We start from the raw sequence: 72,089 nt of genomic DNA, 5'->3' as shown, positions 1-72,089 counted from the left end.
TGTCAACGTTTGGCTTCAATCGCTAATAAGGTGAAACGTTTGGATTTGTTTTATAACGTTTGTAAACGTTTGGCTTAAATCGCTAAAAAGGTGAAACATTTGGTTTTGTTTCGTAATGTTTGTAAACGTTTGGCTTAAATCGCTAAAAAGGTGAACCGTTTGGATTTGTTTCGTAATGTTTGTAAACGTTTGGCTTAAATCGCTAAAAAGGTGAAACGTTTGGATTTGTTTCATAATGTGTGTAAACGTTTTCTTAAATTGCTAAAAAGATGGAATGTTTACATTTGTTTCGTAATGTTTGTAAACATTTGGCTTCAATCACTAAAAATTTGTAAAAGTTTGGCTTAAATCACTAAAAAGGTGAAACGTTTGGATTTGTTTCGTAACGTTTGTAAACGTTTGGCTTATATCGATAAAAAAGTGAAAGGTTTGGCTTTATTTCGTAACGTTTCTAAATGTCCGGCTTAAATTGGTAATAAGGTGAAATGCTTGGATTTGTTTCGTAACGTTTGTAAATGATTGGTTTTGTTTCGTAATGTTTGTAAATATTTAGCTTAATTCGCTAAAAATGTGAGACGTTTGGATTTGTTTTGTATTGTTTTAGACGTTTGGTTTTTGTTTCGTAACGTTTGTAAACGTTTGAATTTGATTCGTAACGTTTCTAAACGTTTGGTTTATATTGCTAAAAGGTGAAACATTTGGATTTGTTTCGTAACATTTCTAAATGTTTGGCTCCAATCGCTAAAAAGGTGAAATGTTTAGATTTGTTTCGTAACGTTTGTAAATGATTGGCTTAAATTGTTTAAAAGGTGAAACGTTTGAATTTGTTTCGTAACGTTTTAAACAATTGGCTTAATCGCTAAAATGTATAAACATTTGGATTCTCTTAGTAACGTATGTAAACGTTTGAATTAAATTGGTAAAAAGGTGAAACGTCTGGATTTGTTTCGTAACGTTTGTAAACGTTTGGCTTATATTGCTAAAAAGGTGAAACGCTTGGATTTGTTTCGGAACGTTTGTAAACGTTTAGCTTAAATTGCTAAAACGGTGAACCGTTTGGTTTTGTTTCGTAAAGTTTGCAAACGTTCGGCTTAAATCACTAAAAAGGTGAAACGCTTGGTTTTATTTCGTAACATTTGTAAATGTTTGGGTTAAATTGCTAAAAAGTTGAAACGTTTTGGATTTCTTTCGTAACTTTTGTAAACGTTTAGTTTTGTTTCGTAACGTTCGTAAATGTTTGGCTTAAATCGCTAAAAAGGTGAAATGTTTGGTTTTGTTTCGTAACGTTTGTAACCATTTGGATTTGTTACGTAATGTTTGTTTCGTAACATATTAAACGTTTGGTTTTGTTTCGTAACGTTTGTAAACGTTTGGCATAAATCGCTAAAAAGGTGAAACATTTGAATTTCTTTCGTAACGTTTGTAAACGTTTGGCTTAAATTGCTAAAAAGGGGAAACGTTTGGATTTGTTTCATTACATATGTAATAGTTTGGCTTCAATCACTAAAAAGGTGAAACGTTTGGATTTGTTTCGTAACGTTTGTAAACATTTGGCTTAAATCGGTAAAAAGATGAAACTTTTGGATCTGTTTCGTAACGTTTGTAAACGTTTGGCTTAAATCGCTAAAAAGGTGAAACGTTTGGATTTGTTTCGTAACGTTTAAAACGTTTGGCTTAAATCGCTAAAATGGGGAAACATTTGGATTTGTTTCATAACGTATGTAAATGTTTAACTAAAATCGGTAAAAAGGTGAAACGTTTGGATTTGTTTCGTAAAGTTTGTAAACGTTTGGCTTATATTGCTAAAAAGTTGAAACACTTGGAATTTTTTTGTAAAGTTTGTAAATGTTTTGCTTGAATCACTAAAAAGGTGAAACATTTGGATTTGTTTTGTAATGTATGTAAACGTTTGGCTTCAATCGCATAAAAGGGAAACGTTTGGATTTGTTTCGTATGGATGTGTTTCGTATTTTTTGTCAATGTTTAGCTTAAATCGCTTAAATTGGGACACGTTTGGATTTGTTTGGTAACGTTTGTAAATGTTTGGCTTAAATCGCTAAAAAGATGAAACATTTGGATTTGTTTCGTAACTTTCGTAAACGTTTGGCTTAAATCGCTAAAATAGGAAACGTTTGGATTTGTTCTGTAACGTTTGTAAACATTAGGATTTGTACGTTTGGTTTGTTTCGTAACGTTTATAAACGTTTGGCTTAAATCACTTAAAATAGGAAACGTTTTGATTTGTTTCTTAACCTTTGTAAACATCTGGCTTCAATCGCTAAAAAGGTGAAATGTTTGGATTTGTTTCGTAATGTTTGTAAACGTTTGGCTTAAATTGCTAAGAATATGAAAAGTTTGTTTTTTTCCGTAATGTTTCTAAACGTTTGGATTTGTTTCATAACTTTTGTAAACGTTTGGCTAAAATCTCTAAAAAGGTTAAACATTTGGATTTGTTTCGTAACGTTTGTAAACGTTTGACTTAAATCGCTAAAATGGGGAAACGTTTGGATTTGTTTCGTAGCGATTGGAAACGTTTGGATTTGTTTCTTAACGTTTGTAAACATTTGGTATTGTTTCGTAACGTTTATAAAGGTTTGGCTTTAATCGCTAATATTGGGAAACGTTTGGATTTGTTTCGTAACGTTTCTAAACGTTTGGCTTCAATCGTTAAAAAGGGGAAACGTTTGGAGTTGTTTCGTAACGTTTGTAAACATTTGGCTTAAATTGCTAATAATGTGAAACGTTTGTTTCTGTTCCGTATTGTTTGTAAATGTTTGGCTTAAATCACTAAAAAGGTGAAACGTTTGGATTTGTTTCGTAACGTTTTAAACGTTGGGTTTTATTTCTTAACATTTGTAAATGTTTAGCTTAAATTGTTAAAAAGGTGAAACGTTTGGATTTGTTTCGTAACGTATGTAAACGTTTGACTTATATCGCTAAAATGGGGAAACTTTTGGATTTGTTTTGTAACCTTTGTAAACATTTGGCTTAAACTAAAAAGGCGAAACGTTTGAATTTGTTTCTTATTGATTGTAACATTTGGCATAAATAGCTAAAATTGAGAAACGTTTGGATTTGTTTCGTAATGTTTGTAAACGTTTGGCTTAAATCGCTAAAAAGGTGAAACGTTTGGATTTGTTTCGTAACGTGTGTAAACGTTTTCTTAAATTTCTAAAACTGTGGAACATTTACATTTGTTTCGTAACGTTTGTAAACGTTTGGCTTCAATCACTAAAAATTTGTAAAAGTTTGGCTTAAATCACTAAAAAGGTGAAATATTTGGATTTGTTTTGTAACGTTTGTAAACGTTTGGCTTAAATTGCTAAAAAGGTGAAACGTTTGGATTTGTTTCGTAACGTTTGTAAACGTTTGGCTTATATGGCTAAAAAGGTGAAAGGTTTGGGTTTATTTCGTAACGTTTGTAAATGTTCGGCTTAAATTGCTAAAAAGGTGAAACACTTGGATTTTTTCCGTAACGTTTGTAAACGATTGGTTTTGTTTCGTAATATTTGTAAACATTTAGCTTAATTTGCTAAAAATGTGAAACATTTGCATTTGTTTTGTATTGTTTTAAACATTTGGTATTTGTTTCGTAACGTTTGTAAACGTTTGAATTTGTTTCGTAACGTTTGTAAACGTTTGGTTTATATTGCTAAAAAGGTGAAACGTTTGGATTTGTTTCGTAACAATTGTAAACGTTTGGCTCCAATCGCTAAAAAGGTGAAATGTTTGGATTTGTTTCGTAACGTTTGTAAATTTTTGGCTTAAATTGTTAAAAAGGTGAAACGTTTGAATTTGTTTCGTAACGTTTTAAACAATTGGCTTAATCGCTAAAATGGATAAACATTTGGATTCGCTTCGTAAAGTATGTAAACGTTTGACTTAAATTGGTAAAAAGGTGAAACGTCTGGATTTGTTTCGTAAAGTTTGTAAACGTTTGGCTTATATTGCTAAAAAAGTGAAACGCTTGGATTTGTTTCATAACGTTTGTAAACGTTTGGCTTAAATTGCTAAAAAGGTGAAACGTTTGGTTTTGTTTCGTAAAGTTTGCAAACGTTTGGCTTAAATCGCTAAAAAGTTGAAACGTTTGGATTTGTTTCATAACGTTTGTAAACGTTTGGTTTTATTTCGTAACGTTCGTAAACGTTTGACTTAAATCGCTAAAAAGGTGAAACGTTTGGTTTTGTTTCGTAACGTTTGTAACCGTTTGGATTTGTTACGTAATGTTTGTTTCGTAACGTTTTAAACGTTTGGTTTTGTTTGGTAACGTTTGTAAACATTTGGCTTAAATCACTAAAAAGGTGAAACTTTTGGATTTCTTTCGTAACTCTAAACGTTTGGCTTAATTTGCTAAAAAGGGGAAACGTTTGGATTTGTTTTGTTACATATGTAATAGTTTGGCTTCAATCACTAAAAAGGTTAATCGTTTGGATTTGTTTCGTAACGTTTGTAAACATTTGGCTTAGATCGCTAAAAAGATGAAACTTTTGGATCTGTTTCGTAACGTTTGGCTTAAATCGCTAAAAAGGTGAAACGTTTGGATTTGTTTCGTAACGTTTAAAACGTTTTGATTAAATCGCTAAAATGGGGAAACATTTGGATTTGTTTCATAACGTATGTAGATGTTTAACTAAAATCGGTAAACGTTTGTTTCGTAAAGTTTGTAAACGTTTGGCTTATATTGCTAAAAAGTTGAAACACTTGGAATTTTTTCATAAAGTTTGTAAATATTTGGCTTGAATCACTAAAAAGGTGAAACATTTGGATTTGTTTTGTAATGTTTGTAAATGTTTGGCTTCAATCGCAAAAAAGGGGAAACATTTGGATTTGTTTCGTACGGATTTGTTTCGTAATGTTTGTCAATGCTTAACTTAAACCGCTTAAATGGGGAAACGTATGGATGTGTTTGGTAACATTTGTAAATGTTTGGCTTAAATCGCAAAAAAGATGAAACGTTTGGATTTGTTTAGTAACTTTCGTAAACGTTTGGCTTAAATCGCAAAAATGGGAAATATTTGGATTTGTTTTGTAACGTTTTTAAACATTAGGATTTGTTTCGTAACGTTTGTAAACGTTTGGTTTTGTTTCCTAACGTTTATAAACATTTGGCTTAAATCACTAAAATAAGGAAACAATTTGATTTGTTTCTTATCCTTTGTAAACATCTGGCTTCAATCGCTAAAAAGGTAAAATGTTTGGATTTGTTTCGTAACGTTTGTAAACGTTTGGCTTAAATTGCTAAAATTATGAAAAGTTTGTTTTTTTTCGTAATGTTTCTAAACGTTTGGATTTGTTTCGTAACGTTTGTAAACGTTTGGCTGAAATCTCTAAAAAGGTTAAAAATTTGGATTTGTTTCGTAACGTTTGTAAACGTTTGGCTTAAATCGTTAAAATGGGGAAACGTTTGGATTTGTTTCGTAGCGATTGGAAACGTTTGGATTTGTTTCTTAACGTTTGTAAACATTTGGATTTGTTTCGTAACGTGTGTAAACGTTTTTTTAAATTTCTAAAAATGTGGAACGTTTACATTTGTTTCATAACGTTTGTAAACGTTTGGCTTCAATCACTAAAAATTTGTAAAAGTTTGGCTTAAATCACTAAAAAGGTGAAACATTTGGATTTGTTTTGTAACGTTTGTAAACGTTTGGCTTAAATTGCTAAAAAGGTGAAACGTTTGGATTTGTTTCGTAACGTTTGTAAACGTTTGGCTTAAATCGCTAAAAAGGTGAAAGGTTTGGGTTTATTTCGTAACGTTTGTAAATGTTCGGCTTAAATTGCTAAAAAGGTGAAACACTTGGATTTTTTTCGTAACGTTTGTAAACGATTGGTTTTGTTTCGTAATATTTGAAAACATTTAGCTTAATTTGCTAAAAATGTGAAACATTTGCATTTGTTTTGTATTGTTTTAAACATTTGGTATTTGTTTCGTAACGTTTGTAAACGTTTTAATTTGTTTCGTAACGTTTGTAAACGTTTGGTTTATATTGCTAAAAAGGTGAAACGTTTGGATTTGTTTCGTAACATTTGTAAACGTTTGGCTCCAATCGCTAAAAAGGTGAAATGTTTGGATTTGTTTCGTAACGTTTGTAAATTTTTGGCTTAAATTGTTAAAAAGGTGAAACGTTTGAATTTGTTTCGTAACGTTTTAAACAATTGGCTTAATCGCTAAAATGGATAAACATTTGGATTCGCTTCGTAAAGTATGTAAACGTTTGACTTAAATTGGTAAAAAGGTGAAACATCTGGATTTGTTTCGTAACGTTTGTAAACGTTTGGCTTATATTGCTAAAAAAGTGAAACGCTTGGATTTGTTTCATAACGTTTGTAAACGTTTGGCTTAAATTGCTAAAAAGGGGAAACGTTTGGTTTTGTTTCGTAAAGTTTGCAAACGTTTGGCTTAAATCGCTAAAAAGGTGAAACGCTTGGTTTTATTTCGTAACATTTCGAAATGTTTGGCTTAAATCGCTAAATAGTTGAAACGTTTGGATTTGTTTCGTAACGTTTGTAAACGTTTGGTTTTGTTTCGTAACGTTCGTAAACGTTTGGCTTAAATCGCTAAAAAGGTGAAACGTTTGGTTTTGTTTCGTAACGTTTGTAACCGTTTGGATTTGTTACGTAATGTTTATTTCGTAACGTTTTAAACGTTTGGTTTTGTTTGGTAACGAATGTAAACATTTGGCTTAAATCGCTAAAAAGGTGAAACTTTTGGATTTCTTTCGTAACTCTAAACGTTTTGCTTAATTTGCTAAAAAGGGGAAACGTTTGGATTTTTTTCGTTACATATGTAATAGTTTGGCTTCAATCACTAAAAAGGTGAAACGTTTGGATTTGTTTCGTAACGTTTGTAAACATTTGGCTTAGATCGCTAAAAAGATGAAACTTTTGGATCTGTTTCGTAACGTTTGGCTTAAATCGCTAAAAAGGTGAAACGTTTGGATTTGTTTCGTAACGTTTAAAACGTTTTGATTAAATCGCTAAAATGGGGAAACATTTGGATTTGTTTCATAACGTATGTAGATGTTTAACTAAAATCGGTAAACGTTTGTTTCGTAAAGTTTGTAAACGTTTGGCTTATATTGCTAAAAAGTTGAAACACTTGGAATTTTTTTATAAAGTTTGTAAATATTTGGCTTGAATCACTAAAAAGGTGAAACATTTGGATTTGTTTTGTAATGTTTGTAAATGTTTGGCTTCAATCGCAAAAAAGGGGAAACATTTGGATTTGTTTCGTATGGATTTGTTTCGTAATGTTTGTCAATGCTTAACTTAAACCGCTTAAATGGGGAAACGTATGGATGTGTTTGGTAACATTTGTAAACGTTTGGCTTAAATCGCAAAAAAGATGAAACGTTTGGATTTGTTTCGTAACTTTCGTAAACGTTTGGCTTAAATCGCTAAAATGGGAAATATCTGGATTTGTTTTGTAACGTTTGTAAACATTAGGATTTGTTTCGTAATGTTTGTAAACGTTTGGTTTTGTTTCGTAACGTTTATAAACATTTGGCTTAAATCACTAAAATAAGGAAACGTTTTGATTTGTTTCTTATCCTTTGTAAACATCTGGCTTCAATCGCTAAAAAGGTGAAATGTTTGGATTTAACGTTTGTAAACGTTTGGCTTAAATTGCTAAAAATATGAAAAGTTTGTTTTTTTTCGTAATGTTTCTAAACGTTTGGATTTGTTTCGTAACGTTTGTAAACGTTTGGCTGAAATCTCTAAAAAGGTTAAACATTTGGATTTGTTTCGTAACGTTTGTAAACGTTTGGCTTAAATCGCTAAAATGGGAAAAGTTTGGATTTGTTTCGTAGCGATTGGAAATGTTTGGATTTGTTTATTAACGTTTGTAAATATTTGGTATTTTTCGTAACGTTTATAAAGGTTTGGCTTAAATCTCTAAAATAGGGAAATGTTTGGATTTGTTTCGTAACGTTTGTAAACGTTTGGCTTCAATCGTTAAAAAGAGGAACGTTTGGAGTTGTTTCGTAACGTTTGTAAACATTTGGCTTAAATTACTAAAAATGTGAAACGTTTGTTTCTGTTCCGTAATGTTTGTAAACGTTTGGATTTATTTCGTAATTTTTTTAAGATTTTGCTTAAATCGCTAAAAAGGTTAAACGATTGGTTTTGTTTCGTAACGTTTGTATACGTTTGGCTTAAATTGCTAAAAAGGTGAACCGTTTGGATTTGTTTCAAAATGTTTGTAAACGTTTGGCTTAAATCGCTAAAAAGGTGAAACGTTTGGATTTGTTTCGTAACATGTATAAATGTTTGCTTAAATTGCTAAAAAGTTGAAGCGTTTACATTTGTTTCGAAACTTTTGTAAACGTTTGGCTTCAATCACTAAAAATTTGTAAAAGTTTGGCTTAAATCACAAAAAAGGTGAGACGTTTGCATTTGTTTCGTAAAGTTTGTAAACGTTTGGCTTTGTTTCATAGCATTTGTAAACGTTTGGCTTCAATTGCTAAAAAGCTGAAACGTTTGGATTTGTTTTATAATGTTAGTAAACGTTTGGCTTAAATTGCTAAAAAGGTGAAACGCTTGGATTTGTTTCGTAACATTTGTAAACGTTTGGCTTAAATAGATATAAAGGGAAAACGGTTGGATTCTTTTCGTAACGTTTTAAACGGTTGGCTTAAATCCCTAAAATTGGGAAACATTTGGATTTGTTTCGTAACGTTTGTAAACGTTTGGCTTAAATTGCTAAAAGGGCAAAACGGTTGGATTTTTTTTGTAACGTTTGTAAACGTTTGGCTTTGTTTCGTTACGTTTCTAAGCATTTGGCTTAAATTTCTAAAAATGTGAAATGTTTGGATTTGTTTCGTGACGTTATAAACATTTCATTTTGTTTTGAATCGTTTGTAAAACTTTGGCTTAAAACGCTAAAAAGGTGAAACTCTTAGATTTGTTTCGTAACGTTTGTAAACGTTTGGCTTAAATCGCTACTATGGAAAAACGTTTGGATTTTTTCGTAATGTTGGTAAATATTTGGCTTAAATCTCTAAAAATCTGAAACGTTTGGATTTGTCTTGTAACGTTTGTAAACGTTTGGCTTAAATTGCTAAAAAGGTGAAACGTTTGGATTTGTTTCACAACGTTTTAAACGTTTGACTTAAATCGCTAAAATGGTGAAATATTTGTTTTTGTTCCATAACGTGTGTAAACGTTTGATTTAAATCGCTGAAAAGGTGAAACGTTTGGTTTAATTTCAAAACGTTTGGCTTACATCGCTAAAATGGGAAAATATTTTTGCATTTGTTTCCTAACGTTTGTAAACGTTTGGCTTAAATCGCTAAAAAGGTGTAACATTTGGATTTGTTGCATAACGTTTATAAACGTTAAGCTTAAATCGCTAAAAAGGTGAAACGTTTGGATTTCTTTCGTAACTTTTTAAATGTTTGGCTTAAATCGCTAAAATGGGGAAATATTTGGATTTGTTTTTGTAACGTTTAAAACGTTTGACTTAAATCCCAAAAAATGTGAAACGTTTGGATTTGTTTTGTAACGTTTGTAAACATTTGGATTTGTTTCGTAACGTTTGTAAACGTTTGGTTTTGTTTCGTAACGTTTATAAACGTTTGGCTTAAATCACTAAAATGAGGAAACGCTTGGATTTGTTTCTTATCTTTTGTAAACATCTGGCTTCAATCGCTAAACGGTGAAATGTTTGGATTTGTTTCGTAACGTTTGTAAACGTTTGGCTTAAATTGCTAAAAATATGAAAAGTTTATTTTTTTCCGCAATGTTTCTAAACGTTTGGATTTGTTTAGTAACGTATGTACATGTTTGGCTGAAATCTCTAAAAAGGTTCAACATTTGGATTTGTCTCGTAACGTTTGTAAACGTTTGACTTAAATCGCTAAAATGGGGAAACGTTTGGATTTGTTTCGTAGTGATTGGAAACGTTTGGATTTGTTTCGTAGTGATTGGAAACGTTTGGATTTGTTTCTTAACGTTTGTAAACATTCGGTATTATTTCGTAACGTTTATAAAGGTTTGGCTTAAATTGCTAAAATAGGGAAACATTTTGATTTGTTTCGTAACGTTTGTAAACATTTGGCTTAAATCGTTAAAAAGGGGAAACGTTTGGAGTTGTTTCGTAACGTTTGTAAACATTTGGCTTAAATTCCTAAAAATGTGAAACGTTTGTTTATGTTCCGTAATTTTTGTAAATGTTTGGATTTATTTCGTAATTTTTTAAAGATTTTTCTTAAATCGCTAAAAGGGTTACTTGGATTTGTTTCGTAACATTTGTAAACGTTTGGCTTAAATCGCTAAAAAGGTAAAACATTTTGATTTGTTTCGTAATGTTTGTAAACTTTTGGCTTCAATCGCAAAAAAAGGGAAACGTTTGGATTTGTTTCGTAACGTTTGTAAACTTTTTGCTTAAATCGCTAAAATGGGGAAACGTCTGAATTTGTTTCGTATCATTTGCAAATGTTTGGCTTAAGTCGCTAAAAAGGGGAAACGTTTGGATATGTTTCTTGACGTTTGTAAACGTTTGTCTTAAATCTCTAAAATGGGGAAACATTTGGATTTGTTTCGTAACGTTTGTAAACATTTGGATTTGTTTCGTAACGTTATAAACGTGTGGCTTAAATCGCTAAAATGGGGAAACGTTTGGATTTGTTTCTTCACGTTTGTAAACGTTTGGTTTTGTTTCTTCACGTTTGTAAACGTTTGGCTTCAATCGCTAAACGTTTGGATTTTTTTCGTAATGTTTATAAATGTTTGGCTTAAATTGCTAAAAATGTGAAGAGTTTGTTTTTCTTCCGTAATGTTCGTAAACGTTTGGATTTGTTTCGTAACGTTTGTAAACGTTTGGTTTAAATCGCTAAAATGGGGAAACGTTTGGATTTGTTTCGTACCCTTTGTAAACGTTTGGATTTGTTTCTTCACGTTTGTAAACGTGTCTTTAATCGCTAAAAAGGTGAAACATTTGGATTTGATTCATAAGATTTGTAAATGTTTGGCTTAAATTGCTAAAAATGTGAAAAGTTTGTTTTTCTTCCGTAATGTTCATAAACGTTAGTATTTGTTTCGTAATGTTTGGTTTAAATAGCTAAAAAGGTGAAACGTCTGGATTTGTGTTGTAGCGTTTGTAAACGTTTGGCTTAGATTGCTAAAAATGTGAAATGTTAGTTTTTGTTCTGTAATGTAAGTAAAATTTTGGATATATTTCGTAAAGTTTTAAAGATTTGGCTTAAATCGCTAAAAAGGTAAAACGTTTGGTTTTGTTTTGTAACGTTTGTAAACGCTTGGCTTAAATCGCTAAAAAGGGGAAATGTTTGGATTTGTTTCGTAACGTTTGTAAATGTTTGGATTAAATCGCTAAAATGGTGAAACGTTTGGATTTATTTCGTAACGTTTGTAAACGTTTGGCTTAAATCGCTAAAAAGGTGAAACGTGTGGATATGTTTCACAACGTTTGTAAACTTTTGGCTTAAATTGCTAAAAAAGGGAAACGTTTGGATTTGTTTCGTAACGTTTGTAAACGTCTGGCATAAATCGCTAAAAAGGTGAAACAGTTTGATTTGTTTCGTAGCGTTTGTAAATGTTTGGATTAAATCGCTAAAAAGGTGAAACAGTTGGTTTTGTTTTGTAACGTTTGTAAACGTTTGGCTTAAATCGCTAAAAAGGTGAAACGTTTGGATTTTTTTTGTAACGTTTGTAAACGTTTGGATTAAATGTCTAAAAGGTGAAACTTTTGGATTTGTTTCGTAAAGTTTGTAAACGTTTGGGTTCAATCGCTAAAAAGGTGAAATGTTTGGATATGTTTATTAACGTTTGTAAACGTTTCGCTTAAATCGCTAAAAAGGTGAAACGTTTGAATTTGTTTCGTAGCGTTTGTAAACATTTGGCTTAAATATCTAAAAATGGGAAACGTTTGGTTTTGTTCAGTAAGGTTAGTAAACGTTTGGCTTAAATTGCTAAAAAGGTAAAACGCTTGGATTTGTTTCGTAACGTTTGTAATTGTTTGGTTTAAATCTCTAAAAAGATGAAACGTTTGGTTTTGTTTTGTAACGTTTGTAAACGTTTGGCTTAAATTTCTATAAAGGTGAAACGCTTGGATTTGTTTCGTAACGTTTGTAAACGTTTGGCTTTGTTTCGTAACGTTTGTAAACGTTTGGCTTAAATCGCTAAAAAGGTGAAACATTTGTATTTTCTTCATAACGTTATAAACGTTTGGATTTGTTTCGAAACGTTTGGATTTGTTTCGTATAATTTGTAAACGTTTGGCTTCAATCACTAAAAAGGTGAAACGTTTGGATTTGTTTCGTAACGTTGGTAAACGTTTTGCTTAAACTGCTAAAAAGTTGAACGCTTGGATTTGTTTCGTAACGTTTGTAAACGTTTGGCATAAATTACTAAAAAGGTGAAACATTTGGATTTGTTTCGTAACTTTTGTAAACGTTTGGCTTAAATCGCTAATAAGGGGAAACATTTGGATTTGTTTCATAGGTTTGTAAACATTTGGCTAAAATCGCTAAAAAGTGAAACGTTTGGATTTGTTTTGTAACGTTTGAAAATGTTTGGCTTAAATCGCTAAAAATGTGAAACGCTTGGATTTGTTTTGTAACATTTGAAAATGTTCGCCTTAAATCGCTAAAATATGTGAAACGTTTGGATTTGTTTTGTAACGTTTGTAAACGGTTGGCTTAAATCGCAAAAAAGGTGAAACGTTTAGATTTGTTTTGTAACGTTTGTAAACGCTTGGCTTAAATCGCTAAAAAGGTAAAACATTTGGTTTTGTTTCGTAACGTTGGTAAACGTTTGGCTTAAATCGCTAAAAAGGTGACACGTTTGGTTTTGTTTCGTAACGTTCGTAAACATTTGGCTTAAATCGCTAAAAAGGTGAAACGTTTGGTTTTGTTTCGTAACATTTGTAAACGTTTGGATTTGTCACGTAATTTTTATTTCGTAACGTTTTAAACATTTGTAAACGTTTGGCTTAAATCGCTAAAAAGGTGAAACGTTTGGTTTTGTTTCGTAACGTTTGTAAACGTTTGGCTTAAATTGCTAAAAGTTGAAACAATTGGATTTGTTTCGTAACATTTGTAATTGTTTGGGTTAAATCGCTAAAAAGGTGAAACGATTGGATTTGTTTCGTAGCGTTTGTAAATGTTTGGCTTAAATCGCTAAAAATGTGAAACGTTTGGTTTTGTACCGTAAGGTTAGTAAACGTTTGGCTTAAATTGTTAAAAAGGTAAAACGCTTGGATTTGTTTCAAGTGTAACTCTTTTCTTTGGCACAGAGAAGTTCGATACAGGATTTCGTGTAATAAGTTTTTGATATTCAGCAGCTCCTGTTAAAAAATAATCGCAAAAATCCAAACATTTATCTATCCCTTGCTCTTTCTTCAACAATTTCTGATCTCTAGTGGACCTCTCCGTAGGATTCGAACCCAGATGAAGTTCTGACGGCCCTAAACTATAGATAGGCTAAGGCGCCTAGCTGGGTCAACTATTCAATCAAATGATATTGATCAATCAAATGATATTGAGCATGTTTCCCGACAGAGCAATGATCGTAAATGAAAAATGAAAGCATTTTTCGCGTGGATGATTTTTTTTTAGTTACGGATAGTAATCACATGGCTACGAAGCACGATGTCGGGGGTTCGAATCCCTCCTCGCCCACAACCGGCCAAAAAGGGAAGGACTTTTCCTTCTGGATCTTTGTGCATGAATTCTTGTGAGGATTTCGCACAGTTTCAGTAGTTCTTCTGCTTCCATCGATGAACTCATTTCAGTCTGTCTTGAATCTACCTGTTCGTTTGAGAATCATGGTACAACGTAAAGTCAAGCACTGTTCAAGCTAGTGCGGCTTTCGGAAGAAAAAGATTGAAATTACTGTTCATAATTTCACCTATACCTTTGAGATTCAAAAAGAATTGGATTTTCTTATGAAATGTTTATTATTATTAAATAATCATTGATGGCTCTAACTTTTATAAAGGTTTGGCTTAAATCACTAAAAAGATGAAATGTTTGGTTTTGTTTCATAACGGTTGTAAACGTTCGGCATAAATTGCTATAAAGTGGAAACGCTTGGATTTGTTTCGTGACTTTGTTTCGTTAAGTTTGAAACGTTTGGTTTCAATCGCTAAAAAGGTGAAACGTTTGGATTTGCTTGTTACGTTTTAAACGTTTGGATTTGTTTCAAAACGTTTGGATTTGTTTTGTAACATTAGTAAACGTTTGGCTTAAATCACTAAAAAGGTGAAACCTTTGGATTTGTTTTGTAACGTTTGTAAACGTTTGGCTTAAACTGCTAAAAAGGTGAAACGCTTGGATTTATTTCGTAACATTTGTAAACGTTTGGCTTAAATTGCTGAAAAGGTGAAACATTTGGATTTGTTTCATAACCTTTGTAAATGTATGGCTTAAATCGCTAAAAAGGTGAAACGTTTGGATTTTTTTTGTAAGATTTGTAAATGTTTGGCATAAATAGCTAAAAAAGTGAAACGTTAGTATTTGTTTCGTAACGTTTGTAAATGTTTGGCTTATATTGCTAAAAAGGTGAAACACTTGGATTTGTTTCGTAACGTGTGTAAATGTTTGGTTTAAATTGCAAAAAAGGTGAAACGCTTGGATTTGTTTCGTAACGTTTGTAAACGTTTGGCTTAAATTGCTAAAAAAGTGAAACGCTTTGTTTTGTTTCGTAACATTTGTAAACGTTTAGCTTAAATCGCTAAAAATGTGAAACGTTTGGATTTTTTTCGTAACGTTTTAAATGTTTGGTTTTGTTTCCTAACGTTTGTAAACGTTTGGCTTAAATCGCTAAAAAGGTGAAACGTTTAGATTTGTTTCGTAATATTTGTAAACGTTTGGCTTAAATCGTTAAAAAGGTGAAACGTTTGGATTTGTTTCGTAATGTTTGTAAACGTTTTGCTAAAATCGTTAAAAAGGTGAAACATTTGAATTTGTTTCGTAATGCTTGTAAATGTTGGCTTAAATCGCTAAAAAGGTCAAAATGTTTGATTTTGTTTCGTAACGTTTGTAAACGTTTGGATTTGTTACGTAATGTTTGTTTCGTAACGTTTTAAACATTTAGTTTGTTTTGTAACGTTTGTAAACGTTTGGCTTAAATCGTTAAACAGGTGAAACGTTTCGTTTTGTTTTGTAACGTTTCGCTTAAATTGCTAAAAGGGGAAACGTTTGTATTTGTTTCGTAATGTTTGTAATTATTTGGGTACAATCGCTAAATAGGTGAAACGTTTGGATTTATTTTATAACGTTTGTAAACGTTTGGGTTCAATCGCTAAAAAGGTGAAACGTTTGGATTTGTTTCGTAGCGTTTGTAAAGGTTTGGCTAAAATCGCTAAAAAGATGACACATTTGGCTTTGTTTCGTAACGTTTGTAAATGTTTGGCTTAAATTGCTATAAAAGGGAAACGCTTGTATTTGTTTTGTTATGTTTGTAAACGTTTGTCTTTGTTTCGAAACGTTTGTAAACGTTTGTTAGGTTTTAAACGTTTGGATTTGTTTCAAGACGTTTGGATTTGTTTTGTAACATTTGTAAATGTTTGGCTTCAATCACTAAAAAGGTGAAACGTTTGGATTTATTTCGTGACGTTTATAAACGTTTGGCTTAAATTGCTAAAAAGGAGAAATGCTTGGATTTGTTTCATAACGTTTGTAGAACGTTTGGCTTAAATTGCTGAAAAGGTGAAACATTTGGATTTGTTTTTTAACCTTTGTAAACGTATGACATAAATCGCTAAAAAGGTGAAACGGTCGGATTTGTTTTGTAACATTTGTAAATGTTTTGCTTGAATAGCTAATAAGGTGAAACGTTTGGATTTGTTTCGTAACCTTTGTAAACGTTTGGCTTATATTGCTAAAAAGAGGAAACACTTAGATTTGTTTCATAACGTGTGTAAATGTTTGGTTTAAATTGCTAAAAAGGTGAAACGCTTGGATTCGTTTCGTAACGTTTGTAAACGTTTGGCTTAAACAGCTAAAAAGGTGAAACATTTGCTTTTGTTTCGTACCGTTTGTAAACGTTAAGTTTAAATCGCTAAAAATATGAAACATTTGGATTTGTTTCCTAACGTTTTAAAGTTTGGCTTTGTTTCGTAACGTTTGTAAACATTTGGCTTAAATTGCTAAAAAGGCGAAGCAATGAGATTTGTTTCGTAATGTTTGTTAATGTTTGGATTAAATAGTTATAAAGGTGAAACGTTTGGATTTTTTTCGTAACGTTTGTAAACGTTTGGCTAAAATTGCTAAAATGGTGAAACTTTTGAATTTGTTTCGTAACGTTTGTAAACGTTTGGCTTAAATCGCTAAAAAGGTTAAACGTTTGGTTTTGTTTTGTAACTTTTGTATACGATTGGATTTGTTACGTACGTTTGTTTCGTAACGTTTTAATCGTTTGGTTTGGTTTTGTAACGTTTGTAAACGTTTGGCTTAAATCGCTAAAAAGATGAGACGTTTGGTTTTGTTTAGTAAAGTTTGTAAACGTTTGGCTTAAATTTCTAAAAGGTGAAACGTTTGGATTTGTTTCGTAACGTTTTTAATTGTTCGGGTTCAATCGCTAAAAAGGTGAAATGTTTGGATATGTTTCATAACGTTTGTAAACGTTTGGGTTCATCGCTAAAAACGTGAAACGTTTGGATTTTTTTCGTAGCGTTTGTAAATGTTTGGCTTAAATCGGTATAAATGTGAAACGTTTGGTTTTGTTTCGTAAGGTTAGTAAACGTTTTGCTTAAATTGCTAAAAAGGTAAAACAATTGGATTTGTTTCGTAACGTTTGTAAAGATTTGGCTCAAATCGCTAAAAAGATGAAACGTTTGGTTATATTTCGTAACGTTTGTAAACGTTTGGCTTAAATTGCTATAAAGGTGAAATGTTTGGATTTGTTTTATTACGTTTGTAAACGTTTGGCTTTGTTTCGTAACGTTTGTAATCGTTTGACTTAAATCGCTAAAAAGGTTAAACATTTGGATTTTCTTCATTACGTTTTAAACGTTTGGATTTGTTTCGAAACGTTTGGATTTGTTTCGAAACGTTTGGATTTGTTTTGTAATATTTGTGAACGTTTGGCTTCAATCACTAGAAAGGTGAAACATTTGGATTTGTTTCGTAACGTTTGTAAACGTTTGGATAAATTGCTTAAAAGGTGAAACGCTTATATTTGTTTCTTAACGTTTGTAAACGTTTGTCTTAAATTGCTGAAAAGTGAAACATTTGCACTTGTTTCATAATCTTTGTAAATGTATGGCTTAAATCGCTAAAAAGGTGAAACATTTGGATTTTTTTTGTAAAATTTGTAAATGTTTGGCTTAAATAGCTAATAAGCGAAAAACGTTTGGATTTGTTTTGTAACGTTTGTAAACTTTTGGCTTATATTGCTAAAAAGGCGAAACACTTGGATTTGTTTCGTAACGTGTGTAAATGTTTGGTTTAAAATTTCTAAAAAGGTGAAACGCTTGAATTTGTTTAATAACGTTTGTAAATGTTTGGCTTAAATAGCTAATAAGCGAAAAAAGTTTGGATTTGTTTTGAAACGTTTGTAAACGTTTAGCTTAAATTGCTGAAAATGTGAAACGTTTGGATTTGTTTCGTAACGTTTTAAACGTTTGGTTTTGTTTCGTAACGTTTGTAAACATTTGGCTTAAATCGCTAAAAAATGAAACAATTAGATTTGTTTCGTAATGTTTGCTAACGTTTGGCTTAAATCATTAAAAAGGTGAAACATTTGGATTTGTTTCGTAACGTTTGTAAACGTTTCGCTTAAATCGCTAAAAAGGTAAAACGTTTGAATTTGTTTCGTAACGTTTGTAAACAAATGGCTTAAATAGCTAAATAGCTGAAACGTTTAGTTTTGTTTCGTAGCGTTTGTAAACGTTTGGCTTAAATTTGTATAAGGGGAAACATTTAGATTTGTTTCGTAACGTTTGCAATTATTTGGGTTCAATCGCTAAAAATATGGAACGTTTGGATCTGTTTCGTAACGTTTTTAAACGTTTGGGTTCAATCTCTAAAAAGATGAAACGTTTGGTTTTGTTACGTAAGGTTAGTAAACGTTTGGCTTAAATTGCTAAAAAGGTAAAACGCTCGGATTTCTTTCGTTACGTTTGTAAAGTTTTGGCTCAAATCGCTAAAAAGATGAAACGTTTCGATTTGTTACGTAACGTTTGTTTCGTAACATTTTAAACATTTGGTTTTGTTTTGTAACGTTTGTAAACATTTGGCTTAAATCTCTAAAAAGGTGAAGCGTTTGGTTTGTTTCGTAACATTTGTAAACGTTTGGCTTAAATTGCAAAAAGGTGAAACGTTTGGATTTGTTTCGTAATGATTTTAACTGTTTTGGTTCAATCTCTAAAAAGGTGAAACTTTTGGATCTCTTTCGTAACATTTGTAAACGTTTGGGTTCAATCGCTAAAAAGGTGAAACATTTGGATTTGTTTCGTAGCATATGTAAACGTTTGGCTTAAATCGCTAAAAATGTGAAACGTTTGGTTTTGTTCCGTAAGGTTAGTAAACGTTGGCTGAAATTGCTAAAAAGGTGAAAAGTTTGGATTTATTTCGTTACTTTTGTAAAGGTTTGGCTCAAATCGCTAAAAAGGTGAAACTTTTGATTTTGGTTCGTAACGTTTGTAAACGTTTGGCTTAAATTGTTATAAAGGTGAAACACTTGGATTTGTTTCGTTACGTTTATAAACATTTGGCTTTTTTTCGTAAGGTTTGTAAACGTTTGGCTTAAATCGCTAAAAAGGTGAAACGTTTGGATTTGCTTCGTTACGTTTTAAATGTTTTGATTTGTTTCGAAACGTTTGGATTTGTTTTGTAACATTTGTAAACGTTTGGTTTCAATCACTAAAAAGGTGAAACGTTTGGATTTGTTTCGTAACGTTTGTAAACGTTTGAATTAAATTGCTAAAAAGGTGAAACGCTTGGATTTGTTTCGTAACGTTTCTAAACGTTTGGCTTAAATTGCTGAAAAGGGGAAACATTTTGATTTGTTTCATAACCTTTGTAAATGTATGGCTTAAATCGCTAAAAAAGTGAATTTTTTGGATTTTTTTTGTAACAATTGTAAATATTTGGCTTCAATAGCTAATAAGGTGAAACGTTTGGATTTGTTTCGTAACGTTTGTGAACGTTAGGCTTATATTGCTAAAAAAGGTGAAACACTTGGATTTGTTTCGTAACGTGTGTAAAAGTTTGGTTTAAATTGCTAAAAAGGTGAAACGCTTGGATTTGTTTCGTAACGTTTGTAAACGTTTGGCTTAAATTGCTAAAAAGGTGAAACGCTTGGTTTTGTTTTGTAACATTTGTAAACGTTCAGCTTATATTGCTAAAAATGTGAAACGTTTGGATTTGTTTCGTAAGTTTCTAAACGTTTTGTTTTGTTTCGTAACGTTTGTAAATATTTGGTTTAGATCGCTAAAAAGGTGAAACAATTTGATTTGTTTCGTAATGTTTGTAAACGTTTGGCTTAAATCGCTAAAAAGGTGAAACGTTTGGATTTGTTTCGTAACGTTTGTAAACTTTTGGCTAAAATCGCTAAAAAGGTGAAACGTTTGAATTTGTTTCGTAATGTTTGTGAACGTTTGGCTTAAATCGCTAAAAAGGTGAAACGTTTGGTTTTGTTTTGTAACGTTTGTAAACGTTTGGCTTATATCGCTAAAAAGGTGAAACATTTGGTTTTGTTTCGTAACGTTTGTAAATGTTTGGCTTAAATTGCTACATGCTGAAACGTTTGGATTTGTTACGTAACGTTTGTAATTGTTTGGGTTCAATCGCTAAAAAGGTGAAACGTTTGGATCTGTTTTGTAACGTTTGTAAACATTTGGGTTCAATCGTTAAAAAGGCGAAACGTTTGGATTTGTTTCATAGCATTTGTAAACGTTTGGCTTAAATCACTAAAAATGTGAAACGTTTGGTTTTGTTCCGTATGGTTTGTAAACGTTTGGCTGAAATTGCTAAAAAGGTAAAACACTTGGATTTGTTTCATAACGTTAGTAAAGGTTTGGCTCAAATCGCTAAAAAGATGAAACATTTGGTTTTGTTTCGTAATTTTTGTAAATGTTTGGCTTAAATTGCTATAAATGTGAAACACTTGGATTTTTTCGTTACGTTTGTAAACGTTTGGCTTTGTTACGTAACGTTTGTAAACGTTTGGCTTAAATCGCTAAAAAGGTGAAATGTTTGGATTTACTTCGTTGCATTTTAAACGTTTGGATTTGTTTAGAAACGTTTGGATTTGTTTCGTAACATTTGTAAACGTTTGGCTTTAATCACTAAAAGGTGAAACCTTTAGATTTGTTTCGTAACGTTTGTAAACATTTGGCTTAAATTGCTAAAAAGGTGAAACACTTGGATTTGTTTCGTAACGTGTGTAAATGTTTGGTTTAAATTGCTAAAAAGGTGAAACGTTTGGATTTGTTTCGTAATGTTTGTAAACGTTTGGTTTAAATTGCTAAGAAGGTGAAACACTTGGTTTTGTTTCGTAACGTCTATAAACGTTTAGCTGAAATAGCTAAAAATGTGAAACGTTTGGATTTGTTTCGTAACGTTTGTAAACGCTTGGCTTAAATCGCAAAAAAGGCGAAACGTTTAGATTTGTTTCATAATGTTTGTAAACATTTAGCTTAAATCGTTAAAAAGGTGAAACGTTTGGATTTCTTTTGTAACGTTTGTCTAAAATCGCTAAAAAGGTGAAACATTTGAATCTGTTTCGTAACGTTTGTAAACGTTTGTCTTACATCGCTAAAAAGGGGAAATAGTTGGATTGGTTTCGTAACGTCTGTAAACGTTTGGCTTAAATTACAGAAATGGTCAAACGCTAGGATTTGTTTTGTAACATTTGTAAACGTTTGGCTTAAATTGCTAAAAAGGTGAAACGTTTGGATTTGTTGAATACATTTGTAAACGTTTGGCTTAAATCGCTAAAATGGAGAATCGTTTGGATATGTTTCGTACTGTTTGTAAACGTTTGGTTTAAATTACTAAAAAGGTGAAACACTTGGATTCCTTTCGTAACGCTTGTAAACGTTTGGCTTATATTGCTAAAAAGGTGAAAAGCTTGGATTTGTTTTGTAACGTTCGTACACGTTTGGCTTAAATTGCTAAAAAGGTGAATAGCTTGGTTTTATTTCGTAATGTTTGTAAATGTTTGGCTTAAATCGCTAAAAATGTGAAACGTTTTGATTTGTTTTGTAACGTTTTAAACATATGGTATTGTTTCGGAATGTTTGTAAACGTTTGGTTTAAATTGCTAAAAAGGGGAAACATTTGGATTTGTTTCGTAACGTTTGTAAACGTTTGGCTTATATCGCTAAAAAGATGAAACGTTTGGATTTGTTTTCTAACGTTTGTAAAGGTTTGGCTTAAATCGCTAAAAAGGTGAATCGTTTGGATTTGTTTCTTAACGTATGTAAACGTATGGCTTAAATCGCTAAAAAGGTGAAACGTTTGGATTTGTTTCGTATAATTTGTAAACGTTTGGCTTAAATCGCTAAAAAGGGGAAACGTTTGGATTTGTTTCTTAACGTTTGTAAACGTATGGCTTAAATTGCTAAAAAAGAGAAACGCTTGGATTTGTTTCGTAACGTTTGTAAACGTTTGGCTTAAATTGATAAAAAGGTGAAAACTTTTGATTTGTTTCGTAACGTTCCTAAACATTTGGCTTAAATCGCTATAAAGGTTAAACGTTTGAATTTTTTTTGTAATGTTTGTAAAAGTCTGTCTTACATCGCTAAAAAAGGGAAACAGTTGGATTTCTTTTGTAAAATTTGTAAACGTTTGGCTTCAATTTCTAAAATGGTCAAACACTAGCATTTGTTTTGTAATATTTGTAAATGTTTGCCTTAAATTGCTAAAAATGTGAAACGCTTGGATTTTATTCGTAACGTTTGTAAACGTTTGGTTTAAATTGCAAAAAAAGTGAAAATTTTAGATTTGTTTCTTAATCTTTGTAAATGTTTTGCTTAAATCGCTGAAAAGGTGAAACGTTTGGATTTGTTCCATACGTTTGTAAACGTTTGGCTTAAATCGCTAAAATGGAGAATCGTTTGGATATGTTTCGTACTGTTTGTAAACGTTTGGCTTAAATTACTAAAAGGTGAAACGCTTGAATTTCTTTCGTAACGTTTGTAAACGTTTGGCTTATATTGCTAAAAACGTGAAACCCTTGGATTTGTTTCGTAACGTTTGTACACGTTTGGCTTAAATTGCTAAAAATGTGAATAGCTTGGTTTTGTTTTGTAATGTTTGGCTTAAATCGCTAAAAATGTGAAACGTTTTGATTTGTTTTGTAACGTTTTAAACATATGGTATTGTTTCGGAACGTTTGTAAACATTTGGCTTAAATCGCTAAAAAGGCGAAACGTTTGGATTTGTTTCGTAACGTTTGTAAACGTTTGGCTTATATCGCTAAAAAGATGAAACATTTGGATTTGTTTCATAACGTTTGTAAATATTTGACTTAAATCGCTAAAAAGGTGAAACGTTTAGATTTGTTTGTTAACGTTTGTAAACGTAAGGCTTAAATCACTAAAAAGGTGAAACATTTGGATTTGTTTCATATCGTTTGTAAACGTTTGGCTTAAATTTCTAAAAAGGGGAAACGTTCGAATTTATTTCTTATCGTTTGTAAACGTATGGCTAAAATTGCTAATAAAGAGAAACGCTTAGATTTGTTTCGTAACGTTTGTAAACGTTTGGCTTAAATTGCTAAAAAGGGGAAACGTTTTGATTTGTTTCGTAGTGTTTCTAAACGTTTGGCTTAAATCGCTATAAAGGGGAAACGTTTGGATTTGTTTCGTACCGTTTCTAAACGTTTGGCTTAAATCGCTAAAAAGGTGAAATGTATGGATTTGTTTCAATGCGTTTTTAAACGTTTGGCATAAATTGTTAAAAAGGTCAAACGCTTGGATTTGTTTCGTACCGTTTGTAAACGTTTGGCTTAAATTGCTAAAAGGGTGAACCGCTTGTGTTTGTTTTGTTACGTTTATAAACGTTTGGCTTAAATTGCTAAAAAGATGAAACATTTGGTTTTGTTTCGTAACGTTTGTAAACGTTTGGCTTAAATTGCTAAAAATGTGAAACATTTGGATTTGTTTTGTAGCGTTTGTAAACGTCTGGTTTTAATCGCTAAAAAGGTGAAACGTTTGGATTTCTTTTGCAACGTTTTAAAAGTTTGCCTTAAATCGCTAAAATGGGAAAACGTTGGAATTTGTTTTGTAATGTTTGTAAATGTTTGGCTAAAATCGCTAAAAATGTGAAACGTTTGGTTTTGTTTTGTAACTTTTGTAAACGTTCGTCTTAAATCTCTAAAAAGGTGAAACGTTTGGATTTGTTTCGTAACATTTGTAAACGTTTGGCTTAAATGGCTAAAAAGGTGAAACGCTTGCAGTTGTTTCGTAACGTTTCTAAACGTTTGGCTTAAATTGCTAAAAAGGTGAAAGACCTGGATTTGTTTCGTAAGATTTGTAAACGTTTGGCTTAAATTGCTAAAAAGGTGAAACCTTTGGATTTGTTTCATAACCTTTGAAAACGTTTGGCTTAAATTGCTAAAAAGGTAAATATCTTGCATTTGTTTCGTAACGTTTGTAAACGTTTGGCTTAAATTGCTAAGAAGGTAAAACGCTTGGATTTGTTTCGTATCGTTTGTAAACATTTGGCTTACATTGCTAAAAAGGGGAAAAGTTTGGATTTGTTTCGTAGCGTTTGTAAACGTTAGGCTTAAATCGCTAAAAAGGTGAAACGTTTGGATTTATTTAATACCGTTTGTAAACATTTGTCTTAAATAGCTAAAAAAGTTAAATGTTTGGATTTGTTTCGTAACGTTTGTAATCGTTTGGCATAAATTTCTAAAAAGGTGAAACGCTTAGATTTGTTTCGTAACATTTGTAAACATTTGGTTTTGTTTCATAACATTTATTTTGTAACGTTTTAAACATTTGGTTTTGTTTCGTAACGTTTGTAAACGTTTAGCTTAAATCGCTAAAAATGTGAAACGTTTGGTTACCATAAGGTTAGTACCGTTTGTAAACGTTTGTCTTAAATTGCTAAAAAGGTGAAACTCTTGGATTAGTTTCGCATCGTTTGTAAACGTTTGGCTTAAATTGTTAAAAAGGTGAAACGCGTGGATTTGTTTCGTAACGTTTGTAAACGTTTGGCTTAAATTACTAAAAATGTGAAACACCTGGATTTATTTCGTAATGTTTGTAAACGTTTGGCTTAAATAGCTAAAAAGGTGAAACACCTGGACTTGTTTTGTAATGTTTGTAAACGTTTGGCTTAAATAGCTAAAAAGGTGACACGTTTGGATTTGTTTCATATCCTTTGTAAATGTTTAGCTTAAATTGCGAAAAAGGTGAATCTCTTGGATTTGTTTTGTAACGTTTGTAAACGTTTGGCTTAAATTGCTAAAAGGGAAAACGCTTGGATTTGTTTCGTATCGTTTGTAAACATTCGGCTTACATTGCTAAAAAGGGGTAACGTTTGTATTTGTTTCGTAGCGTTTGTAAACGTTTGGTTTAAATCGCTAAAAATGTGAAACGTTTTGATTTGTTTAATATCGTTTGTAAACGTTTGTCTTAAATCGCTAAAATGGTGAAATGTTTGGATTTGTTTCGTAACGTTTGTAAACGTTTGGCTTTATTTCGTAACGTTTGTAAACGTTTGGCTTAAATCGCTAAAAAAGGGAAACGTTTTGCTTCGTAACGTTTTAGACGCTTGGATTTCTTTCGAAACGTTTGGATTTGTTTCGTAACATTTGTATACGTTTGGCTTCAATCACTGAAAAGGTGAAACATTTAAATTTGTTTCGTAACGTTTGTAAACGCTTGGCTTAAATTGCTAAAAAGGTAAAACGCTTGGATTTGTTTCGTAACGTTTTTTAAACTTTTGGCATAAATTGCTAAAAAGGTGAAACATCTGGATTTGTTTCATAGCCTTCGTAAGCGTTTGGCTTAAATCGCTAAAAAGGTTAAACGTTTGGACTTGTTTCATATGTTTAAAAATGTTCGGCTTAAATCGCTGAAACAGTGAAACGTTTGGATTTGTTTTGTAACGTTTGAAAATGTTCGGCTTAAATCGCTAAAAATGTGAAATGTTTGGATTTGTTTTGTAACTTTTCAAAATATTTTGCTTAAATCGCTAAAAAAGTGAAACGTTTGGATTTGTTTTGTAACGTCTATGTTTTGCTTAAATCGCTAAAAAGGTGAAACGTTTAGATTTGTTTTGTAACGTTTGTAAACGATTGGCTAAAATCGCTAAAAAGGTGAAACGTTTGATTTTGCTTCATAACATTTGTAAATGTTTGGCTTAAATCGCGAATAAGGTGAAACGTTTAGTTTTGTTTCGTAACGTTGTAACGTTCTGATTGTTTCGTAATGTTTATTTCATAACGTTATAAACGTTTGATTTTGTTTCGTAACATATGTAACCGTTTGGCATAAAATCACTAAAAAGGTTAAACGTTTGGTTTTGTTTTGTAACATTTGTAAACATTTGGCTTAAATTGCTAAAAAGGTGAAACGTTTGATTTTGTTTTGTAACGTTTTAGACGTTTGACTTAAATTGCTAAAAGGTGAAACGTTTGGATTTGTTTCGTAACATTTGTAAATGTTTAGGTTCAATCGCTAAAAAGGTAAAACTTTTGGATCTGTTTCGTAACGTTTGTAAACGTTTGGGTTCAATCGCTAAAAAGGTGAAACGTTTGGATTTGTTTCGTAGTGTTTGTAAACGTTTGGCTTAAATAGCTAACAATTTGAAACGTTTGGCCTAATTTGCTAAAAAGGTAAAACGCTTGGATTTGTTTCGTAATGTTTGTAAACGTTTGGCTTATATCGCTAAAAAGATGAAACGTTTGGTTTTGTTTCGTAATGTTTGTAAACGTTTGGCTTAAATTGCTATAAAGGGGAAACGCTTGGATTTGTTTCCTAACCTTTGTAAACGTTTGGCTTTGTTCCGTAACATTTGTAAACGTTTGGCTTCAATCACTAAAAAGGTGAAACGTTTGGATTTGTTTCGTCACGTTTGTAAACGTTTGGCTTAAATTGCTGAAAAGGTGAAAAGCTTGGATTTGTTTCGTAACGTTTGTAAATGTTTGGCTTAAATTGTTAAAAAGGTCAATCATATGGATTTGTTTCGTAACGTTTGTAAACGTTTGGATTTTTTTTGTAACGTTTGTAAATGTTTTGCTTAAATAGCTAAAAAGGTGAAACGTTTGGATTTGTTTCGTAACGTTTGTAAACGTTAGGCTTATATTGCTAAAAAGGTGAAACGGTTGTATTTGTTTCGTAACGTGTGTTAACGTTTGGCTTAAATTGCTAAAAAGGTGAAACGCTTGGATTTGTTTCGTAACGTTGGTTAACGTTTGGCTTAAATTCTAAAAAGGTGAAGTGCTTGGTTTTGTTTCGTAACGTTTGTAAACCTTTGGCTTAAATCGCTAAAAATGTGAATTGTTATGATTTGTTTCATAATGTTTTTGACGTTTGGTTTTGTTTCCTAATGTTTGTAAACGTTTGGCTTAAATCGCTAAAAGGGTGAAACGTTTAGATTTATTTCATAATGTTTGTAAATGTTTGCCATAAATAGTTAAAAAGGGGAAACGTTTGGATTTGTTTGGTAACGTTTGTAAACGTTTGGCTTAAATCGCTAAAATGGTGAAACATTTGGATTTGTTTCGTAACGTTTGTAAACGTTTGGCTAAAATCGCTAAAAAGGCGAAACGTTTGGATTTGTTTCGTAACGTTTGTAAACGTTTGGCTTATATTGCTAAAAAGGCGAAACAGTTGGATTTGTTTCGTAACGTTTGTAAAAGTTCGGCTTAAATTGCTAAAATGGTCAAACTCTTGGATTTGTTTTGTAACGTTTGTAAACGTTTGGCTTAAATTGCTAAAAAGGTGAAACGCTTGGCTTTGATTCGTAATGTTTGGAAACATTTGGCTTAAATTACAAAAAAAGTGAAAAATTTGGACTTGTCTCATAACCTTTGTAAACGTTTGGCTTAAATCGCTAAAAAGGTTAAATGTTTGGATTTGTTTCATACATTTGTAAACATTTGGCTTAAATCGCTAAAAAGGTAAAACGTTTGGACATGTTTCGTAAAGTTTGTAAACGTTGGCTTAAATTACTAAAAAGGTGAAACGCTTGGATTTCTTTTGTAAAGTTTGTAAACGTTTGGATTATCTCGCTAAAAAGGTGAAACACTTGGATTTGTTTCGTAACGTTTGTAAACGTTTGGCTTAAATTGCTAAAAAGGTGAAACACTTGGTTTTATTTCGTAATCTTTGTAAACGTTTGGCTTAAATCGCTAAAAATGTGAAACGTTTGGATTTCTTTTGTGCAGTTTTAAATGTTAGGTATTGTTTCGTAACGTTTGTAAATGTTTGGCTTAAATTGCTAAAAAGGTGACACGTTTGGATTTGTTTCGTAACATTTTTAAACGTTTGGCTTATATCGCTAAAAATATGAAACGTTTGGATTTGTTTCGAAACGTTTGTACATGTTTGGCTTAAATCGCTAAAAAGGTGAAACGTTTGGATTTGTTTCTTAACGTTTGTATATGGCCTAAATTGCTAAAAAAGTGAAACGTTTGAATTTGTTTTTTAACGTTTGTAAACGTATGGCTTAATTCGCTAAAAAGGTGTGAAATCCGGATTTGTTTCATATCGTTTGTAAACGTTTCGCTTAAATCGCTAAAAAGGGAAAACATTTGGATTTGTTTCGTAACTTTTGTAAACGTTTGGCTTAAACTGCTAAAAAGGAGAAACGCTTTGATTTGTTTCGTAACATTTGTAAACGTTTGGCTAAAACTGCTAAAAAGGAGAAATTCTTGGATTTATTTTGTAACTTTTGTAAACGTTTGGCTTAAATTTCTAAAAAGGTGAAACGTTTTGGTTTGTTTCGTAGCATTTATAGACGTTTGGCTTAAATCGCTAAAAAGGTTAAACGTTTGGATTTATTTCGTAGCATTTGTAAGCGTTTGACTTAAATCGCTAAAAAGGTGAAACGTTTGGATTTGTTTCCTAACTTTTGTAAACGTTTGGCTTAAATCGCTAAAAAGGCAAAACGTTTGAATTGGTTTCATAGCGTTCGTGAATTTTTTGCTTAAATTGATATAAAGGTGACACGTTTGGATTTGTTTTGTAACGTTTGTAAACGTTTTGCTTAAATTGCTAAAAAGGTGAAACATTTGGATTTGTTTCGTAACATTTGTAAACGTTTGGCTTAAATTTCTAAAAAGGTGAAACATTAGGATTTGTTTCGTAACCTTTTGTAAACATTTGGCTTAAATCGCTAAAAAGGTGAAACATTTGGATTTGTTTCGTAACGTTTGTAAACGTTCGACTTAAATCGCTAAAAAGGTGAAAAGTTTGGATTGTTTTTGAACGTTTAAAAATGTTAGGCTTAAACCGCAAAAAGGTGAAATGTTTGGTTTTGTTTCCTAACGTTTGTAAACGTTCGGCTTAAATCTCTAAAAAGGTGAAATGTTTCGATTTGTTTCGTAATGTTTGTCAGGGTTTAGCTTCTTTTTTTGAAAGGGTTTGGCTTAGATCGCTAATAATGTGAAACGTTTGGATTTGTTTCGTAACGTTTTAAACCATTGGTTTTGTTTCGTAATATTTGTAAACGTTTGGCTTAAATCGGTAAAAAGGGGAAACGTTTGGATTTGTTTCGTAATGTTTGTAAACGTTTTGCTTAAAATTCTAAAAAGGTGACGCTTTTGGATTTGTTTCGTAACCTTTGTAAACGTTTGGTTAATTCGCTAAAAAGGGGAAACGTTTGGATTTGTTTTGTAACGTTTGTAAATGTTTGGCTTAAATCGCTAAAAGGTGAAACGTTTAGATTTGTTTCGTAACGTTTGAAAATGTTTGGCTTAAATTGCTAAAAAGGTGAAACGCTTGGATTTGTTTCGTAACATTTGTAAACATTTGGCTTAAATTGCTAAAAAGTTGAAACGCTTGGATTGTTTTCGTAACGTTTGTAAACGTTTGGCTAAAATCGCTAAAAATGTGAAATTTTTGGATTTGTTTCGTAACGTTTGTAAACGTTTGGCTTAAATTGCTAAAAAGATGAAACGTTTGGTTTTGTTTCGTAACGTTTGTAAACGTTCGGGTTAAATCGCTAAAAAGATAAAACGTTTGGATTTGTTTCGTAACGTTTTTAAATGTTTGGCTTAAATTGCTAACAAGGTGAAACTCTTGGATTTGTTTCATAATGTTTGTAAACATTTGGCTTAAATTACTAAAAAGGTGAAACGCTTGAATATGTTTCCGAACATTTGTAAACGTTTCGCTTTAATTGCTAAAAAGGTGAAACGCTTGGATTTGTTTCGTAACGTTTGTAAATGTTTGGCTTAAATTGCTAAAAAGGTGAAACGCTTGGTTTTGTTTCGTAACGTTTGTAAAGGTTTGGCATAAATCGCTAAAAATGTGAAACGTTTGGATTTGTTTCGTAACGTTATAAATGTTTGGTTTTGTTTCGTAACGTTTGTAAACGTGTGGTTTAAATCTATAAAAAGGTGAAACGTTTCGATTTGTTTCGTAACGTTTGTCTTAAATTGCTAAAAAGGCGAAACGTTTGGATTTGTCTCCCAACATTTTGTAATTGTTTGTCTTAAATCGCTAAAAAGGTGAAACGTTTGGATTTGTTTCGTAACGTTTGTTAACGTTTGGCTTCAATCGCTAAAAAGTTGAAACGTTAGTTTCGAATTGTTTGTAAACGTTTGATTTAAATTGCTAAAAAGGTGAAATGTTTGATTTTGTTTCGTAACGTTTGTAAACGTTCGGCTTAAATCGCTAAAAAGGTAAAATGTTTGGATTTGTTTCGTAACGTTTCTAAACGTTTTGCTTAAATTGTTAAAAAGGTGAAACGCTTGGATTTGTTTCTTAACATTTGTAAACATTTGGCTTAAATTGCTAAAAAGGTGAAACGCTTGCATTTGTTTCGGAACGTTTCTAAACGTTTGGCTTAAATTGCTAAAAAGGGGAAACGCTTGGATTGTTTCGTAACGTTTGTAAACATATGGCTTAAATTGCTAAAAAGGTAAAACGCTTGGTTTTGTTTCGTAACATTTGAAAGGGTTTGGCTTAAATCGCTAAAAATGTAAAACGTTTCGATTTATTTCGTAACGTTATAACCGTTTTGTGTTGTTTCATAATGTTTGTAAACGTTTGGCTTAAATCGCTAAAAAGGCGAAACGTTTGGATTTGTTTCGTAACGTTTGTAAACCTTTGGCTTAAATCGTTAAAAAGGTAAAACATTTGGATTTGTTTCGTAATGTTTGTAAATGTTTGGCTTAAATCGCTAAAAAGGTGAAACGTTTAGCTTAAATCGCTAAAAAGGTGAAACATTTGGATTTGTTTCATAACATTTTGTAAACGTTTGGCTTAAATCGCTATAAAGGCGAAACGTTTGGATTTGTTTCCTAATATATTGTAAACGTTTGGCTTAAATCGCTATAAAGATGAAACGTTTAGATTTCTTTCCTAACATTTTGTAAACGTTTGGCTTAAATCGCTAAAAATTTGAAACGTTTGGATTTGTTTCATAAGTTTGTAAAAGTTTGGCTTAAATCGCTAAAAAGGTGAAACGTTTCTATTTGTTTCGTAAAGTTTGTAAAGGTTTGGCTTAAATCGCTAAAAAGATGATCTGTTTGTTTTTGTTCCATTACCTTTGTAAACGTTTGGCCTAAATTGCTAAAAAGGTGAAACATTTGGATTTGTTTCGTAACTTTTGTAAACGTTTGGCTTAATTTGCTAAAAAGGTGAAACATTTGGATTTGTTTCGTAACTTTTTGTAAACGTTTGGCTTAAATTGCTTAAAAGGTGAAACATTTGGATTCATTTCGTAACGTTTGTAAACGTTCGGCTTAAATCACTAAAAAGGTGAAACATTTGAATTTGTTTCGTAACCTTTGTAAACGTTTGGCTTGAACCACAAAAAAGGTGAAACGTTTGGATTTGTTTCGTAACGTTTGTAAACGTTCGGCATAAATTGCTAAAAAGGTGAAAAGTTTTGAATGTTCAGTAACGTTTGAAAACGTTTGGCTTAAATTACAAAAAAGGTGAAACGTTTGCTTTTGTTTCTTAACGTTTGTAAATGTTCGACTTAAATCGCTAAAAAGGCAAAACGTTTGAATTTGTTTTGTAACGTTTGTAAACGTTTGGCTTAAATCACTAAAAAGGGGAAACATTTAGATTTGTTTCTTAATGTTTGTAAGGGTTTGGCTTTTTTTTGAAATGATTTGACTTAAATCGCTAAAAATATGAAACGTCTGGATTTGTTTCATAACGTTTTAAATATTTGGTTTTATTTCGTAACGTTTGTAAACGTTTGCCTTAAATCGGTAAAAAGGTGAAATGTTTGGATTTGTTTCGTAACGTTTGTAAACGTTTTGCTTAAATTTCTAAAAAGGTGACACGTTTGGATTTGTTTCGTAACCTTTGTAAAGGTTTGGCATAAATCGCTAAAAAGGGGAAACGTTTGCATTTGTTTCGTAAGTTTTGTAAACGTTTGGCTTAAATCGCTAAAAGGTGAAACGTTTGGATTTATTTCTGAACGTTTGTAAATGCTTGGCTTAATTTGCTAAAAAGGTAAAACGTTTGGATTTGTTTTGTAACGTTTGTAAACGTTTGGCTTAAATTGCTAAAAGGGTGAAACGTTTAGATTTGTTTCGTAACGTTTGACTTAAATTGTTAAAAAGGTGAAACGCTTGAATTTGTTTGTTAACGTTTGTAAAAGTTTGGCTTAAATTGCTAAAAAGTTGAAACGCTTGGATTGGTTTCGTAACGTTTGTAAACGTTTGGCTTAAATCGCTAAAAATGTGAAATATTTGGATTTGTTTCGTAATGTTTGGAAACGTTTGGCTTAAATTGCTAAAAAGGTGAAACGTTTGGATTTGTTTCTTAACGTTTGGCTTAAAGCGCTAAATAGGTGAAACGTTTGGATTTGTTTCGTAACGTTTGTAAATGTTTGGCGTAAATCGGTAAAAAGGTGAAACGTTTGGTTTTGTTTTGTAACATTTGTAAATGTTTGGCTTAAATCGCTAAAAAGGGGAAACATTTGGATTTATTTTTGAACGTTTGTAAACATTTGGCTTAAATCACTAAAAAGGCGAAATGTTTGGATTTGTTTTGTAACGTTTGTAAACGTTTGGCTTAAATTTCTAAAAAAGGGGAAACGTTTAGATTTGTTTCGGAACGTTTGACTTAAATTGCTAAAAAGGTGAAACTCTTGGATTTGTTTCGTAACGTTTGTAAAAGTTTGGCTTAAATTTCTAAAAAGTTGAAATGCTTGGATTGGTTTCGTAACGTTTGTAAACGTTGTACTTAAATCGCGAAAAATGTGAAATATTTTGATTTGTTTCGTAACGTTTGTAAAAGTTTGTCTTCAACTTTTTAGCAATTTAAGCCAAACGTTTTCAAACATTACGAAACAAATCCAAGCGTTTCACCGTTTTATCAATTTAAGCCAAACACTTACAAACATTACTAAACAAATCCAAGCGTTTCACCTTTTTAGCAGTTTAAGCCAAACGTTTACAAATGTTACGAAACAAATCCAAGCATTTCACCTTTTTAGCAATTTAAGCGAAACGTTTACAAACTTTTTCGAAACAAATCCAATTGTTTCACCTTTTTAGCGATTTAAGCCAAACGTTTACAAACGTTACGAAACAAATCTAAACGTTTCACCTTTTTAGCGATTTAAGCCAAATGTTTACAAACATTACCAAACAAAATCAAACGTTTAACCTTTTTAGCGATTTAAGCCAAACATTTTCAAACGTTACGAAACAAATCCAAACGTTTCACCTTTTTAGCGATTTAAGCCAAAAATTTACAAAATGTTGGGAAACAAATCCATACATTTCGCCTTTATAGCAATTTTAGCCAAACGTTACGAAACAAATCCAACGTTTCACCTTTTTAGCGATTTAAGCCAACCATATACAAACGTTACGAAACAAAACCAAACGTTTAAAACGTTACGAAACAAGTCCAAACATTTCACATTTTTAGAGATTTAAGCCAAACCTTTACAAACGTTACGAAACAAAACCAAGCGTTTAACCTTTTTTGCAATTTAAGCCAAACATTTACAAACGTTACGAAACAAATCCAAGAGTTTAACCTTTTTTGCAATTTAAGCCAAACATTTTCAAACATTACGAAACAAATCCAAACGTTTCACCTTTTTAGCGATTTAAGCCAAAACTTTACAAAATGTTGGGAAACAAATCCATACATTTCTCCTTTATAGCAATTTTAGCCAAACGTTACGAAACAAATCCAACGTTTCACCTTTTTAGCGATTTAAGCCAACCATATACAAACGTTACGAAACAAAACCAAACATTTAAAACGTTACGAAACAAGTCCAAACATTTCACATTTAGCGATTTAAGCCAAACCTTTACAAACGTTACGAAACAAAACCAAGCGTTTAACCTTTTTTGCAATTTAAGCCAAACATTTTCAAACGTTACGAAACAAATCCAAACGTTTCACCTTTTTAGCGATTTAAACCAAAAATTTACAAAATGTTGGGAAACAAATCCATACATTTCGCCTTTATAGCAATTTTAGCCAAACGTTACGAAACAAATCCAACGTTTCACCTTTTTAGCGATTTAAGCCAACCATATACAAACGTTACGAAACAAAACCAAACGTTTAAAACGTTACGAAACAAGTCCAAACATTTCACATTTTTAGCGATTTAAGCCAAACCTTTACAAACGTTACGAAACAAAACCAAGCGTTTAACCTTTTTTGCAATTTAAGCCAAACATTTACAAACGTTACGAAACAAATCCAAGAGTTTCACCTTTTTAGCAATTTAAGCCAAACGTTTACAAATGTTACAAAACAAATCCAAACGTTTCACCTTTTTAGCGATTTAAGCCGAACTATTACAAACGTTACGAAACAAAACCAAAAGTTTCAGTTTTTTTAGCAATTTAAACATTTGGATTTGTTTTGTAACCTTTGAAAACGTTTGGCTTTAAATGCTAAATAGGTGAAACGTTTTGATTTGTTACGTAACATTTGTTAACGTTTGGCTTAAATTGCTAAAAAGGGGAAACGTTTGGTTTTGTTTCGTAGCGTTTGAAAACGTTTGGTTTAAATTGCTAAAAAGGTGAAACGTTTGGATTTGTTTCGTAACGTTTGTAAACGTTCGGCATAAATCGCTAAAAAGGTGAAAAGTTTTGAATGTTCAGTAACGTTTGAAAACGTTTGGCTTAAATTACAAAAAAGGTGAAACGTTTGCTTTTGTTTCGTAACGTTTGTAAATGTTCGGCTTAAATCGCTAAAAAGGTGAAACGTTTGAATTTGTTTTGTAACGTTTGTAAACGTTTGGCTTAAATCACTAAAAAGGGGAAACATTTAGATTTGTTTCTTAATGTTTGTAAGGGTTTGGCTTTATTTTTGAAATGATTTGACTTAAATCGCTAAAAATATGAAACGTCTGGATTTGTTTTGTAGCGTTTTAAATATTTGGTTTTATTTCGTAACGTTTGTAAACGTTTGCCTTAAATCGGTAAAAAGGTGAAATGTTTGGATTTGTTTCGTAACGTTTGTAAACGTTTTGCTTAAATTTCTAAAAAGGTGACACGTTTGGATTTGTTTCGTAACCTTTGTAAAGGTTTGGCATAAATCGCTAAAAAGGGGAAACGTTTGCATTTGTTTCGTAAGTTTTGTAAACGTTTGGCTTAAATCGCTAAAAAGGTGAAACTTTTGGTTTTGTTTCATAACCTTTGTAAATGTTTGGCTTAAATTGCTAAAAAGGTGAAACCTTTGGATTTGTTTCGATACGTTTGTAAACGTTTAGCTTAATTTGGTAAAAATGTTAAATGTTTGGATTTGTTCCGTAACGTTTGGCTTAAATCACTAAATAGGTGAAACGTTTGTATTTGTTTCGTAATGTTAGTAAATGTTTGGCTTAAATCGTTATAAAGGTGAAACGTTTGGTTTTGTTTTGTAACGTTTGTGAATGTTTGTCTTAAATTGCTAAAAAGGTGAAACGTTTGGATTTATTTCTGAACGTTTCTAAACGTTTGGGTTAAATCGCTAAAAAGGTTAAACGTTTGGATTCGTTGTGTAACGTTTGTAAATGTTTGGCTTAAATTGCTAAAAAGGTGAAATGTTTAGATTTGTTTCGTAACGTTTGAGTTAAATTGCTAAAAAGGTGAAATGCTTGGATTTGTTTCATAACGTTTGTAAAAGTTTGGCTTAAATTGCTAGAAAGTTGAAACGCTTGGATTGGTTTCGTAACGTTTGTAAACGTTCGGCTTAAATCTCTAAAAATGTGAAATATTTGGATTTGTTTCGTAACGTTTGTAAACGTTTGGCTTAAATTGCTAAAAAGGAGAAACGTTTGGATTTGTTTCGTAACGTTTGGCTTAAATCGCTAAATAGGTGAAACGTTTGGATTTGTTTCGTAAGGTTAGTAAATGTTTGGCTTAAATCCGTAAAAAGGAGAAACGTTTGGTTTTATTTTGTAACGTTTGTAAACGTTTGGCTTATATCGCTAAAAGGTGAAACGTTTGGATTTATTTCTGAACGTTTGTAAATGCTTGGCTTAAATTGCTAAAAAGGTAAAACGTTTGGATTTGTTTTGTAACGTTTGTAAACGTTTGGCTTAAATTGCTAAAACGGTGAAACGTTTAGATTTGTTTCGTAACGTTTGACTTAAATTGTTAAAAAGGTGAAACGCTTGAATTTGTTTGTTAACGTTTGTAAAAGTTTGGCTTAAATTGCTAAAAAGTTGAAACGCTTGGATTGGTTTCGTAACGTTTGTAAACGTTTGGCTTAAATCGCTAAAAATGTGAAATATTTGGATTTGTTTCGTAATGTTGGGAAACAAATCCATACATTTCGCCTTTATAGCAATTTTAGCCAAACGTTACGAAACAAATCCAACGTTTCACCTTTTTAGCGATTTAAGCCAACCATATACAAACGTTACGAAACAAAACCAAACATTTAAAACGTTACGAAACAAGTCCAAACATTTCACATTTTTAGCGATTTAAGCCAAACCTTTACAAACGTTACGAAACAAAACCAAGCGTTTAACCTTTTTTGCAATTTAAGCCAAACGTTACGAAACAAATCCAAACGTTTCACCTTTTTAGCGATTGAAGCCAAAAATTTACAAAATGTTGGGAAACAAATCCATACATTTCGCCTTTATAGCAATTTTAGCCAAACGTTACGAAACAAATCCAATGTTTCACCTTTTTAGCGATTTAAGCCAACCAGATACAAACGTTACGAAACAAAACCAAACGTTTAAAACGTTACGAAACAAGTCCAATCATTTCACATTTTTAGCGATTTAAGACAAACCTTTACAAACGTTACGAAACAAAACCAAGCGTTTAACCTTTTTTGCAATTTAAGCCAAATATTTACAAACGTTACGAAACAAATCCAAGAGTTTCACCTTTTTAGCAATTTAAGCCAAACGTTTACAAATGTTACAAAACAAATCCAAACGTTTCACCTTTTTAGCGATTTAAGCCGAACTATTACAAACGTTACGAAACAAAACCAAAAGTTTCAGTTTTTTTAGCAATTTAAACATTTGGATTTGTTTTGTAACCTTTGAAAACGTTTGGCTTAAAATGCTAAAAAGGTGAAACGTTTTGATTTGTTACGTAACATTTGTTAACGTTTGGCTTAAATTGCTAAAAAGGTGAAATGTTTGGATTTGTTTCGTAACGTTTGTAAACGTTTGGCTTAAATCGCTAAAAAGGTGAAACGTTTGGATTTGTTTTGTAACGTTTGTAAACGTTTGGTTTAAATCGCTAATCAGGTGAAACATTTAGATTTGTTTCGTAGCGTTTGAAAACGTTTGGTTTAAATTTCTAAAAAGGTGAAAGGCTTGGATTTGTTTCGTAACGTTTGTAAACGATTTGCTTAAATTGCTAAAAAGTTGATACTCTTGGATTGGTTTCATAATGCTTGTAAACGTTTGGTTTAAATCGCTAAACATGTCAAATATTTGGATTTTTTTCGTAACGTTTGTAAACGTTTGGCTTAAATTTCTAAAAGATGAAACGTTTTGTTTTGTTTTGTAACGTTTGTAAACGTTCGGCTTAAATCGATAAAAAGGTGAAATGTTTGGATTTGTTTCGTAATGTTTGTAAATGTTTGGCTTAAATTGCTAAAAAGGTTAAACTCTTGGATTTGTTTAGTAACGTTTGTAAACGTTTGGCTTAAATCGCTAAAAAGGTGATCTGTTTGGTTTTGTTTCATTACCTTTGTAAACATTTGGCCTAATTCGCTAAAAAGGCGAAACGTTTGAATTTGTTTCATAACCTTCGTAAATAATTTGCTTAAATTGCTAAATAGGTGACACATTTGGATTTGTTTAGTAACATTTGTAAACGTTTGGCTGAAATTGCTAAAAAAGGTGAAACATTTGGATTTGTTTCGTAACTTTTGTAAACGTTTGGCTTAAATTGTTAATAAAGTAAAATATTTGGATTTGTTTCCTAACGTTTGGCTTAAATTTCTAAAAAGGTAAAACATATGGATTTGTTTCGTAACGTTTGTAAACGTTCAGCTTAAATCGCTAAAAAGGTGAAACATTTGGATTTGTTTCGTAACCTTTGTAAACGTTTGGCTTGAATCTCAAAAAAGGTGAAACGTTTGGATTTGTTTCGTAACGTTTGTAAATGTTTGGCTTAAATCGCTAAAAAGGTGAAAAGTTTGGAATTTTCCATAAGGTTTGAAAACGTTTGGCTTAAATTGCAAAAAAGGTGAAACGTTTCGTTTTGTTTCGTAACGTTTGTAAACGTTCGGCTTAAATCGCTAAAAAGGTGAAACGTTTGAATTTGTTTTGTAACATTTGTAAATGTTTGGCTTAAATCACTAAAAAGGTGAAACATTTATATTTGTTTCTTAATGTTTGTAAGGGTTTGGCTATTTTTTTTGAAAGGATTTGACTTAAATCGCTAAAAAAGTGATTTGTTTAGATTTGTTTCGTAACCTTTGTAAACGTTTGGCTTGAATTGCAAAAAAGGGGAAACATTTGGATTTGTTTCGTAATGTTTGTAAATGTTCTGCTTAAATCGCTAAAAAGGTGAAGTTTGGAATGTTCCATAATGTTTGAAAATGTTTGGCGTAAATCGCAAAAAAGGTGAAACGTTTGGATTTTTTTATTGATGTTTGTAAGGGTTTGGCTTTTTTTGAAAGGATTTGACTTCAATCGCTAAAAATATAAAACATTTGGTTTTATTTCGTAAAGTTTGTAAGGGTTTGGCTTAAATCGGTAAAAACGTGAAATGTTTGGATTTGTTTGGTAACGTTTGTAAACGTTTTGCTTAAATTGCTAAAAAGATTACACATTTGGATTTGTTTCGTAACCTTTGTAAACGTTTGGCTTACATCACTAAAAAGATGAAACTTTTGGATTTGTTTCGTAACCTTTGTAAACATTTGGCTTAAATAGCTAAAGAGGCGAAACTTTTGTTTTTGTTTCGTAACCTTTGTAAACGTTTGACTTAAATCGCTAAAAAGGGGAAACATTTGGATTTGTTTCGATACGTTTGTAAACGTTTGGCTTAAATTGCTAAAAAAGTGAAACGTTTGGATTTGTTTCGTAAGGTTTGTAAACGTTTGGTTTAAATCGATAAATATGTGAAACGTTTGGATTTGTTTCGTAAAGTTAGTAAATGTTTGGCTTAAATCAGTAAAAAGGTGAAAAGTTTTGTTTTATTTTGTAACGTTTATAAATGTTTGGCTTAAATCGCTAAAAAGATGAAAAGTTTGGATTTATTTTCTGAACGTTTGTAAACGTTTTTCTTAAATCGCTAAAAATGGGAAACGTTTGGATTTGTTTTGTAAGGTTTGTAAACGTTTGGCTTAAATCTCTAACAAGGTGAAACGTTTAGATTTGTTTCGTAAAGTTTGAAAACGTTTGGTTTAAATTGCTAAAAAGGTGAAACTCTTGGAGTTGTTCCGCAATATTTGTAAAACTTTTGCTTAATTTGCTAAAAAGTTGAAACGCTTGGATTGGTTTCGTAACGCTTGTAAACGTTTTGCTTAAATCACTAAAAATGTGAAATATTTGGATTTGTTTCGTAAAATTTGTAAACGTTTGGCTTAAATTGCAAAAAAAATTGAAATGTTTGGTTTTGTTTCGTAACGTTTGTAAACGTTCGGCTTAAATCGCTAAAAAGGTGAAACGTTTGGATTTGTTTCGTAACGTTTGTAAACGTTTGGCTTAAATTGCTAAAAAGGTGAAACTCTTGGATTTGTTTCGTAATGTTTGTAAACGTTTGGATTAAATTACTAAAAAGGTGAAACGCTTGGATATGTTTCGGAACATTTATAAACGTTTGACTTAAATTGCTAAAAAGGTGAAACGCTTGGATTTGATTCGTAACGTTTGTAAATGTTTGGCTTAAATTGCTAAAAAGGTGAAATGCTTGGTTTTCTTTCGTAACGTTTGTAAAGGTTTGCTTAAATCGCTAAAAATGTGAAATGTTTGGATTTGTTTCGTAACATTTTAAACGTTTTGTTTAATTTTGTAACGTTTGTAAACATTTGGCTTAAATCAATAAAAAGGGGAAACGTTAGGATTTGTTTCGTAACGTTTGGCAAAAATTGCTAAAAAGGCGAAACGTATGGATTTGTTTCCCAACATTTTGTAAATTTTTGTCTTAAATTGCTAATAAGGTGAAACACTTGGAGTTGTTTTGCAATATTTGTAAAAGTTTGGCTTAAATTACTAAAAAGTTGAAACGCTTGGATTAGTTTCGTAACGTTTGTAAACGTTTGGCTTAAATCGCTAAAAATGTGAAATATTTGTATTTGTTTCGTAACGTTTGTAAACATTTGGCTTAAATTGCTAAAAAAACTGAAATGTTTGGTTTTTTTTCGTAACGTTTGTAAACGTTTGGCTTAAATCGCTAAAAAGGTGAAACGTTTGGATTTGTTTCGTAACGTTTGTAAACGTTTGGCTTAAATTGCTAAAAAGGTGAAACTCATGGATTTGTTTCGTAACGTTTGTAAACGTTCGGCTTAAATTACTAAAAAGGTGAAACGCTTGGATATGTTTCGGAACATTTGTAAACGTTTGGCTGAAATTGCTAAAAAGGTGAAACGCTTGGATTTGATTCATAACGTTCATAAATGTTTGGCTTAAATTGCTAAAAAGGTGAAACGCTTTGTTTTGTTTCGTAACGTTTGTAAAGGTTTGGCTCAAATTTCTAAAAATGTGAAACGTTTGGATTTCATAACGTTTGTTTCGTAACGTTTTAAACGTTTTGTTTTGTTTCGTAACGTTTGTAAACATTTGTTTCGTATCGTTTTAAACGTTTTGTTTTGTTTTGTAACGTTTGTAAACATTTGGCTTAAATTGCTAAAAAGGGGAAACGTTTGGATTTGTTTCGTAACGTTTGGCTAAAATTGCTAAAAAGGCGAAACGTATGGATTTGTTTCCCAACATTTTGTAAATTTTTGGCTTAAATCGCTAAAAAGGTGAAACATTTGGATTTGATTTGCAACATTTGTAAATGATTGGCTTAAATCGCTAAAAAGGTGAAATGTTTGGATTTGTTTTGTAACGTTTGTAAACATTTGGCTTAAATCGCGAAAAAGGTGAAACGTTTTGATTTGTTTCGTAAAGTTTGTAAATGTTTGGCTTAAATCGCTAAAAAGGTGAAACGATTGGATTTGTTTCGAAACATTTGTAAACGTTTGGATTTGTTTTGTAACATTTGTAAACGTTTGGCTTAAATTGCTAAAAAGGTGAAACGCTTGGATTTGTTTAGCAATGTTTGTAAGTGTTTGGCTTAAATTGCTAAAAAGGTGAATCAATTGGATTTGTTTCGTAATTTTTGAAAACGTTTGGCTTAAATTGCTAAAAAGGTAAAACATTTGGATTTGTTTCGTAAACTTTACAAACGTTTGGCTTAAATCGCTAAAAAGGTGAAATGTTTTTATTTGTTTCGTAACGTTTGTTAACGTTTGGCTTAAATTGCTAACAAAGGGAAATGTTTGGATTTATTTTGTAATATTTGTAAACGTTTGGCTTAAATCGCTAAAAAACTGAAACATTTAGATTTGTTTTGTAACGTTTGTAAACGTTTGGCTTAAATCGCTAAAAAGATGAAACATTTATATTTGTTTCGTAGCGTTTGGAAACGTTTGGCTTAAACTGCTAAAAAGGTGAAACGCTTGGATTTGTTTCGTAACGTTTGTAAACGTTTGGCTTAAATTGCTAAAAACTTGAAACGCTTGGATTGGTTTCCTAACGTTTGTAAACGTTTTGCTTAAATCGCTAAAAATGTCAAATATTTGGATTTGTTTCGTAACGTTTGTAAACGTTTGGCTTAATTTGCTAAAAAGATGAAACGTTTGGTTTTGTTTCGTAACGTTTGTAATCGTTCAGCTTAAATCGATGAAAAGGTGAGATGTTTGGATTTGTTTCATAACGTTTGTAAATGTTTGGTTTAAATTGCCAAAAACGTGAAACTTTTGGATTTATTTCGTAACGTTTGTAAACGTTTATTTTAAATCACTAAAAAGGTGAAACTTTTGATTTTGTTTCTTAACCTTTGTAAACGTTTGGCTTAAATCGTTAAAAAGGTGAAACGTTTGGATTTGTTTCAATACGTTTGTAGACGTTTGGCTTAAATTGCTAAAAAGGTGAAACGTTTGGATTGCTTTCGTAACGTTTGTAAACGTTTGGCTTAAATAGCTAAAAAGGTGAAACGTTTGGATTGCTTTCGTAACGTTAGTAAATGTTTGGCTTAAATCGGTAAAAAGGTGAAACGTTTGGTTTTGTAACGTTTGTAAATGTTTGGCTTAAATCGCTAAAAAGGTGAAACGTTTGATTTTATTTGTGCACGTTTGTAAACGTTTCGCTTAAATCGCTAAAAAGGTGAAACATTTGGATTTTTTTTGTAATGTTTGTAAACATTTGGCTTATATCGGTAAAAAGGTGAAACATTTAGATTTGTTTCGTAACGTTTGAAATGTTTGGCATAAATTGCTAAAAAGGTGAAAAGCTTGGATTTGTTTCGTAACTTTTGTAAACGTTTGGCTTGAATTTCTAAAAAGTTGAAATGCTTGGATTTGATTCATAACGTTTTTAAATGTTTGGCTTAAATTGCTAAACAGGTGAAACGCTTTGTTTTGTTTCGTAACGTTTGTAAAGGTTTGGCTCAAATTTCTAAAAATGTGAAACGTTTGGATTTCATAACATTTGTTTCGTAACGTTTTAAACGTTTTGTTTTGTTTCGTAACGTTTGTAAACATTTGTTTCGTATCGTTTTAAACGTTTTGTTTTGTTTTGTAACGTTTGTAAACATTTGGCTTAAATTGCTAAAAAGGGGAAACGTTTGGATTTGTTTCGTAACGTTTGGCTAAAATTGCTAAAAAGGCGAAACGTATGGATTTGTTTCCCAACATTTTGTAAATTTTTGGCTTAAATCGCAAAAAGGTGAAACGCTTGGAGTTGTTTTGCAATATTTGTAAAAGTTTGGCTTAAATTACTAAAAAGTTGAAACGCTTGGATTAGTTTCGTAACGTTTGTAAACGTTTGGCTTAAATCGCTAAAAATGTGAAATATTTGTATTTGTTTCGTAACGTTTGTAAACATTTGACTTAAATTGCTAAAAAAACTGAAATGTTTGGTTTTTTTTCGTAACGTTTGTAAACGTTTTGCTTAAATCGCTAAAAAGGTGAAACGTTTGGATTTGTTTCGTAACGTTTGTAAACGTTTGGCTTAAATTGCTAAAAAGGTGAAACTCATGGATTTGTTTCGTAACGTTTGTAAACGTTCGGCTTAAATTACTAAAAAGGTGAAACGCTTGGATATGTTTCGGAACATTTGTAAACGTTTGGCTGAAATTGCTAAAAAGGTGAAACGCTTGGATTTGATTCATAACGTTTTTAAATGTTTGGCTTAAATTGCTAAAAAGGTGAAACGCTTTGTTTTGTTTCGTAACGTTTGTAAAGGTTTGGCTCAAATTTCTAAAAATGTGAAACGTTTGAATTTCATAACGTTTGTTTCGTAACGTTTTAAACGTTTTGTTTTGTTTCGTAACATTTGTAAACATTTGTTTCGTATCGTTTTAAACGTTTTGTTTTGTTTTGTAACGTTTGTAAACATTTGGCTTAAATTGCTAAAAAGGGGAAACGTTTGGATTTGTTTCGTAACGTTTGGCTAAAATTGCTAAAAAGGCGAAACGTATGGATTTGTTTCCCAACATTTTGTAAATTTTTGGCTTAAATCGCTAAAAAGGTGAAACGTTTGGATTTAATTTGTAACATTTGTAAATGATTGGCTTAAATCGCTAAAAAGGTGAAATGTTTGGATTTGTTTTATAACGTTTGTAAACATTTGGCTTAAATCGCGAAAAAGGTGAAACGTTTTGATTTGTTTCGTAAAGTTTGTAAATGTTTGGCTTAAATCGCTAAAAAGGTGAAACGATTGGATTTGTTTCGAAACATTTGTAAACGTTTGGATTTGTTTCGTAACATTTGTAAGTGTTTGGCTTAAATTGCTAAAAAGGTGAATCAATTGGATTTGTTTCGTAATTTTTGAAAACGTTTGGCTTAAATTGCAAAAAAGTTAAAACATTTGGATTTGTTTCGTAAACGTTATAAACGTTTGGCATAAATCGCTAAAAAGGTGAAATGTTTTTATTTGTTTCGTAACGTTTGTTTACATTTGGCTTAAATTGCTAACAAGGGGAAATGTTTGGATTTATTTTGTAACATTTGTAAACGTTTGGCTTAAATCGCTAAAAAACTGAAACATTTAGATTTGTTTTGTAACGTTTGTAAACGTTTGGCTTAAATCGCTAAAAAGATGAAACATTTATATTTGTTTCGTAGCGTTTGGAAACGTTTGGCTTAAACTGCTAAAAACGTGAAACGCTTGGATTTGTTTCGTAACGTTTGTAAACGTTTGGCTTAAATTGCTAAAAACTTGAAACGCTTGGATTGGTTTCCTAACGTTTGTAAACGTTTTGCTTAAATCGCTAAAAATGTCAAATATTTGGATTTGTTTCGTAACGTTTGTAAACGTTTGGCTTAATTTGCTAAAAAGATGAAACGTTTGGTTTTGTTTCGTAACGTTTGTAAACGTTCAGCTTAAATCGATGAAAAGGTGAGATGTTTGGATTTGTTTCATAACGTTTGTAAACGTTTGGTTTAAATTGCCAAAAACGTGAAACTTTTGGATTTATTTCGTAACGTTTGTAAAGGTTTGTTTTAAATCACTAAAAAGGTGAAACTTTTGGTTTTGTTTCTTAACCTTTGTAAACGTTTGGCTTAAATCTTTAAAAAGGTGAAACGTTTGGATTTGTTTCAATACGTTTGTAGACGTTTGGCTTCAATTGCTAAAAAGGTGAAACGTTTGGATTTGTTTCGTAACGTTTGTAAACGTTTGGCTTAAATAGCTAAAAAGGTGAAACGTTTGGATTGCTTTCGTAACGTTAGTAAATGTTTGGCTTAAATCGGTAAAAATGTGAAACGTTTTGTTTTGTTTTGTAACGTTTGTAAATGTTTGGCTTAAATCGCTAAAAAGGTGAAACGTTTGATTTTATTTGTGCACGTTTGTAAACGTTTCGCTTAAATCGCTAAAAAGGTGAAACATTTGGATTTTTTTTGTAATGTTTGTAAACATTTGGCTTATATCGGTAAAAAGGTGAAACATTTAGATTTGATTCATAACTTTTGAAAATGTTTGGCATAAATTGCTAAAAAGGTGAAAAGCTTGGATTTGTTTCGTAACTTTTGTAAACGTTTGGCTTGAATTTCTAAAAAGTTGAAACGCTTGGATTGGTTTCGTAACGTTTGTAAACGTTTGGCTTAAATCGCTAAAAATGTGAAATATTTGGATTTGTTTCGTAACGTTTGTAAACGTTTGGCTTAAATTGCTAAAAAGATGAAACGTTTGGTTTTGTTTCGTAACGTTTGAAAACGTTCGGCTTAAATCGATAAAAAGGTGAGATGTTTGGATTAGTTTCGTAACGTTTGTAAACGTTTTGCTTAAATTGCTAAAAAGGAGAAACTCTTGGATTTGTTTCGTAGTGTTTTAAAACGTTTTGCTTAAATCACTAAAAAGGTGAAACTTTTGGTTTTGTTTCTTAACCTTTGTACACGTTTGGCTTAAATCGCAAAAATGGTGAAACGTTTGGATTTGTTTCGATACGTTTGTAAACGTTTGGCTTAAATTGCTTAAAAGGTGAAACGTTTGGTTTTGTTTTGTAATGTTTGTAAATGTTTGGCTTAAATCGCTAAAAAGGTGAAATGTTTGGATTTATTTCTGAACGTTTGTAAACTTTTGGCTTAAATCGCTATAAAGGTGAAACGTTTGGATTTGTTTGGTAATGTTTGTAAACGTTTGGCTTAAATCGCTAAAAAGGTGAAACGTTTAAATTTGTTTCGTAATGTTTGAAAATGTTTGGCATAAATTGCTAAAAAGGTGAAAAGCTTGGATTTGTTTCGTAACTTTTGTAAACGTTTGGCTTGAATTGCTAAAAACTTGAAACGCTTGGATTGGTTTCGTAACGTTTGTAAACGTTTGGCTAAAATCACTAAAAATGTGAAATATTTGGATTTGTTTCGTAACGTTTGGCTTAAATTGCTAAAAAATGAAACGTTTGGTTTTGTTTCGTAACGTCTGTAAACGTTTGGCCTAAATCGCTAAAAAGGTGAAACGTTTGGATTTGTTTCATAACGTTTGTAAATCTTTAGCTTAAATTGCAAAAAACGTGAAACTCTTAGATTTGTTTCGTAACGTTTGTAAATGTTTGGCTTAAATTACTAAAAAGGTGAAACGCTTGGATATGTTTCGGAACATTTGTAAACATTTGGCTTAAATTGATAAAAAGGTGAAACGTTTGGATTTGTTTCATAACGTTTGTAAATGTTTGGCTTAAATCGCTAATAAGGTGAAACGCTTGGTTTTGTTTCGTAATGTTTGTAAAGATTTGGCTTAAATCGCTAAAAATGTGAAACGTTTGGATTTATTTCGTAACGTTTTAAACATTTTGTTTTGTTTTGTAATGTTTGTAAACGTTTGGCTTATATCGGTAAAAAGGTGAAAATTTAGATTTGTTTCCTAACGTTTGAAAATGTTTGGCATAAATTGCTAAAAAGGTTAAACATTTGTATTTGTTTCGTAACGTTTGGCTAAAATTGCTAAAAAGGCGAAACGTATGGATTTATTTCCCAACATTTTGTAAATGTTTGGCTTAAATCGCTAAAAAGGTAAAACGTTTGGATTTGATTCGTAACATTTGTAAATGTTTGGCTTAAATCGCTAAAAAGGTGAAACGTTTGGATTTGTTTTGTAACGTTTGTAAACATTTGGCTTATATCGCTAAATAGGTGAAACATTTGTATTTGTTTCGTAAAGTTTGTAAATGTTTGGCTTAAATCGCTACAAAGGTGAAACGATTGGATTTGTCTTGAAATGTTTGTAAATGTTTGGCTTAAATTGCTAAAAAGGTGAGATGCTTGGATTTGTTTCGTAACATTTATAAATGATTGGCTTAAATTGCTAAAAAGGTGAAACGCTTGGATTTGTTTAGTAATGTTTGTAAATGTTTGGCTTAAATTGCTAAAAAGGTGAAAAGCTTGGATTTGTTTCGCAATGTTTAAAAACGTTTGGCTTAAATTGCTAAAAAGTTAAAACATTTGGAATTGTTTTGTGAACTTTACAAACGTTTGGCTTAAATTGTTAAAAACGTGAAACGTTTTTATTTGTTTCATAAAGTTTGTTAACGTTTGGCTTAAATTGCTAACAAGGTGAAATAGTTGGATTTGTTTCTTAACGTTTGTAAACATTTGGCTTAAATCGCTAAAAAGATGAAACGTTTGGATTTGTTTTGTATCGTTTGTAAACGTTTGGCTTAAATCGCTAAAAAGGTGAAACGTTTAGATTTGTTTTGTAGCATTTGAAAACGTTTGGCCTAAATTGCTAAATAGGTGAAAGCTTGGATTTGTTTCGTAACGTTTGTAAACATTTGGCTTAAATTGCTAAAAAGTTGAAACACTTGGATTGGTTTCCTAACGTTTGTAAACGTTTGGCTTAAATCGCTAAAAATTTCAAATATTTGGATTTGTTTCGTAACGTTTGTAAATGTTCGGCTTAAATTGCTAAAAAGATGAAACGTTTTGTTTTGTTTCGTAACGTTTGTAAATGTTCGGCTTAAATCGATAAAAAGGTTACATGTATGGATTTGTTTCGTAACGTTTATAAACGTTTTGCTTAAATTGCTAAAAAGGTGAATCTCTTTGATTTTTTTCATAACGTTTGTAAACGTTTGGCTTTAATTGCTAAAAAAATTAAACGTTTGGTTTTGTTTCGTAACGTCTGTAAACGTTTTGCTTAAATCGCTAAAAAGGGGAAACGTTTGGATTTGTTTCATAAGGTTTGTAAATATTTGGCTTAAATTGCAAAAAAGGTGAAACTCTTGGATTTATTTCGTAACGTTTGTAAATGTTTGGCTTAAATTACTAAAAAGGTGAAACGCGTGGATATGTTTCAAAATATTTGTAAACGTTTGGCTTAAATTGCTAAAAAGGTGAAACTCTTGGATTTGTTTCATAATGTTTATATATGTTTGGCTTAAATTGCTAATAAGGTGAAACGCTAGGATATGTTTCAAAATATTTGTAAACGTTTGGCTTAAATAGAAAAAAAGGTGAAACTCTTGGATTTGTTTCGTAACGTTTGTAAATGTTTGGCTTAAATTGTTAATAAGGTGAAACGCTTGGTTTTGTTTCGTAACATTTGTAAAGGTTTGGCTTAAATCGCTAAAAATGTGAAACGTTTGGATTTGTTTCGTAACGTTTTAAACGTTTTGTTTTGTTTTGTAACGTTTGTAAATGTTTGGCCTAAATCGCTAAAAAGGTGAAACGTTTGGATTTGTTTCGTAACGTTTGGCTAAAATTGCTAAAAAGGCGAAACGTATGGATTTGTTTCCCAACATTTTGTAAATTTTTGGCTTAAATCGCTAAAAAGGTGAAACATTTGGATTTGATTCGTAACATTTGTAAATGTTTGGCTTAAATCTCTAAAAAGGTGAAACATTTGGATTTGTTTTGTAACGTTTGTAAACATTTGGCTTAAATTGCTAAAAAGGTGAAACGTTTGGATTTGTTTCGTAAAGTTTGTAAACGTTTGGCTTAAATTGCTAAAAAGGTTAAACGATTGGATTTGTTTTCGAAACGTTTGTAAATGTTTGGCTTAAATTGCTAAAAAGGTGAAATGCTTAGATTTGTTTTGTAACATTTGTAAACATTTGGCTTAAATTGCAAAAAAGGTGAAACGCTTGGATTTGTTTAGTAATGTTTGTAAGTGTTTGGCTTAAATTGCTAAAAAGGTGAAACGCTTGGATTTGTTTCGTAATGTTTAAAAACGTTTGGCTTAAATTGCTAAAAAGTTAAAACATTTGTATTTATTTCGGAAACTTTACAAATGTTAGGCTTAAATCGCTAAAAAGGTGAAACGTTTGTATTTGTTTCATAACGTTTGTTAACGTTTGGCTTAAATTGTTAACAAGGTGAAATGTTTGGATTTGTTTCGTAACGTTTGTAAACATTTGGCTTAAATCGCTAAAAAAGTGAAATGCTTGTATTTGTTTTGTAACGTTTGTAAACGTTTGGCTTAAATCGCTAAAAAGGTGAAACGTTTAGATTTGTTTCGTAGCGTTTGAACACGTTTGGTTTAAATTGCTAAAAAGGTGAAACACTTGGATTTGTTTCGTATTGTTTGTAAACGTTTGGCTTAAATTGCTAAAAAGTTGAAACGCTTGGATTGGTTTCCTAACGTTTGTAAACGTTTGGCTTAAATCACTAAAAATGTCAAATATTTGGATTTGTTTCGTAATGTTTTTAAACGTTTGGCTTAAATTGCTAAAAAGATAGAACGTTTGGTTTTGTTTGGTAACGTTTGTAAACGTTCGGCTTAAATCCATAAAAAGGTGAGATGTTTGGATTTTTTTCGTAACGTTTGTAAACGTTTGACTTAAATTGCTAAAAAGGTGAAACTCTTGGATTTGTTTTGTAACGTTTGTAAACGATTGGCTTAAATCACTAAAAAGGCGAAACTTTTGGTTTTGTTTCTTAACCTTTGTAAACTTTTGGCTTAAATCGCTAAAAAGGTGAAACGTTTGTATTTGTTTCGATATGTTTGTAAACGTTTGGTTTAAATCGCTAAAAGGTGAAACGTTTGGTTTTGTTTTGTAAAGTCTGTAAACGTTCGGCCTAAATCGCTAAAAAGGTGAAACATATGGATTTGTTTCATAACGTTTGTAAATGTTTGGCTTAAATTGCGAAAAAGGTGAAACTCTTGGATTTGTTTCGTAATGTTTGTAAGCGTTTGGCTTAAATTACTAAAAAGGTGAAACTCTTGGATATGTTTCGGAAAATTTGTACACATTTGGCTTAAATTGCTAAAAGGGTGAACGCTTGGATTAGTTTCGTAACGTTTGTAAATGTTTGACTTAAATTGCTAAAAAGGTGAAATGCTTGGTTTTGTTTCATAACGTTTGTAAATGTTTGGCTTAAATCGCTAAAAATGTGAAACGTTTGGATTTGTTTCGTAACGTTTTAAACGTTTTGTTTTTTTTTGTAACGTTTGTAAACGTTTAGCTTAAGTCGCTAAAAAGGCGAAACGTTTGGAATTGTTTCGTAATGTTTGGCTAAAATTGCTAAAAAGGCGAAACGTATGGATTTGTTTCCCAACATTTTGTAAATTTTTGGCTTAAATCGCTAAAAAGGTGAAACGTTTGGATTTGATTCGTAATATTTGTAAATGTTTGGCTTCAATCGCTAAAAGGTGAAACGTTTGGATTTGTTTTGTAACGTTTGTAATCATTTGGCTTAAATCGCTAAAAAGGTGAAACATTTGGATTTGTTTCGTAAAGTTTGTAAACGTTTGGCTTAAATTGCTAAAAAGGTGAAACGATTGGATTTGTTTCGAAACGTTTGTAAACCTTTGGGTTAAGTTGCTAAAAAGGTGAAATGCTTGGATTTGTTTCGTAACATTTGTAATTATTTGGCTTAAATTGCTAAAAAGGTGAAACGCTCGGATTTGTTTAGTAATGTTTGTAAGTGTTTGGATTAAATTGCTAAAAAGGTGAAACGCTTGGATTTGTTTCGTAGAGTTTGAAAACGTTTGGCTTAAATTGCTAAAAAGTTAAAACATTTGGATTTATTTCGTAAACTTTACAAATGTTTGGCTTAAATCGCTAAAAAGGGGAAACGTTTGTATTTGTTTCGTAACGTTTGTTAACGTTTGGCTTATATTGTTAACAAGGTGAAATGTTTGTATTTGTTTCGTAACGTTTGTAAACATTTGGCTTAAATCGCAAAAAAAGTGAAACGCTTGTATTTGTTTTGTAACGTTTGTAAACGTTTGGCTTAAATCGCTAAAAGGGGAAATGTTTAGATTTGTTTCATAGCGTTTGAAAACGTTTGGTTTAAATTGCTAAAAAGGTGAAACACTTGGATTTGTTTCGTATTGTTTGTAAATGTTTGGCTTAAATTGCTAAAAAGTTGAAACGCTTGGATTGGTTTCCTAACGTTTGTAAACATTTGGCTTAAATCGCTAAAAATGTCAAATATTTGGATTTGTTTCGTAATGTTTTTAAACGTTTGGCTTAAATTGCTAAAAAGATAAAACGTTTGGTTTTGTTTCGTAACGTTTGTAAACGTTCGGCTTAAATCCATAAAAAGGTGAGATGTTTGGATTTGTTTCGTAACGTTTGTAAACGTTTGGCTTAAATTGCTAAAAAGGTGAAACTCTTGGATTTGTTTCGTAACGTTTGTAAACGTTTGGCTTAAATCACTAAAAAGGCGAAAGTTTTGGTTTTGTTTCTTAACCTTTGTAAACTTTTGGCTTAAATTGATAAAAAGGTGAAACGTTTGTATTTGTTTCGATACGTTTGTAAACGTTTGGCTTAAATCGCTAAAAGGTGAAACGTTTGGTTTTGTTTTGTAAAGTCTGTAAACATTCGGCTTAAATCGCTAAAATGGTGAAACATATAGATTTGTTTCATAATGTTTGTAAATGTTGGGCTTAAATTGCGAAAAAGGTGAAACTCTTGGATTTTTTTCGTAACGTTTGTAAACGTTTGGCTTAAATTACTAAAACGGTGAAACTCTTGGATTTCTTTCGGAACATTTGTAAACGTTTGTCTTAAATTGCAAAGAAGTTGAAACGATTGGATATGTTTCGGAACATTTGTAAACGTTTGGCTTAAATTTCTAAAAAGGTGAAACGCTTGGTTTTGTTTCATAACGTTTGTAAAGGAGTTTTGCTAGAGGCAAGAAGTTGTATTGTGAATACACTTTATCGCCGGTAGCCATGCTTAAGTCCATCAAGATTTTTCTTACCAAGGCTACACATTCAGATTTTGTGGTTGGACATATGGTTGTAAGAACCACATTCCTTAATGGTTAAATTAAGGAGTATATCTATATGGAACAAGTCGAGCATTTTGAATCCGAAGAAGGTTCCAAGGCGTGTAAGCTAAAATGATCCCTAGTGGATGGAAAGAAAGCTTCGAGTTTCGTCATCTTGATAAATCCGTAAGGAGTTATGAATTCAATAAAAACGATGATAAACCCAATGTTTACAAGAAGGTTTGTGGGAGTAGACTCACTTTCATGATCTTGCATGTAGATAACTTATTACTAATAAATAATAATATCGGAATGTTAACTTTTGTAAAACTTTGATTTATCTAATACGTACTCCATCAAAGACCTCGGAGAGGTAGCCTAAATTCTCAGTATTAGACTCTATAGAGATAGATCTAAGAGAATAATTGGTTTCTCCTAAAGTCTCTTCTTAGAAAAGATATTGAAGTAGTTCAATATGGAAGTTCTAAGAGAGGGTTGATACTCGTTAGGCATAAAATTCTTTTTTCAAAGGGAGTGTCTTCCGAAACTTCTGAAGAAAGAAAGAATCTAGCAAAGATACCATAAGCTTCGGCAATTGGTAGTCTGAGGTATGTGTTGCCACATACAAAGCTAGAAATTGTCTATGCGGTTAGTGGGGCTGATCGGTTTTAATCTAATCTATGTTGAGAACATTGGATGGTTGTTAAAGATATCTTTAAGTACTTTTATAGAACTAAAGATATGGTATTAACAAATGGAGAACGAGATTTTTAAGTAGACCGTTTTACAGATTCTGATTAATAATTAGATATGGATAATAGAGAGTCTATCTCCAGATTCATATTTATCTATAATGTAGGAGTAGTGAGCTAGCAGTGTTCTAAGCAAGAATCAACTCCATACTCCATTATAGAAGCCGAGTATATTATGACATGAGATGTCGTAATAGAAGGTGTTTGGATAAATTAGTTTATAACTGAACTAAGTACGGTTTTCTTCCATTAAGTCGAAAGTTCCTCTTTTCTGCGACCACAATGGTGCTACTGCCCTAGCAAAAGAAACCGGGTCTCACAACTTATCCGAACATAAAGAAAGGCATTATCATATTATCTAAAGAAATTGTTGGAAAGAGAAAATTGTTTCTCTAAAAGATAGCATTAGCCAATAAGACGGCTAACCCACTGACAAAGCCCATGACTCGGAGTCATTAAGGTTTACATGACTTAGAGTCATTAAGGTTTACATGACTTAGAGTCATTAATATTTACATCTTGTGAAGATGGGGCTTCGATATAGTTGTCAATGGCACTAGTGCAAGTGGGATATTGTTAGTAGTATATGCCCTAGGGCCATTTGATCGTGTATATTTGTAGAACTAATCCCAATGGCAAAGATATATATGTTCTATTTGAACTAAGTGTCTCATCAACTAAGTGTTCATGTATTACGTATTGTCCTAATCACATTGTGGTAGAATCTATTCTTAAGGTGTTAAGAATATGAGTGACAGATTCTATTATACAAGTGATCCAAATAACCGTTCACGATCGATGGGGTCCTGCGAATAAGGGCATTGCATTATCCCAGAAAGATCGTCACCTCTGTTTATTCTACTGATTAGTAAAGAGTTACTAAATTATAGGAAGTAGTGAGTCTCATACTACTTGATGGGGATCAGAATAAACATGTTGACACTCAAGGTGTTGAGTGAGTCGAACAAGTGACGCTAGATGACTTATACATGGTAATTCATTAAAGTCAATTTAATATCATATAGTTCATAATTGTACATATGTCCTTTGACTTGCGGTGACACTATCTTGTATATAGGTGATTAGAGTTTGATACTCCTTAACCCTAGATCTTTCATGAGCTAGGGCCGCGGGATGTGTTGGCTCTAGTTAGTTGTATATAGAGATAAGGGTTTAACCTAGAAAGGATTCATCACTCTGGATGAACGGAGACAAGATTCTATGCTATCTCAAATTGTTCTTGATGGATGATAAAACCTGCGCAGGTGTATATGACTTACATAGAAAGTTGTTTCTAGTGGAAGTCATATTTACCAAGAATTAGAACTGGAGATGAGGTCATATAATCAAGACATACAGTGTTTGACTTAACCGTGACACTAGTTGAGATTGGAATCTTAGATGAAGGGAATTTTGAGTGTACTGTAATTATGAACATTGGTTCAAAAAGAATGCATCGAAACATTCATCTCTATTTGGGGGTCGTGATATGTTGCTAGACGTCACTCTCGATCTACGAGAATTAATAATTAAATGGGATTTAATTATTTAATATAAGAAAGGGGTTTCTTATGTCTCTCGTTGCCATATAGATGTGAACCTAGTTAATCACACACAATAGAGTGTGCAACCGATAGAGTTTACGAAAGATCGATTTCATATAGATATTAGCGTATCTCGGAAATTAATCTAAGATGAAAAACAAGTACAAATTAAGGACTAATTTGTAAGAGTTATAAATTAGTAGGAACCTAATTGTATTATGTCCATATTAATTAGGGACTAATTTATAAGAGTTATAAATTAGTAGGAACCTAATTATATTTTAACCAAGTTTTATGATTAAAAGGTTTAAGTAATTAATTAGTGTAATTAATGATACTTAAATGACTAATCATTAACTAATGGAATGATGATGTCATGGTGATGATGTAATGAGATAAGCCTATGTCATATATGTGATGTCATATGATGACATCACCTATATGATGTCACCTATGTGATGTCACCACATGAAAGGTGTCATGTGGTGGCAACACCTTTGCTTGGTGTGTGACACCTAGCATGCAAGATGTTGCATTCTTAAGCATGCTCTAGCCTATAAATAGAGCATGTCCTTTCTCATTTCACAACACCACACAACACACATCTCACTACAAAGTTGTAGAGAGAGAAAGCACTTGAAGGAGTTCAAGTATTCATCAATCACGGGAAAAACTTGGCGACATTTTTCATACATCCGAGCAAGGTAGTGATCGTGGCGAGAGTTTGAGCTTAGGGCTGCTCGGCAAGAGGAACTCTTACGGATTACTTCAAGGCGAGGATTCAATCGGACGCATACTCGTGTGGACGAGCTTGAGGTCGCCGTACTTTCGGGACTACAAGAATCGTTGGAGAATCGACATAGGTATTCTTCTTATGATTCCTAGATGCGTGCTTTAATTACTAAATGATACGATGATCCATTTGTTGTTGATATGATCAACTTTAGGATCCCAATTGTTGGAATTTCGATTTTGAATTGAAATATACGATCCGGACGCGCGCCTCCCGCTGCGCCAACAGTGGCCTCCTTGATTGCCTGGTCCACGATAGCACAAGTTGCAATATGTGTACCAGTAGACTGTCCCATTAAGTAAATCCTAATGAAAGAAAGAAGAAAAATAACAAATTATATCAGTTAGGTGCATCAGTTTTGTAAAAGGAAAAGGAACGAAACATTTAATTCAACTACCTGTTAGGATCACCTCCGTATTGAGAAATGTTGTTACATACAAAAGAGATGCCTTGAGAAGCATCACTCACCATGTCGCTCATGGGTCCCTGAGGGAAATTTCTGCACGTGCAAGTCAATTAGGACCGTGATTACAGGCGATCTTATGATATTCACCATAGTAACACCCACTTACAAACAAAAGAATTTAAGCAATCAAATGCATCATGCTGAAAACTCTGAGGAATGATCAGTCTATAAAAAGATTCATTATAAATTCTAGCATATGTCAAGTTTCATAACCTCTAACTAGTTCTGAAGTCGAACAATTTTCCATTATCCCAAAATTAGTCCAAGGGGGTGGATGTAAATTACAGAAGACTTGAAAGTAACTAAACAAAAAGGTTGATAAAGTAAAGTAAATAGAGCAATTATCAATCATGAAGAACCGCATGCTCGTCGGCGCAATTTCCGAAGAACTGAATAGCATTGATCCCACATCAAAGTTCTTTGAGTGTTAATTAAGAGTGTATTACCATTTCTATTAAATATAGATATTGAACATGCATAGAAAGACAATGACACTTTGATTAGTAATTACTTATGATGTTATATCAAACATTTAAGAAACAGAGGATCAAGAAAAGAAATGAAATAAAATCAAAGCTAATTAAGTAGGTAATGGTAAAGAACATAGTGTGTATATTGATTACAGAGCTTATCTAGAACGGAGCTTTTATTTTAACGAGATAGGATAATGAACAGCTAAAATCCAGTCACCTGTAATCTACGCAGGCTACAATTATATCTCTTTTTGATAGCTGTTTTCCTAAAAGAGAACCCCATGCTTTATATATGCGTCAACATAGTTAAAAACTTGTTAAGGTTATAAAAACAGGTATAGAGCGGAAGGAAGAGCACTTTATTATTGAATCTAAAGACATCATCATGCAAATCATTCTTGTTCCAACTTCATAATTATTAAATTTCTATGAAAAGTCGCATATATCCAGAACCGAAATACATTTTCCTCTTGTATACTCCTATGATTCAACTAGATAGACACAACAAGCTATTACTAGTCCTAAATTGAATAATGTTGGAGTTAATCAGTCTTGTTCCACATTCAAAATGATTCAATTTCTATAAAATATCACATATATCCAGAACTGAAATACATAGTATTTTCCTATTATTCAACTAGATAGACACAACACAACAAGCTATTACTAGTCCCAAATTGAATAATGTTGGGGTTAATGAGTTCAACTATTCAAAACATAGAAACTGGACATATGAAAAGATCTTACACACCCAATAATCCATGCTCCGCCAGTTACAAACGCAACAACTGGCTTTGGCCTATCAATATCTTTAGGTAAATATAGATCAAGCCTGCATAAGAAGAATCTTCTCTAATCAGGCTGCCAACCCATGGATATATACAGGGTTCTTGAAATAAATAAATTGAGATGCAAAAGAAAAAAAATATTATTACATCGAACCTATTTCTTGGTTGATCGCCATAAACTATACTTTGCAAAACCTGTTTGGAAAAGAAATAGTAATAACCAACTGCAAAAATAATAGCACACTAGTTATGATCCACTAAATTAAGAGTTTTTTGTATAATTTACATCTACAGATAAAAAGATGCGTATATAAGGATTACAATCTTGCATGCAAAAAGCTTTGTATAGGAATACTGAATGTAACGGACCTTGAATAAAACCAGGAAGAAGCATGAAAGAGTAGCAACCAAGGGCCATAAATCTCATCATCCATTTGTAGCCTACCCTAAATGAAGTAAATAATCAAGAAGTATGCAGTAATATTAGATAAAGTTGGGAAAGCATTATGAATTGAAATTAGTAAACACATGTTAGATTTTCGAAGCCATAAGTATATAACGAGCAAAAGTGAAATGCATCTACTGCAAGTATATCATTATCATCTTCATCTATAGCATGTTAGAGACCTTAGATAATTTTATTGCCCCATCACGTCAGTTTCATCATCTATTTCCTTTGAGAATTATATGATGTTACTATAAATGTGAAGACAGAAAATCTTACCAGATTAATTTTTCATTTCACACGACCGAGATGCATAACATAGAGATGAATATAGAGACTTATTATTTTAATTATTTAACTAGAGCCAGGTGAACAATTGGAGATAACTAAACTACTTATGATCTCCGAACAAGGAGATGACTAATAAACAGAACAACCATTTTAAAATGTTGAGTTCTGACCTAAGCAAAACGGACTTCAGGTTACGACATCAAACACTTTGAGAAGCATATTTCCATAAGCAAACTTTAATGCATATTTTTTCTCGCAACAAATTTAGTATAGAATTTATTACATACATTCCTATACAGCCTAATTCGCATAAATTAGCCCATTCTAAGATCAACTTCAGAACACATTTCTATCAAAAAATTAGCCATTCAGCTCACACTATGCATTCACTCAACAGCCTAACATATCAAAAACCAACCAAACCAACAAACATGCCTTGGAAAACTTTCACAAATTCTAATCATCTAAAACTAATCAAAACTCACACAAAAAAAATCAATTATAAAAAACATAAAACAAAAAGATGAGAACTTTTTAAGTACCCAAGTTAAGATAAAAACTTCAAACTCAATCTAGTAACAAGAAAAGTCTCAGCAGCAGCATGCCCCACTTCCTAACCAATAAATAGAGACCACGTGGAGTGGCATCACCACTACCATCGCTCCCTGAAACATCATCCAAAAGTGAAGGAATGGAGCTTTCACTAGCAATACGCCATCGTCTCTGTTCAAAATTGACAACAGTAGTAGCACTAGAAACACTAGAAATACCTGCAAAACTAGAAGTTCTTGACAAAAGTGGCTTGCTTATAGAAAAAATCGTTTCTTTTTCTTCATCAAATTGAGATGAAACTAAAAGCTTTCCAGTTGGGTCATCAAAATTAAATATTTCTTGTTGTAGTAACATTGGATCAGGTGTATCAAGATAAGAATTGGGTTTTGAAGATGGTTGTTTGATGGATACTGGAAGAATTGGTTATAAAGATGGCATTTTTTAAACTTTTATAAAGATTAAAACTTTTAGTAACAGTTTGTTTTCTGTTGGACTTGCGTCTGATTTTGAGGTGGTTGCTTGTAAGAATGATGAGATAAAGAGGAAAATTGCCAAATCGGGGGGAGCTTTTTTGGATTGGATTATGAAGAATGGGAGATAGTTAGTTGGGGATTGACAGATGGGTTTGTATTATTGAATTTTCTGTTTGTTTCGTTGGAAAATTTTGGAATTTGTTGTTTGCATTTAGTCTGCCTATCACCCAAATATGCTTTGACACCTAACTTCTTGTTGTCTTGATTTTTTTTTATTTTTTATTTTTTTGTATAGAGGTTTATGAAATATCTACTGTGAGATGGTACAATTAAATTTTTCACGTTCGAACTAATTTTAACTCGTGCCGCGTAGGTTTTTTTGTTGAAAAATAAATTTTAGTCTCAAGTTGTAAACGGCTGCACACATATATATGGTGTAAACACGTAATCTCACTTAGGAGAACGTCTTATTAATTCAGTTGCGCTTTGAAGTTTTGTAGTTTTGATATTTAATTTAAGCTTCAACAGACTTTTTTATATGATCGATTATACTTAATCTAAATACAATTAGTTCTGAAAATTCAGGAATTATGTTTTTCAAAAGTTCCGATTATTAAATAGATTTTTAATTCATGTGTTTTTTCAATGGAAAATGATTTTTTATATTCAAAACTCTAGTGTATTTATTAAATATATTTGTTAGCGCAACAGAAAATAAACAAGAAAAGAGAAAAGAATCACACAAGATTTTTTACATGGTTCGATCACTGCGATCTACTCCACGGCAGAGAGATAATTTATTTTATATGTTTGTTGTGAGTTTACAATAGGGTCATCACCTGTATTTATAGTGAACCCTTAAGACACAATTTAAGTCCTAATCCATTAAGGAACTAGATTACAAATCCCAAAAGGAAAGCAATTCTAAACAAAGGATTAATAATCATAATCCAAATAGGAATGAAATGAGCCATAACTCAACAATCTCCACCTTGGCGAATACATCCAACAAGATTAATCCTGAAACCTTCTTCAGCAAATCACAAAGGCTACTAAATTGCATCATAGAATACACTCTCCACCTTGACTTAAAATTACTCCAAAGTCAAAGTTAACCAAGACCAACTCTCTCTCTGCGATCCATGCCCCTTAAGGGCCTCATGCAATGCGTACATTAACCAAGTCCAAGCTAAGCTTGAACTTTTCAGTAGTCAACGACTTTGCCAACATATCCGCTGGATTAACTGTAGTGGCTATCTTCTCTATAAGAAATCTCTTGTCTTCCACAACATCCCGAATGAAGTTCATCCTCACATCAATGTGCTTTGATCTCTCATGATACACCGAATTATTCGCTAAGCACAAAGCACTTTGACTATCGCAATAAATCACAGGCTTTTGAACTTCTAAACCTAAGCTATCAATCAGACCTTGCAACCACATACCTTCCTTGACCCCTTCCGTCAATGACATGTATTCCGCCTCAGTTGTAGACTAAGCAACTGTATATTGTAATGTTGCTTTCCAACTAATAGCACATCCATATAGGGTGAAGATATAACATGTTAAGGGCCTCCTTCGAATAAGATCTCCTCCATGGTCGGAATCTGTGTAGCCCACAATTCCATCAAAACCACCACTAGAACCATAAACCAGACATATGACACTCGTTCCCTTCAAGTACCGCATAATCCACTTGACCGCCTCCCAATGAGTCTTTCCCGGATTACTCATAAATCTGCTACCACTAACAACATGTGCTAAATCATGTCTTGTACAGACCATTGCATACATCAAGCTTCCTACCGCACTCGAATGTGGAACATCGCTCATGTATTCCTTCGGAGCATCAGTACTAGGTAGTGCATTAGCATCAAATTTAAAATGCGATGCCAAAGGAGTACTTACTGGCTTAGAATTCTTCATTTGAAAAGATTGCAGCGCCTTCTCAATATATTTCTATTGAGAAACATACAACAGGCTTTCTTTCCTATCTCTCCAAATCTCCATGCCCAAAATCTTCTTGGCTGCACCCAAATCCTTCATCTCAAACTCACTACTCAACAAGGCTTTCAAGTCATTAATTTCAACTTTAGACTTAGCTGCAATTAACATATCATCCACATATAGCAACAAATAGATCAAGGAATTATCAGACAATTTCCTAGAGTACACACAGTTTCAAACTGATTTCGAACATACCCATGACAAAGCATGAAAGCATCAAACCTCTTCTACCACTGTCTAGGAGACTGCTCCAAACCATACAAGGAATTTTTCAGCAAACACACATAGTCCTTGTGATTAGAATCAAGAAATCCCTCCGGTTGTGACATATAAATTTGCTCCTCTAAACTTCCATGCAAGAACGTTGTTTTCCCATCAAGTTGTTCTAACTCAAGATCCAACGCACCCACCATAGCTAGAAGAACCCGAATGGTTTTATGCTTCACAACAGGTGAGAATACTTCATTGTAGTCAATTCCCTCCTTTTGTGAAAAACCCTTCGCTACAAGTCTCGCCTTGAATCTAGCTGATTCAACTCCAGGAATACCCTCTTTCTTCTTGAAGACCCATTTGCATCCTACCGGTTTCACTCCTTTTGGTCAAGGTACCAACTCCCATGTACTGTTCTTCTCAAGAGACTGCATCTCCTCATTCATAGCAATTAACCATTCAGATGCTTCTCTACTCTACACTACCTCTTTATACGACTGTGGCTCATCAGAATCAATGATCTCACTTATTTCCAAAGCATAAGCCATAGGATTAGTATCAACCGTATCAACACAATCCACATATCTCATTGGTGTTCTGATTTGCCTTCTTCCTCTCCTTGTTGCTATACTCTCTTCTACCACTTCTTCATTAGGCTCGCTTATAGGATCAGTAGTTATCCTATTTGGAGCTACAAACTCCACCTTCTGGCTAGCACCCAGATCAGTTTTTCCTGCAAGATCACCAAGTTCCTCTTTCTGGCCAAACATAGTAGATTCATCAAAGGTTACGTCTCTACTAATAATCAGTTTTGGAGTTCTATCCATCTCTATGCACCACAGTCTGTACCCTTTAACTCCAGTCGCATACCCTAGAAATATGCATTTCATTGCCCTTGCCTCAACTTTACCATCATTAGCATGAGCATAGGCAACACAACCGAAAACATGCAAGCCAGAATAATCAGAGGGTTTACCATACCATACCTCTTGAGGCGTCTTCAAATCAATTGCAGTAGATGGCGATCTATTCATCAGATAACAAGCAGTGTTAACTGCTTCAGCCCAGAAACGCTTTGGAAGACCTGCGTTTAATCGCATGCACCGAGCATGCTGTAGTAGTGTTTGGTTCATCCGCTCTGCAACCCCATTCTGCTGTGGTGTGTACCGTACAGTGTGATGCCTCACTATACATTCCTTTCTACAGAAGTCATCGAATGGTGCATTGCAAAACTCTAACCCATTGTCCGTCCTGAGTGTCTTGACATGTCTTCCAGTATGTTTTTCAACCATGGTCTTCCACTCATTGAACCGTGCAAACACTTCATTCTTTGATTTCAGAAAATACAACCACACCTTTCTCGAGTAGTCATCGATAAAGGTCACAAAATACTTGAGTCCCCTATGGGATTCAACCCGAGCAGGACCCCATAAATCCGAGTGAATATAATCCAGGATGCCTTTAGAAGTATGCCTTCCAGAAGTGAATTTCACCCTGTGTTGCTTGCCAAGAATACAAGTTTCACAGAACTTCAGCTTCCCCGTTTCCACTCCTTCTAACAACCCTTGTTTGCTCAATATGGATAGCCCCCTCTTACTCATATGACCTAACCTCTGATGCCACAACTCGGTTTTACCACCATGTACCTCCAAGGATCGTGCAACCGCCATTGTTCCCACTACTGCACTCCCTGTGAGAATATAAATGTCGTGTTGTAGCACACCCTTCATCACAGTCAAAGCACCTTTAGAAATTCTGATCTGCCCATCTCCACCTGAGTGGTTGTACCCTTGTTTATCAAGTGTACCCACAGAAATCATGTTCTTTCGCAGTTAAGGAATAAACCAAGCATCAAGTGTTCTAACAATACCATCATACATCTTGATATGAACAGAAGCACTACCCTTGACAGCAAGCTCCTTATCATTCGCCACATTTACAGTGCCATTCTACTCCTTGAAAGAATTAAACAATTCCTTTCTAGAAGACATATGATAAGATGCACCAGTATCTAGGACCCAGGTACTATCAGAACTTGATGTACTCACAGTCAAAACATCACCGCTTTCTTCCTCATCGGAACTCTCATGTACCACAACTGCATAAGCATTACCGCTTGATTCCTTATTTTCGCCACCCTTTTTTAGCTTTGAATAATCTCTTCTAAAGTGCCCCTTCTCCTTGCAGTGATAGCATCGTCGTCCATTAGACTTCGATTTGGAACGCGACCTGTTTCCTTTCCCACCATCTCTCTCATGACTCCTGCCCCGACTCACCACAAGACCAGAAACCGATTCCTCCTCATTAGAGCTAGAGACCTTTTTCTTTAGTTCTTTGGATTGCAAAGCATCCTTTTCATCACTAACAAAAATCGAATCTCTACCATATAACATTGTATCAACAAAGTTTTCATATGAACTGGGCAAAGAACATAAGAGAATTAGGGCTTGATCCTCTTCTTCAATCGAAACACCAACACCTTGTAAATCTATAACAATTCGATTGAAGTTATTAACATGATCTATTACCTGAGTATTCTCCGTCATCCTCAATGTATACAAACGTTGTTTCTGATACAACCGGTTTGTAAGAGATTTCTTCTGAAACTTGCTTTCCAACGCTCCCTATAAAGCATCAGCAGTTCCTTCATCGATAACCTCTCTCAACACCTAATCAGAAAGACTCAATAAAATCGTACTATGTGCTTTTGACATAATATATGCCTTCTCTCCCACAGACAAACCTTCCGGTAAATGGCTTTCTCCTCCTAACGCTGCAACGCATCCTTGTTGAACCAAAACGGCCCTCATCTTGACTTTCCACAGAGTAAAGTCATTCGAACCATTGAATTTTTTAATATCGAATTTATGAAGCGACATCTTCAATCAACAAAATACCTAGAATCTCATATTTGAAATCTAGGCTCTGATACCACTTGCTAGCGCAGCAGAAAATAAACAAGAAAACAGAAAAGAATCACACAAGATTTTTTACGTGGTTCGATCAATGCGATCTACTCCAGGGCAAAGAGAGAATTTATTTTATATGTTTGTTGTGAGTTTACAATAGGGTCATCACCTGTATTTATAGTGAACCCTTAAGACACAATTTAACTCTTAATCCATTAAGGAACTAGATTTCAGATCCCAAAAGGAAAGCAATGCTAAATAAAGGATTAAGTATCCTAATCCAAATAGGAATGACATGAGCCATAACTCAACAATATTGAATAAAAAATGACAGTTTTTTCCGATAATATCATAATTTGTGTCAATATTGTCCAAACAACAAATAAAAATGATTTCTTTAGAATGATTTGAAATCCATAAAAGAAGCTGATTTATTTGGTCATATGGTTAAAAACATTGATGATTTCAAAATTCTGCAACTGCTGCATATTCAGGGCATTGCGAGATCAACTCCAAAAATCATCTCGGTTTATTGGCATCTATTAATCTCTGACAGGATAAAAGTAAACATTGACGGCTTACAGACTCTCTGGGATAAGTAGGAGGCGGAGGGATTTTCATGAATGCATTACGTTATGCAAGAGGTGCAGTTGCTTTTCCGATGGTAACAATTTTTCTTATTGTCGAGCTTGCTGCTGCTACCTATGCTGTGAATATTGCTTGGAAAAAAGGATAACAGTTCCTTCAGCTTGATTGATTAAAATGACTAAAAGTGGATTATGTAGCTCTGAGTCACAAGTTTAGAGACCGAAATGATATGACCATTCACTCGATTAAATTTACAAAACTTATTTATGAAATCTCTATGCAACTTTCTTGAAAGGCATATGCGACTCGAAAGTTTAAGTTTGTTGTATCTTGATTTGATAAATATCAAAATTGGTTAGAGTATAGTTACAAAAATTAAAAAAATTAAAATATAATAATATTAATTTGTCAAAAACTATAAATAAATATTGTTAATTTATATATTTTTTATTGCTTCACAAGTTTGGAAGTATTTTTGCATATTCATGTGTTGGATCCAGTACTTGTACTCAAATCCCATCTCTTCAGGAGCTGATTAGGGGCCTTACTCATTGTCACAGGAAAAATTCTAATCTGCAACTTTCCAGCTTCTAGCCACACTTCACACAACTCTTTTCTGGATAAACAAACAAACCATAATATGATTCTATAAACAAGATATGATATCAGATTACTCAAATTTGCACCGACAGGATCAATGTTCTGCACTTCCGCTATATTGTCATTACATTGCATATTCGACCTTCATCATTTTTATCAAAGAATTACCACTCAACAAAATGCAACATCTCTTTTTTTAAGTATATCAATGGCAAAATGCAGCTTCTACAAGCTAAAACTAACTCTATTCAAATAATATCATCGATAAGAGTTTAAACGAGAGAAATCACAGCAAAATCGAAACCTCAAATCAACAAGAATCTCATCAATCTGATCCAGTCATCAGTAAACACAAAAAGAAAAATAGAAATTCCTATAGATGTTGCTGATTTGGCAGCAATTCCAGAGAATTTGAAATAGAGATTTGGAAACATATGACAATCCACAATCTAATAGAACAATACACGAAGAATAAAGAACGAGAGGATCCGAATGATATTAAGCTGAAAACTTGATTATGAATCAAAACATATCTGAATCAAAAGAAGAACTGAATTCAAATAAAATAGAATCTGAAATCAAAATTGATCATTGTTAGCAACGATCCGAATCTAAAACTGAATCAAGTCGCCCGTAGGGATGAACTTGAAACTGAAACTGAACTTTGAAATGGAGTCACCGATAGCGATGCTCACAAACTGAAATCGAGTCATTGATAGTGATGCTCACAAACAGAAATAGAATAAGATCGCTGGGACTGGACATCCAGATCATTATGTTGAGAAGAGACTGAAACGCAGCAATACCGGCGGCAACTCCTGATCCGGGCTCGGACCCGCTCTAATACCATATCAGAAAACAGAGAACACTTTATTGACTGAGTTTGTAATATACAAAACTAAGAATAAACCTAAAGCTGAAAGCTCTACATACACAAGGCAAACAATAACCGGTTTTTTCTAACAAACTTAAAACAGAAATCACACACTAATCCACATAGCTAATGTGGCAGTAACTTAAGATGAGGTACAGCAGTAGCAATGTATTAGCATACATAAACCGTGTTACGACCCGCAACAGAAATAAACAACTCCAAACGATCGTGATTTCAAAATCAAAAGAAACAACTTACAGATGAAGGAAGGAAACTTCCATGACCAACTGATTTAAAACACAAAAAATGGAAAACTCCGGTCAATGCATTAATAGATAGCAAGAGAAAATACAAAAATCATCGGTTCCAAAGTGAAGATAATTGTTAGTTGTCTTGTTGGAACCAATAAAATGGAATTAATGAAAATAATTAATATTTTTACCGATCCGCACCAAGAAGAAACTAGGCTTGTTTTGGTCTTTAGATGGTGGTTCCTCTTCCTTTTCCCTTCCATTAGTGTTCTAGTGGCCATCTCCTTGTTTTTCATTGTCATTCTCTTCCAATAGCATTAGACTGCATTTATGTGCACAGCTGCACAGAGGATATATTCCACACTTGCTCACCTTCAAAAACCAATTTTCACCATATATCTTTATCTCTAACCAAGGATACTCTCCTGTTCCATAATCACGTCGTGGAGCCGTGACAGGATAACATAAGGCTACGTGCTCCGACACATACACAGATGCAGTGGATGTCACGACCCAAAATGATTGAGCCGCAAATGGCGCTAGGGAACGGAAGTGGTAGCTCCAGAACCCGTAGCAAGCCTCAAACCGCTATTAAGTTTTTGCAAATAATAAACAAATAACATTAAACAACGGAAGCAAATATACATAACATATATACACAACATTTACACTAACTGTTCTGTTAACCTCACGAGCTCTAGTTACCGTACCCTGTACGAACTGGCCTCGCGGTAATATATACAAAAGTTAGTGTAATAAAACATATCACCGGCATCTGGGGCCTGAACAAAACATACTACCTGTAGCCTATCAAAAACATATAAACAGGACAACAAGTAATATGTACACTCAAAATGTACTGCTGTCTAGGCTACAACTCTGTCAACGCGGGACCACTACTGCAGCACTCACAGAAGTTAGAAACTATACATACACAACTGACTTATGGACATCAAAATTGGCTTCTAGCTAAGTCCACACAATAAGCACCTGAAAGACATCAAAAGGTGAGGGGTCAGTATTTGGGAAAATACTTAGTGAGTTTGCATTTACTAACGGTATTATTATAAAAACATAGCATCGCATCTCAAGAAAACAATAATATAAAATACATATAAACAGGTATTTGATCCGTACGAAACTAATATACTAGCATGCGACATAACTTTCGAATAATCAAATTATACTAATCATATATCGTGCAGTCTAATCATTACATCTCAAATTGTGAGTCCAACTCACTGGTGGGTCCAATCCATTAGATACGGGGACTCCAGGTTACACCGTAACCGAGTGCTTACTCGTATCAAATCGTTATCCAACTTTGAAATTTTAATCATATCATGTAATACATATCAATTTATTTCTCAAAGGCAAACACACTAGACTGACTCGATACTGGTGATCACACAGCCTATTGACACCCAATAGGTAGCTAGTTTCTTCGGATCGCATACTAGTTCCTCGTATATAAACTTGATACAGACATATAATATTTAATCAAATCATATAACATGTGATGCGTATAAACAGTATACATATCTATATAAAATAACTTTAATATATAAAATACACGAAAGTAAAGTGCAACTCACTGTGACCGCAATCCAATCAATGACGTGGTCGATGAAATGATATGCCCTCGCTATCCCACGTCTACTGACCTCTCTACTCGCTAACACGTCTGATACATAATAATTAACGTTTAATAGTTAGACGTGAATCTCGTATTTTTATACGTATAATACTTTAAATGCTAGGGTTATATTTCATTCTTAGTGTTATTTGTGAACTCGGTATTCCTTTATCGTATTCATGATATATCCAACTCTATTTCTCGTATTCGAGAAACGTATAATACCCTTAACGTTTCTCGTTATCTTTTATTATCGAAATCGTCGAGCTAAAGCTTTTCTTTTTAAATTATCGGAGTCCTTAGTCGTTTTTGGGGTCTAATATTCGAAAATACTAAAATCCCGCTCAATTAGGGATAAAAGCCCATTTTGGTCCCTGTGGACCCACTATGCGGGCGCTCAAAGGCACTGCGTGTCCGAACAGTGCAGTGTGCGATCACATACCTCAGTGTGCGTCCGCACACTACAAGTGTGCGTTCGCACACTGTGCGTCCGCACGCCTGTGTGTGTGATCGCACACCACGGTGTGCGTTCGCACAGCGTGTGCGGCCGCACACACAGCCCCGAAAAAACCCATTTTCCGGGCGTTTCGCCAATTTCCGACCTTCCGCACACATGGTAAACACTTCGACCTTCAAAACCCATATCCTAGTTTCCTCAAAATATCAAAAACAATTTAAATACGACGAATTCGAGCTAAATACATTTTAAATTCCAAAAAAGCCCATAACTTCAAATTTTCAACGGAATTCTTAAATATTTACCTCAAAACGAAGCTTGGGATCGATGGGGCTTTTGATTCTGAAGAAATCGCCGCTTGAATCGCTTGAATCGGACGTCGAACGGAGAAACGGCGAACGAACGAAGTTTTTGATCGATTACTGAGGCTTCTAGATCCCTTCATCTGATCTTTCTTTCAAATGAAACTTATATATATATATGTGGTTAAAAGTTTGTTTTGATCCTTCTTCTCTTTCTTTATTACAAAATAACTTTTGAACTTTTTTTTGTTCAATTTAGTCCATAGCTAAATCAATTAATACTTTAATTATGACTTATATGTATTATTTATCTCCAATAAATAATACGAAACTCGATATTAATACTTTCCCGTTAAAATCTATAATTTCTGTTTTCGACATAAAGTGGCTAAATTACCACTTTGGTCCCTGTACTTTATTTTTAGCTTTTCTTGACATTTTTCCTTTTAGTTCCAATTCTAACTTTAGAATTGAAATATAACCTTAATTTCCTCATAATTAATTTCACAAACCAGACCTACTTGAAGTTTATTTACTGTACCTTTATCATAATCTTTCCGATTTCGCCACTCTGGCGTGTCCAAACTGAACACGTGTCCAATTAAATAATTAAATATTTTGGGATATTACATTCTTCCCCCCTTATAAAAATTCGTCCTCGAATTTTCATAAAACTTGTTGGGATCCTAAAATTATCCTTATATTTCTCTTGATATTCACTATTATGCATCAGTCGTAGTTTCTTCTTTTACTTTAAACCTTAATTCTCATTATAGTCGTGACTTCGTACCTGCTGCTAATCGATTATCTATATTGCTCATAATAGCTTCTCGCGGTTGCATAGTTGAGAATCTTCTCATTGTTACTTTCATTTTGTCGGTTGTCATTAATCCTTATTTAATATCCTTCAAATTCATTATTCCATTCTTAGTCGTCATCGGGTTGCTATTCGTCTCCTTTGTACATGAATAGTCACGACGTGTTGATTCTATCCTTAATGACGTGTTTACTTTATTCATACTTCTATAAGTATTTTCTCTTGTAATCATAATCTGCGATTATGGTCTTTGTTATCTTCTGTGTTGTCACTTTTCTTCCTTAACTGGTTATTGTCGTTTCTTACTTCTCTCTACCGTTATCTGACACTTTGTTCCTCATTAACCAATCTTTTTCATCTTGTACTTTATCTATCACATTGGCTGTTTCTTTACGTAGTTGAGTCTGATACATCTTTTACTCGCTTCAATTTCTTCTTCCTTTGCTTCTTCAAGCTATCGTGAACTTCACGTCGTTCTGTTGGTCGTGATCCTTCGTCCTTTACCATTTTCTTAAACGTTTCATTTCACGTTACTTTTGATCGTATGGCTTGTACAGTTGCCCTTGTTTACTAATACTACTCATATTCTTATCCTCTTCACTTCCCTTCAACTGCTCCTTTGAAGTTTGTCTCAAGTCTCTCATTGACTTTTCAGTCAACGATGTTTTTTCTTTATGTTACTTTAATCTTTGATTAATCCGATAGATATTTGATATCTTATCTACTTTTATACTTAAATTATCCTAAATCCGACAATCCTATAGGTTTCCATCACCTTCTTTATCGTAATTCCTTCTTTATCTTACACTTCTGCTTCTTATTTTCGAGTAATTCCACGACCTGATTCTCACTCTTCTTGGTATTATCTTATTTGTAACTCCCAAAATTAGGGAATAGTTTCGATTTTTATTGTCCTATACTCCTTATGCTTCTTTAGCACTTATAACATGGTTCTAATTGTCTTTAAGTAGCTTGATCTCTTTATACTAATACCACCTCTCGTTCTTATGACATCGTGGCTTCTTAGCTACAATTCCCTCTTATATGTCCAATAGCAATAAAGTACCACCTTATTCTTTAATTACTGTATCTATTCTGACAATTCTTCCTAAGTATTTTTTAGAACTTTTCATTTCTCTAATCATCTTACTGAATTTCAAGGGTATATGAGTTCCCTCATTATACTTTCTTTCATATTATCCATCATTCTTACATTTACTGACACGTATGCCTATACATGTGCCTTTCTCCTTATATTAGAATTTTACAGCTTAACTTTTCTCTTTTCTGTTAACGCAACTTATAACTCTTAATGATGATATTAGTGACTTCACTTAATATCAGTCAATTAGCATCGTTATCTCTTGATCTATCTAACCTTAAACCTTCACATTTTGCAAAATCGTCTTCTTCGACGTTTCGTATCCTTTCTATTTCTACTTTTGTATCTTTTAATGCTGACATCAATAAGGTTACATATCCTTAAAATGTTACTTGATTTTCATAATTCATATTATCGTCTTCTCGTCCTTTATACTTTCAATTTCTTTTCTCTATTATGTTTCTCGTTCGCTATGTTACTTATTTCCGCATAAGGATAATAATTATATTCTTCATTCTTGCGTCTTAGTTACTTCTCTTTCGTCTAACATGATTCTCTGTCATTACACCCTTTATTCTATCTTAAGGATAGATACTTTATCCTTCAATATTGCCAGCGCATCGCATCCTGGCTGCGCATGTTCTCCGACGATAATTCCTTATTCACATTCTCCTTTAGATTCACTAGCTTTATTGCAATTAATTGTTAACATGGCTTTATTCTGTTATTGGGGTCTATTTTATATGTCTTATTCTTATTTATTAAGAATCTTTTATTATTCGCCGCAGAATTTTGCATCTGAGTTCACTTATGAAACAAAAGATTTCAAAACATTCTTTGGCTGGCCAGCTATTTTAAATCACTTTTCATAAATCGTTTGAAATCGTCAATACAATTGTAGGTCAGAGTGATGACACCTCTCATCACCAAAGAGTTGCTCAAAATTGCATTTTTCTGCATCATTATAAAGATATGATGCATGATCTATATTTTGAAAATCATTTTCTTATGCATTCCTATCGTGACTAGGCAATATCATATGCGATGTCTGAGCACAATTGTACCTTGAAAAATCATAAAATCTTTCAAAATTTTCAAAAAATCGTAAGTTTACTCTAGATTGTACAGTCTGCGACTATCAACGGCTTTCTTTATACTTATTGAGTATAGTTCAAATTTTTGTATTGCTGTCACCTTCTGTCATCTTTCTAGCTATTCCTCCGATATATTTCTTCTTTTTCCATATTTCCACTAACTCAATTCAATTCAAAATTTTCTATTCCTGTAATCACCACATCCACTTCTTCAACATTCTGTATCATGTCATATACAAACACAGGTACCGATATTCCACATCGATTCCCCTTTTCAGTAATGTATCTTCTCCTTTACAGCTTCTAGAACGTAATATAGGAATTACATTCGCGACAAATATATTACATGATGTTTATTATATTACTGCTTTTGTAAATTATGTTTATATATTCTTGTATTGGTCGCGTGTTTATTAACATCACTTCCTATAGGTTCTCACTTTCTGAGGTATTATCATATAGGCGTATCCTATTACTGTTATGCAATGCAGCAAACATATACATAACAATGCAAACATATTACCACATATTCACAAAGCATATAAATCGCTCAAACCTGGAGGTGCTTGATGCGGAACGCTAGGTTTCCTAATGACTATGCCTGTGTGTCGGCCCCTAACTGTTCTACCGCAGTTGCCTCCGCCTCTGTGCACAAAATAAGGGTTGGTCCTAATTCTGGAGGATGTGTTGACGTAGTCCGGATGGTACTCACGTCGAAAATAGAAGGGTCGTACTGGATCACCCTCCCACTCATGCTCAGTCTCAATCGTACGGGCCATCATAGTGAGCGTTCCAAAATGTTCACCTACATACTCATATAGCTCACCAAACTCAGGTTCTAAGCCTGTGACATATCTGCGGTTGATGGTTCTATTACCTTCATTCAAATCAGGGACTCCCTCAACCATTCGTAGAAAATCAGCAGAATACAATCCTACTGTTAGCATTCCTCGAGAGAAGGAGCGCATCTGTCTCCTAACTTAATTTAAAGCTATTTGTGCTTGACCATTTGCTATATCTGCATCTTCTCTAAACTCGCGGTATCTCTGCACCCTAGACCAGAAATGCTCGCTTCTGTACTGTTCAACGTCTGACTCTTCTAACAGTTCCTCTTCCTCCTGAGGAACTTCTTCTTCTGCCTCTTCTTCTATCTCCTCCTCTAGGTTCTCTGCTAGGTCTTCCTCTGGATCCTGCTTAGGATCTTCCTCCGGATCTTCTTCAGGATCCTCCTCCGGATCTTCTTCAGGATCCTTCTCCGGATCTTCCTCTGGATCCTCTTCCTCACTATACTCTATTTCTGGCGAGTG

At 32.7% G+C, this 72,089-nt stretch overlaps 1 pseudogene; it reads right to left on the bottom strand.

Annotated features, from left to right (window-relative positions):
- Positions 1-13,595: 13,595 nt before the first annotated feature.
- LOC126668446 (probable isoprenylcysteine alpha-carbonyl methylesterase ICMEL1) lies at positions 13,596-57,816 on the bottom strand (annotated as a pseudogene).
- Between the last annotated feature and the right edge of the window lie 14,273 nt (positions 57,817-72,089).

Source organism: Mercurialis annua, linkage group LG2, assembly GCF_937616625.2.
Source record: "Mercurialis annua linkage group LG2, ddMerAnnu1.2, whole genome shotgun sequence".
In the NCBI taxonomy this organism is placed as follows: Eukaryota; Viridiplantae; Streptophyta; class Magnoliopsida; order Malpighiales; family Euphorbiaceae; genus Mercurialis; species Mercurialis annua.
The sequence above is the reverse complement of the archived record's forward strand: the minus strand, read 5'-3'. Positions and strand labels throughout refer to the sequence as shown.